At 36.3% G+C, this 71772-nt stretch overlaps 3 protein-coding genes across 3 annotated transcripts; 1 reads left to right on the forward strand and 2 right to left on the reverse strand.

The window, feature by feature from the left end:
* Nucleotides 1-20050: 20050 nt before the first annotated feature.
* camk2n1b (calcium/calmodulin-dependent protein kinase II inhibitor 1b) lies at nucleotides 20051-22375 on the reverse strand. The gene is made up of 2 exons (XM_059528315.1): nucleotides 21921-22375; nucleotides 20051-21135 (listed from the first exon to the last, which is right to left on the reverse strand). The coding sequence occupies exons 1-2, from the start codon at nucleotides 22087-22089 to the stop codon at nucleotides 21065-21067; spliced, it is 240 nt and encodes a 79-aa protein (XP_059384298.1). The 5' UTR covers nucleotides 22090-22375; the 3' UTR covers nucleotides 20051-21064.
* A 3924-nt stretch (nucleotides 22376-26299) lies between these two features.
* On the reverse strand, nucleotides 26300-28898 carry LOC132117770 (mitochondrial ubiquitin ligase activator of NFKB 1-like). The gene is made up of 5 exons (XM_059527076.1): nucleotides 28838-28898; nucleotides 28320-28455; nucleotides 28152-28239; nucleotides 27884-28004; nucleotides 26300-27218 (listed from the first exon to the last, which is right to left on the reverse strand). Exons 2-5 carry the CDS (start codon nucleotides 28437-28439, stop codon nucleotides 26489-26491), a joined length of 1059 nt encoding a protein of 352 aa, XP_059383059.1. The 5' UTR covers nucleotides 28440-28455; nucleotides 28838-28898; the 3' UTR covers nucleotides 26300-26488.
* A 13719-nt stretch (nucleotides 28899-42617) lies between these two features.
* fam43b (family with sequence similarity 43 member B) lies at nucleotides 42618-45142 on the forward strand. Its single transcript, XM_059528316.1, has one exon. It carries the CDS (start codon nucleotides 43241-43243, stop codon nucleotides 44183-44185), a length of 945 nt encoding a protein of 314 aa, XP_059384299.1. The 5' UTR covers nucleotides 42618-43240; the 3' UTR covers nucleotides 44186-45142.
* The last annotated feature ends 26630 nt before the right edge of the window (nucleotides 45143-71772 follow it).

Consider the following 71772-nt stretch of genomic DNA (forward strand, 5'->3'; position numbering starts at 1 on the left):
TTTGATAATGATTGCCGAGCGTGAGGGGCAAAGATAAAAACTGAAGCGTAATGGTAATGACAGGTCTGTAGTCAGCACATAAGAAATTAGAGAAAGTACTTTTGTGCTGTATAAAAATTAGATATATTTTATGCAGTTTTGAGCTTGTTTCTATGGCAACTATAAGCATTGTTAAGCAGGCCTTGAATAACGTACTTGACATAAGAGCTAAAAAATGAAAAGAAAGTCACAGTCAGACTCATTAGCCCGTACTTTAGTTTTTTACTTCTTTAATTTTACTTATCTTAGCAAAAAAATTAAAAATTATTTTTATTTTATATTGTCAATGACTTTTTCATCTGGTGCAGTTTTTATTTTGTAAATATTTTTCATATGACCATGTTAAGTCTACATTTTTTTTTTACAGTTTTATTCTTGTATAATTGAGATATCAGTGACTTTTTTATTATCATTATAAAAATTTATTTATTATTATATATTTTTTTCAGTTTAATTTGAACAATTTTGGATTTAAAAAAATAGTTTATTTACGTTTTCTATTATATTTCTAATAATGAAAATGTTTTTATAACTTTTAGTTTTAGTTAACCATAATAAACCTGCATGATAGCAATAAGCCTATTTCTTTAGAAAATCTCTTATTTTAGCACATCAAGATCTATATAAGTTTGTTATGGTTTTCTTCTCATTGACGAAGTTAAGTTTCCTTCAAGGGTCAGTCAAAAGTGAACTGAGACGGATCACTTTAAAAAACCATAACTGATTATGGACAGTATTTTGGGGGCAACGCGGTCATGGCTGATGATAAAATCAATTTCTTATCGAGTTGTGATCTACTTCACTTACATTAGCGCCGCCTCCCCATCTCTAGCGATCAAACATCATCTTATCTTCCATACATTGCCATGAAACATTAGTTCATTCAAAATTGAATTAATTAGACTGCTAATAGCAGCTCGTCAACTATCCGCTCCTTAAATGGCAGCTTGTTTGTGCTTTCCAACGACTGATGATGCCATTGATACGTTTGTTTTTTTTCCGAAAACACGGCAGTATAAAATGTCATCAGTCCCATTAGGTGAAGCTCAATTAGCGGAAATTGTCTCAGTGGGTTTCTCAGCATGACAGTACGAGTACTCTCAAAGCAGCTTTCGTTTTGGACCCTTGTGCTCGTCGGGGATCAGAGAGAAGCTTTAGCTCTTAATTAGCTGCAGTAGGCCTACTTTCAGCGCAGCGAGATGGACGCCTCAAACGAGGGACATACACAGGGCTTTAATGACGTCCGACAAGTTTGTTTCCACTGTGGTTCAGGGCTGATGAATAGCTGCGAACCAGCGCTTCATTAACGGACTGAGCTTTGATTAAAAGAAAAGCTATAGAGGAAACAAGCCTGCCCTGAATGACTCTCAATTAGTTCACCCTCAGTCATGTAAATGGTAGCATTGCTGGAATTCATGTACTCTTTGTTATAACATCCAACTCCACATTTGAATCTCTACCTGCACTGGAGAATTAAAAGTTAAGTTTTAAGATGGAAGTAAAGTTTTAAAGTATGTGGCACATACATAACTGACCAAACAAAAAGGTGAGTCTATAATTCATGCTTCCTCCAGTGAAAAACTACATTCCCTGTTGTCCTCTCACATCAAAATTCACAACATATTTGTTTAGAACTGTTTTGTCTTATAATCTGTGAATATTTCTCTTCTGATTCAGACAAAATGACTTTTTCACTGGAGAAAGCAATAGAGGTATTGTAATTAAGATGGAAGCAATGACATAAAGTAAAAAAAATTGCCTTAAAGATGGATTTGTTTCTTATAAACACAGCTTTTCGCTTCACATGATATTAATTATGGACTGGAGTCGTGCGGATTACTTGTGATGTTTTTATCAGCTGTTTGGACTCTCATTCTGACGGCACCCATTCACTGCAGAGGATCCATTGGTGAGCAAGTGATATAATGCGAAACAGATTATTACAGAGCTGCTTAATTTAAATACATGACTGATACATGACTGTTTCAAACTTAACACATTGGTAAATGCAGGAGTGATTGCAATGCGATCTTCTTTAAGGGAGACTTTTCCTTTCATGGTTGGGACAATAATGATTGCCATGGGTGAATTTGTTAGTGGTTCCATATGAATCAATGGAAGATCTGACCCATCTAAACAGCTCATTTAAACTCTGAAGAGTTATTCAGTTTAATAAGAGAGCGTTGTGCTGTATGGAGTGGGTGGTGTTTTTGAGCTCCATATAACGTTTAACAAAAATATACTAGCAAACCGTTTTATCTGTAAATGGATATGCTATTGAAATTTTTATCTTGTTTCTAGGCAACCATTTTATGTGCTAGAGCTAAAGCCTTTTTGAGTAACTCGAGTGAATTGGCTCTATGTCTTGTGTCTTTGTGGAAACATTCACATGGGTTATGAACCCAATGAAATGGAGATATTTTTTTGCCCCTTTGATCCAAAGGACATTTTGATCAAGCAGTCATCTAACAGTGATGTAATTTGAGGGGGAACGTTGTTATGGACCACAGATGAAGTGCAGTTTCCCTTACATGGATAAAAGGAAGATTTGTTGCAGATTAAATCTTACAATGATTCAGAAGGTCCATTTTCTAGACTGCCTTTATTCATTTTCACAACATCATTGGCCAGCTGAAACAAACCCCTTAGGTTAAGAAAACTTTTTCAATCATAACTAAAAGTAAAGGTTTTCTAAAAAATACCCTGTTGAAATAACCAGCATGTGCTGGTTAGGTATGTTTTGAAGCATGACAACTGGTCTGAGCTGGGTTAAACTGGTCCTGAGCTGGTTAAAGCAACTAACTCCTGCTCAGGACCAGCTTAAACCAGCTCATGACCAATATGGACCATCTTAAAACAGCTACCATGCTTCAAAACATGGCAGTACACCTAAAAACAAAAATTGTTATCATTTACCTCAAACTCAAGCTGTTCCAAACTTGTAAGAGTTTTGCTCTTTTCTTAGGCACAAAAGAAGATGTTTTGAAGAATGTTGGTAACCAAACAGTTCACGGAAACCATTGACTTCCACAGTATGGAAAAAATACTGTGGAAGTCAATGGCTTCCGTCAAGTGGAGGGTGAGTAAATGATGATAGAGTTTTCATTTTTGAGTGACTTTAACTTTAACTTTAGGGTTTGTTGCAAGGTGCAAATCATCCTTTATTCACCTTAATGTGACTTTCTGAAGACGACCCTCGCCACTCTTTTTAAAGGGATAGTAAAAATCACTTAGTTTTATCAAAATACTTACTGTCACATTGTTCCAAAAATGTATAAGCACAAAAGAAGGTAACTTTGAAGAATGTTGGTAACCAAGCAATTTTGTAAATGTTGACAGAATTTGCCATTTTGAGTGGCGAATACATTTACAAATGCAAATGAAGACTGCAACATGAAGCTAAAATAACCATGAAAGTGTATCAAGCACTATAGTTCTATATTTTCAAAGTTTTATTAAAGGGGTCATATGATGCTTTTTTAAAGATCATTATTTTGTGTATTTGGTGCAACAGAATATGTTGACATGCTGTAATATTCAAAAAACACATTATTTTTCAAATACTGTACATTATTGTAGGTCCTCTATGCCTCGCCTCTCTCTGTAATTTTCTACAAAGTCCCTCATTCCGACAAGCGCAGTCTGCTCTGATTGGCCAACTGACCCAGTGCATTGTGATTGGCCGAACACCGCAAGCACTTATCAGAAATGTAACGCCCCTTTCCATAATCACAAGCTTCATCTTTCAAAATAAATGTAAAGACAGTTAATAATGTCCTTAGTTTTACCGTCAGTTCAGAGTCACGTGACAGACACAGTGATGAAGCTTGTATGTGTTTGCAGACAGTACACAAGCCACAGATGGTTAACACAGCTGACTCCACTGTGTGACCATCTCTCTCTCTCACACACACACACACACACACACACACACACACACACGCACGCACGCGACATGCAAAACTCCACATTTGAAAATTTAGTAGCAAATACTTAAATGAATAACAAAACATACTTACAGTAGCTGATTCAGAAGCGCCAGATTGTTAGTAGCAAAGTCAGAATGACCTCCTCTCCTAGATTCACTTAAACAGTCGTTCCTAAATGCATCTACATTCAGAAGGCCTAATAAAGTGCTTTTGCTTTCGCCTAGATATGCACAGCATCTCCCTGACATGGCTGCTTCAACACTAACTGTGTAACTGAAACCAAAGCTTCTTTCTTTGCGTGAACATTTGGGCGGCATTACGCAAATATTTTCACATCGTGACGTAGACATGTGGGGCGTGTTTACGAGCCATTTTAGAGGGGCATGGCAGTCTTAAATGTATAAACAATATTTCTTTGGTTTTAAGACTTAAGTCTTTGCAACTTTACAGATCTTCTTTATGCACCAATAGCTTGTAACACTCCAACACCACTTTTATTAGTTTTTTGTCCTTTTTGAAGTCTGAAGACTTTCATGTCTCCATTGCAATTGCACTGAAAAAAAGCGACAATGAATTTTGTTCTTTTTGTGATCAACCAAAGAATCTTTAAGCTTGACATTTTGAGAGATTCTTTTTATTTTTGTGTGCAATATGATCAGATGGTTGAGGAATGGTCTGTGGGCGGTTTGTGGGTGTGCCGCCTGAGGCGAGACTAGCTCCAGGTCTGCTAAGTAGTCAAACTGTAAAACTAAATATCTGGAACCATAGTGAAAAAATTAGGGCGTATTTATTTAATATTTATTTGAATTTCACACTGTAGTTTTCAGGTAATCCATAAGTATAAGGCTTTATCCCAGTTCCTCCATATATAAGTAACAGCTCGTTGGTATCTGTGAAGCATGTTTATCATGTTTCTCCCATGAGCTTGAGCCGTGGCAGTGCATTAACACTGTTCCCTACACAGATGAATGTCTGACTGATCAGATGGACCACAGGCAGGTGGTAGCTCTAAATTAATCATGTTGGACACATGAACGAATACACTGGGCTTTGCTCCAAGGATCAAGCATCGGTATGATGCTTTTCAAGAATGCTTCATGATATTTGATGGACTGTTATTCATTTAGCAGTCTTATTGTGTTATTGTAGACAATGCAAGAAAACACAAGATCTCTGCAAAGAGGAGAGATAGAAAAAATAGCTTGATGTGGAAGACACTGGAAGCCAGACACATAAAATGTACCATGCCCACTCTTATGGGAAAAATAAGGTGGATAAAAAAACAAATTCACATTTTTGCATAGGATATGAAGATATGCCTAGGCTAGATTTTCCTCACTGTGGGCTGTAATTGGTAGTGAGAACTGGACTTTCCCTATGTTCAGTCTGCAGCAGTTGAGTGTAGCAGGTGCCATGTGGGAAAGAAATGTGGTGAGCACCATGACAACCAACAAGGTCACAGCGGGCAAAAAATAAGAGGGAAATGGTATCACTTCAGGCATCCACAGTAGGATGAAGAGCACAAATAAAAGGCACAAGCTGTAGGGGCTGAACAGGTGGAACCTGTCAATTTGAAGCCACCGTTTATTTCTACATCACAGAAGACAGGGGATAGAAAGGAAGCAGTATTTCAGATAGGCGCATTGAGCTAACTGCTAGTAGCTGCATTGGCTTTAGAGTGAGAGGAATAAAAGCTAGAGATGTCAGAGTCTCATGTACTGTGGCAAACCGCAGTTTCATGTGATTCTCATCTTAGCTTGGCAAGTTGCAGCTCCAAAGTGGCAAACAGGTTTACGGCATTCAGACCTATGGGTGGGCGGATGGAGTTTGCAAAAAGCCATCTGAGAAAACTAAAGCTGTTACAAACGTTGAGCTCTTTGGCCTGAAAATGAAAAGAATCATGTACAGTATGTAGTCGACAGTTAGGTAACATTATCCTAAACAGCACTGGCATTATGGTCCGATTTTAAACAGCGGTATTGAAAAGTTTGTATGGTGTAAATCATCTAGTAGAACCAGTTTCACTCAGCCATCGATTGGAGAAGATCCACTTTCTAGTAGGACAATGACCTGAAGCACAAAGAAAAAATAATAGAAGAATAGCCTGGAAAAAAAGAGCTCAGAATCTAATTGAAAATATGCAGCATGACCTGAAAAAGTCTGTCCACTGGCTCTCTCCGTATAATTTGGCTGGAGCAAATTTGTTGGGAAAATGGGCAAGAAATGAGCAGAGCTCATACAGATTTACCCAAGAAGACCTTCCTAGACAATTCTCAGTTGTTTGTGTGTTTGTGTGTGTGTGTGGGTGGGTGTGTAATCTTACTTCTCTGGTAAGTCTGTATGAGCTCTGCACATTTCTTGCACATTCTTCTCAGCAAATTTGCTAATAATAATGATAGTAATAATAATTTATGTATATTTATTATTTTAATTATTTATTTATTGCTAACAAAATATTAAAAAATTCATTATTTACCTTTTTATCCCAAGAAGACCTTCCCAGAGACTTACCCTGCTCAAGTGTAACTGATACAATTGTGTCTTTCATTCTGCCCCCCCCCAAAAAGTAAATAAAAATACATTTATAAATTTAAATGAAAACACAAATAATAAAAAAAAGACATTAATATTAAAATTATGTTTTATTAAAAAATATTTTGTTTATTGAAGGTATTACATGTTACATATAAAGTTTTTTTAAAATAATTTACTAGTTCTGTGGATGCTAATTTGAAGCTATTTCAAAAACTAAGCATATCTTGATTGATATTAACAGCAGCATTCACTAGAAACACTAATGAGCATACTTTTAATGTTTTTGCTACATGTTTTTAACATTTTGCATTTGAAACTTTTTATATTTCACCAGATGTCAATCGAAAGCCCATAATACCTATTTGTGACGAATAGCACACTGCGTCTGCATCTGAAAGTACATTCACTCTGAGTAGGTACTTTTGGATAAGTAATTACTTCATAAGCATTAAAAAAGTTGTATATAGTATATGCTGAGCTCATTGAGAGGAATGGTGCACATTTACAATAAGTTGATTATCTTATAGAAAATGCATAAATTGCCTTCTACCTATTTGAACAAGCTTAGAGTCACAAATGCACCTATGCTTTCTTAAAATACTGCCTCCGTAGGCAGCACACTAGGTTTTGTAACAGCTTATATCTCCCAGTTTTGTAAATAGCTGCACCACATTAAAGACGGCATGACCTTTTCATGACAAACTCTGATGCTAAAGCTATAAACTTTTTTTGGTAGTGCAAAATTACATAACAGAAGACCTTTACATAACACACGACTGCGAAAGGAATCAGAGTAATGCATCTGGCTCTAGCATGACTAAATTACAGGATCTGTCATGGAAAGTCACAATAAAGACACAGAGGCTGAAAAATCACCGTCGCTCACAGAAAGCATGTCTGCGATACACATGCTTCATGCTTTGAGACTCACTCAGCCATGATAAAAATAAAGACGGCCTCATCTTCTTCCCAGCACACTGAAGTGTGAGAGGCTGTGGAGTTACTATGGCAACAGTGCTGGCAATCCATGATTTGTTTCCCTGTTTCACAGCTACTGTAGCATGCCAAGAGTATGTCAGCATGTGTTATCAGAGGATCCCAGGGGACAGAGTGACAAACACACACGGATTCTTCAGAAATGTGTGTATTAAATGCACATGAAGCTCAGATGATGAGTCCTTTATGGTTGAGTGAACAGATGTTATGTAGTAATATTTGGAAACATAAAACAGACTAAACTGATGCAAACTGTGTGTATGTTCATTTGGAACTGGAACCATGTGGTGGAACGGCTTATAAATGAATTACAACTGGTTACCTGTCAGTTGCTAAGAAAACTCTTGGTGTTGCTAGGTAGCTGGCTAAATTACTAAATTAAACTAAATTACTAAGTACTAAATTAAATTGGTTTGGGGTATGTATGTATCTGTAATGAATTCAAGACTTCCTAGTCATCGGGAAGAAGGAGGCGGGAACCGGCGGACAATCAAATAACATTTTAATAATCAAAATAAACACAAAACAGCGCACCAGCCCCTCACGGACGACTGGTGCACTCAAATAAAAACCACAACACAACTAAAAGCCCAGGCCTGGTCCTCTCTCGTCCTTCACTGTCGTCGCTCCAGTTTTATATCCTTCCATCTCCTACGTGGGACTCGAGACCGGCGGTGGGCCGCAGGTGCCACTGATTTGCCCAATCATTGCCGGCCTCACTCCTTGTTCCCACGTCCCTCGGCCCCGCCCCACTCGCCACAGTATTCATTTGGTTATTTTTATTTGCTATAATGAAAATACATTATAAAATACATCTTTATGATTTTTAAGATGTAAATAAAACATTTGGAGTATGTTATACAATAAAATACTATTTCAGTCTTTTTGTTCAAATTTTTTTATGTTCGATTTTAGTGTTACTTAAAGTTTCTTTGTAATCATTTGTGAAATTTACTAGCAATGTTTGAGTGAAAATTCTTTCTACACCATTTTGTCCAGTGCTCTATAAAAGTATTTTATTAATATTTTGAAATAACTTTTATTTATATATTTTCCTTTTAATTTTAGTTTAAATTGTAGTAATTGTATGTACTTTTTATACGTGAATGTTGAAGTTTTTAATATTTATATATATTTTATTTTATTGAAAACAGTTCATATAAGTTTCAGTTAACCGTAATATCATGGGTCTAGGTGGCTTCACATATACATATATTGGTTTAAAAATACTTTTACTAGTGTCTTTTATGGAGTTTCTCCTAACCTCTATCACCTTAATTGGTTGTGAGACAATATTCTCTGTTAAATTGCTTTGAAATTATATTTACTGTGAAAAGTGCAATACAAATACATTGGAATTGAAAAATATTCTCTTCAGATTTATACACCTCATTTTCTTCTAACATTGGGTAGAAAAAATCTCCTCAACTTCTGTGAGCTGTACAAAATAAATATTTTCTAGATAATATTCTAATAATTTCCTTTGGAACATATTGTCTATATAATACCATGTTTAATATTTTCTCACTATACAGTAAACTGGCCTTTAATAAACATGAGATGATGATTTGTAAAAACTCCTTTGACTTGATTTTCTCTTACTCTTTTTGAAGTCTTTTTTCCTCAATATGTGTTTTTCAGAGACTTATTAGTGTCCGCGACATCCCTGACTTCGACACAGACTCTCTTAATGATTGTGACTGAGTTGTGAATCAGATCTAATAATGACACAGCATATGTGCTGATGGGAGTGACTCACCCTTTTACTGCCTTTAAAATATACCTCTTGAATTGAATCAGGGATACATGAAGCCACTGGACATAATGAATTAAATTCTTCTTTCATCCTCTGCCTGCACTGTTGTTAAAACACGTGTCTCCCAGAGCCCATTACAGCCACATACTGTGCTCTCTTCAAAGCTCAAGCCTGTTTTTGTCCTAATGATGATGAGCCGAGGGTCTTACAGGTTTCTCTAGGAATAAATGACTTTTGACTTACTATCCGTTATTCTCAGATTCACAATTTCTCGGAAGTCTCACTTGTGTGACTATGTGTAAATACTATTTTTAAATGTTCACATTTGAAGTTATTCCTGCTATGAAATATTTATGTGCAAAACAACTCAGTTATATACAGCACATTGAAAACATGTTTTGAATAATCTAGGAATAATTAAAAAAATATTAAGTAATTTTTAATGATAATGTATATATATATATTAGTGGTGGGCCGTTATCGGCGTTAACGCGCTGCGTTAACAGGAGACTCTTATCGGGCGATAAAAAAAATATCGCCGTTAATCTATTCTCAAAGTTTGGTTGAGAGCTGGGTCTAAACTAAGCGAGCTATGATGACTTTCACCTTGATATTTTAGCGCGGATGTATACCTAGCCGAATCTGTAGGGGGGGAGAATGAGTTTTTAAACCTGTGTGTATGCCTACTGTGAAATTACCACATCAAACATGACGTGCTAACATGGATGCAGCTGAAGCCACCGGGTTTGCTTCAGGGAATTTTTTTTTTTAAAGAAGCTTCCCAATGGAAACCTCTACAAGACGCACGTCTGTTTCACATATAATCCGTCCGCAGTGCGTATGCAGTCTGTGTGCGTTTCGTGTGTGGTGCAGAAGCAGCACGGACTCATACTCATTGTGCTTTCACACAGGACATGTTTGCAGTCCGCTACTCGGTACGTAAACGAACGCTGCACTGCTGCAGACGTAACGCTCCTGGAACGCACTGATGGACCGCAACCGTGTGAATGCTGGAATCCGTTAACATGTGTGCATAAAAAAATACGAAACGCATACGCACTGCAGACGGAGTATGTGTGGAACAGGCGTAAGGTTGTTTGCACCTTGTGCAATGTGGAATGCTTTCTCAAGCACTTTGTTTGGCAGAATTCAAATGAGCCATTTTAATCTGGATTAATCTAGATTAGTCCAAATGACACTCTGAAGTGAATGGGTGCCGTCAGAAGGAGAGTCCAAGCAGCTGATAAAAACATCATCTTAATCCACAAGTAATCCACACCACTCTAGTCCATTAATTTACATCTTGTGAAGTGAAAAGCTGCGTGTTTCTAAGAAACAAATTCATCCAGACTATTTTAAATTGCTAAAATTCACGTCCTCTTTTCATACAACCCGAATTCCGGAAAAGTTGGGACGTTTTTTAAATTTTAATAAAATGAAAACTAAAAGACTTTCAAATCACATGAGCCAATATTTTATTCACAATAGAACATAGATAACATAGCAAATGTTTAAACTGAGAAAGTTTACAATTTTATGCACAAAATGAGCTCATTTCAATTTTGATTTCTGCTACAGGTCTCAAAATAGTTGGGACGGGGCATGTTTATCATGGTGTAGCATCTCCTTTTCTTTTCAAAACAGTTTGAAGACGTCTGGGCATTGAGGCTATGAGTTGCTGGAGTTTTGCTGTTGGAATTTGGTCCCATTCTTGCCTCATATAGATTTCCAGCTTCTGAAGAGTTCGTGGTCGTCTTTGACGTATTTTTCGTTTAATGATGCGCCAAATGTTATCTATAGGTGAAAGATCTGGACTGCAGGCAGGCCAGGTTAGCACCCGGACTCTTCTACGATGAAGCCATGCTGTTGTTATAGCTGCAGTATGTGGTTTTGCATTGTCCTGCTGAAATAAACAAGGCCTTCCCTGAAATAGACGTTGTTTGGAGGGAAGCATATGTTGCTCTAAAACCTTTATATACCTTTCAGCATTCACAGAGCCTTCAAAAACATGCAAGCTGCCCATACCGTATGCACTTATGCACCCCCATACCATCAGAGATGCTGGCTTTTGAACTGAACGCTGATAACATGCTGGAAGGTCTCCCTCCTCTTTAGCCCAGAGGACACGGCGTCCGTGATTTCCAACAAGAATGTCAAATTTGGACTCGTCTGACCATAAAACACTATTCCACTTTGAAATAGTCCATTTTAAATGAGCCTTGGCCCACAGGACACGACGGCGCTTCTGGACCATGTTCACATATGGCTTCCTTTTTGCATGATAGAGCTTTAGTTGGCATCTGCTGATGGCACGGCGGCTTGTGTTTACCGACAGTGGTTTCTGAAAGTATTCCTGGGCCCATTTAGTAATGTCATTGACACAATCATGCCGATGAGTGATGCAGTGTCGTCTGAGAGCCTGAAGACCACGGGCATCCAATAAAGGTCTCCGGCCTTGTCCCTAACGCACAGAGATTTCTCCAGTTTCTCTGAATCTTTTAATGATGTTATGCACTGTAGATGATGAGATTTAAAAAGCCTTTGCAATTTGACGTTGAGGAACATTGTTTTTAAAGTTTTCCACAATTTTTTTATGCAGTCTTTCACAGATTGGAGAGCCTCTGCCCATCTTTACTTCTGAGAGACTCTGCTTCTCTAAGACAAAGCTTTTATAGCTTATCATGTTACAGACCTGATATCAATTAACTAGATGTTCTCCCAGCTGAATCTTTTCAAAACTGCTTGCTTTTTTAGCCATTTGTTGCCCCCGTGCCAACTTTTTTGAGACCTGTAGCAGGCATTAAATTTTAAATGAGCTAATTAAGTGGATAAAAGTGTAAAATTTCTCAGTTTAAACATTTGCTACGTTATCTATGTTCTATTGTGAATAAAATATTGGCTCATGTGATTTGAAATTCCTTTAGTTTTCATTTTATTAAAATTTAAAAAACGTCCCAACTTTTCCGGAATTCGGGTTGTAATATTGCTTCAGTGAAAATGTTATCTCATCTGAATCAAGAGAGAAATATGCACAAAATAAGCACTGTTTACAAGCGAAAGCAGTCCAAAACAGTTTTAAACCAATATGTCAGTACTATAGATTACTTGTGAATTGTCATGTTTTTAATCAGCTGTTTGGACTCTCATTCTGACGGTACCCATTCACTGCAGAGGATCCATTGGTGAGCAAGTGATGCAATGCTACATTTCTCCTATTCTGTTTTGATGAAGAAACAAACTCCTCTACATCTTGGATGACCTTAGGGTGCCAATTTTAATTTTGGGTAAACTATTACTTTAAGAATAAACTTTTCCAAGCAATATAAGACACATCTAAGCACAAAAATATCATAAACACATCATCTCAGAAAATGTGGGGAAAAAATCTAGGTGGTGATTAAAATTAAAAATACTAATCAATGTGTTTCAAGAAACCAATTAAATGTAATGCAAATCATCCAGTCCCCATTCATTTTTTTTTTTGCCATAGAGCAATGATGCATAAAATCTAACACAATACAGAGTGATCATCTTGGCTTCAGTGCATTTCAACTCTTCTCAAACCAACAGTATTATCTTTCTTATGTATGTTGCTGAAGATTCCATCCCTGAGATGCTTTTTCCTATTATTTTCAGCCAAAAAGTTTTGCCATGTTAAGATGCTTTAAGCAAGCACACAATCTCCTGTGTCTTGGTGTCACGTAGCCTAGTTAGTTCAAACAGGCTCATTTGCAAATATCTGACATTACCATTGAATCATTGACATTTTTACCATTCTAAAAGAAGCACAGAGGTGAGCAAACAATCTGTAGAATGGGCGGAGAGCGTTTAACTGTGCAACCCTCTCAGAAGAAAATGGGAAAATGATGATTTTTATCACAATAGCAATCTAGTCATTGTGCGACGACCTGCGCTGTTGTTGGAAATGCATCAAGGAGAATTAATGATAAGACAGGAGCATCGTTCCCAAGCCTCCTACATATCACTGCCAACACAAGCGGTGCGCTAACTAGGACAACTTCCCTTCTCAGCACACATTTCGATAGCAACCATTGTAGAACTTTCAGATAAACATGGTCCCAAAGCGAATTCAGTCTTACTGTAATTAGTGGCATGATGCCTTGCAACGAAGCAGAATTTTACCTTTACATCAGTATCTGATAGTGAAAGATATATGACAATTAAGAAAACAGCAATTCTCCAGGAAGTAAAAATGTTCATTTAAGACCCTTTTAAGTTGTTCAGGAAACAACTAAACCCATGATTTTCTTTCTTCTTAAGAAGGTGAAGAAGGAGAATGTTTAATGTTAAGATCTGAAATAATAATAAAAACGCATACAGCTTAAAAGTATAGTCCATATGAATTGTACGCTATATTCCAAGTCTTTTTATTTCATAAGATTGCTTTAATCGATATTCACAGAAAAACGTACTCTTCTGCAAAGCTCCAAGATGGAGGACAAAGTCACGCAAACTACTAAAATGTCTGACAGCATTTGATACAAAAAACAAAACACAAGTGATGCTGAAACACTATTGTAAAAGACGTTTTTTTTTGCATAGTGTACACTGTAGCTATCTAGTGGTCAAAATGAATAGCATAACTGCTGGTTTTGTTTCTGGTTCTTCGCTAAACTTATGATTTATTTCATTTTGAAATAAAAGAGATAAAAATGAAATACAATTTATTGTCAAAGATTTTTTTGGGTGTATTGACATGAAAATACTTACATAAAACATTAATACATAATTAGGCCTGTGATCTGTCCGTTTTAATGTTCAAGTCTTTTGACTGTTAGTTATGGAAAATATTCAAGTAAGCTTCAGATATAAATTACAATATGTAATCATGTTTAACTTTCACATTTCACATTCAACACCTGACCTCTGTTAAATCATGGGATTTTTGCGTTGAACGTAAAAGATCATGTGGTACGAGAAAATCAAGTGCATCATTTTTGTAAAATATGCTGTTTTTTTGACAAAGGCAAAATATCATATTGCTTCATAAGACCTATAATATTGTACGCATGTATTTTCTGGTGTTTTATTTCCATTTTGGAGCTTAACAGCCCAAGTCATCGATTCATATTATATGGAAAATAATACAATTCAAACAGGTTTGGAACAGCATAAAGGAGAGTAAATGCTTTTGCATTTTTGGATAATTATCACTTTAAAGATGCATTCTGTTGTGCTTATCGAATAGTGACACGCAGTTAGCAATGCACAACAACAAAAGATTTTATCCAAACCACGTGGCTCTTGAGAGCGATGTCATTCAGAGCTTACGCTCGCCAGCTTAAGTGGGGAATAATAAAACACATGGCTTTGATGCAAAGCTGTTTTATTTGCATAGAGAAAAGGCACCAATTGGGGATTTTGCTCACATCGCTGCTCCAGGACAACACTGAGCACATCTGTTGCCATGGCAGCCAACTGTACCTGTGTGTGAAGATATAGAAGGAGTGAAGGAGAAGCGGATTCACGCACTGCTCTGCATCATCTGCGTGAGCGTGGGTATCTGGTCGACTGCGTCTCAAGGTCGATCAGGGCTGCGTTACAGCCCTGAAACCCTGGACAGCAAACGACTGTTACCAATCAGGTGTAAACCTGGGAACTTCCTCGAAAGTGAAGATGGTGTCGACGGACGCCTCCACTTCGGGATGGGGAGCGCTGCTCGAGGGCAGACCGTCCTTTGGCCTGTGGTCAGAACGGGAAAAGCTCCAACATATTAACTGTGTGGAAATGCTGGCAGTGGAGAACGCGCTGACGCGCTTTTGCCCCCGAATCAAGGGCCGCCACGTATTAGTCCGTTCGGACAACATGTCTGTGGTGTCCTACATAAATCGCCAGGGTGGTCTCGGGTCCCGAAACCTGTACAGGCTGACGGAACGCCTCCTGGTTTGGGCTCAGCGCAACTTGCGCTCGCTGAGGGCAGTTCATGTGCCTGGGCTAAAGAATCTGGGTCCAGACAGGCTGTCCAGAAACAACATTCCCACGGGCAAATGGTCTCTACACCCGCAAATAGTTCGGCTGTTGTGGGAGAGATTTGGCAGGGCGGAGGTGGACCTCTTTGCGTCCCACGAAAACGCTCACTGCCCCGCGTTCTTTTCCAAGAACGAAAGCGCGCTGTCACGGAGATGGCCGTGCTGCCCGCTTTATGCTTTCCCTCCCGTCTCCCTCCTTCTGCAGGTGATAGAACGGGTGAGAGAAACGAGATGTTCAATACTGCTGGTAGCACCTTTTTGGAAGAACCAACCACGGTTCCCAGATTTTATGCAGTTAGCAGACATCGCCCCGTGGCCAGTGCCATTGAGGAGGGACCTCCTCTCACAGGCCAGGGGCTCGATTTGGCACCCTCAAGCGGAGTTGTGGTCCCTCCATGTGTGGGCGCTCAACGGTTACCCGCTGATCTCTCAGTGGGAGTGCTAAATACCATCACTCAGGCTAGAGCTCCGTCGACACGACGGCTGTATGCCTCGAAGTGGTCGGTGTTCTCCAGCTGGTGCACAGCTCGGGGATGTTCACCCCTTAGTTGTGAGGTGACGGAGGTTCTCTCCTTCCTACAGGAGCTGTTGGATAGGGGCAGAGCCCCACCCACGCTCAAAGTTTATGTGGCGGCCATCGCAGCGTTTTCTGAAACAGCGCTCGGTCAGTCAATAGGAAGGAACGATTTGGTCATCCGCTTCCTTAGAGGAGCTAGGAGGCTGAATCCTCCCAGACCTCCGTCAGTCCCTATATGGGACCTCACGGCAGTTTTGGAGGCCATGAAGGGTCCCCCTTTTGAGCCTATCCAATCGATTAGCCTCCAGCATCTGTCGTTCAAGACAGTATTCTTGTTAGCTCTCGCTTCAGTGAAGCGTGTGGGTGACCTGCACGCACTCTCGGTGAGCCAGTCGTGCTTGGAGTTTGGGCCTAATGACTCAAGGGTCATACTCAAACCTAGGCACGGTTATGTGCCGAAGTCCCTCAACACGCCGTTTCGGGATCAGGTTATTGCCCTGTCTGCCCTGTTGGTGTCAGGAGAGGATGGAGACTCGAGTCTTCTTTGCCCTGTTAGGGTTTTAAGAGCTTATGTGTCTCGCTCCGCTGTCTTTCGACAGACTGAGCAGCTGTTTGTCTTGTTCAGTGGACGTTCCAATGGCATGGCTGTTTCGAGACAGACTCTATCCAGATGGATAGTTGATGCCATAGCGTTAGCTTACGCTTCCAGGGGCCTTCAGTGCCCACTGGGCGTCAGAGCACACTCCACAAGGGGCGTCGCCTCGTCGTGGGCGTGGTCTACTGGGATCTCCTTGCAGGATATATGTATGGCGGCAGGTTGGGCCTCGCCGTCTACATTTATCAGGTTCTATAACCTGGAGGTTCCCGCCTTGCAAGCAAGGCTGCTGTCGGTATAGCCGAATCAGGGCCCTGATGGGAGTTCTGAGTTTGTGAGCATTATGCGCTGCCGACTGTTATATGGGCAGTATTGCGTAAGACCCGCATTGCCACATTGGTCAGGCCTTGCCTCGACTGTGTGATGTTATATTGCCGCATCTACGGGTGCTGCTAGATATGGGACGGAGGGCTCCCCCCCTCTCCTGTCCTGGACTCTCTGTGAGTCCTTCGGGTGACTGTACACTGTAAATCCTGGGCGTTGCTTCAGGTTTATTGGTGTGTGATCCCTGCTCGCATGGCGTTTTACATGGGGTTCCCGTAGCGTCTTAGCTAAGACGTAGTACAAGAGAACTCTCATAAGAGAAGGTACTCGGTTACTAACGTAACCTCGGTTCTCTCTAGAAGAGGGAACGAGTACTGCGTTCTCTGCCGTGTGTACGATTCACTCTGGTTCGCTTCGGCGATGAAATAAATCAGGTGAGTCAGCCTTTTCGAGCTCCTTTTATAGGGTTGGGCCACACCCGTTTCGGCGGGAAGTGGCATGAAGGGCGCGAAGCTGGTCTGATATTGCATCAGCCTGCGCTCGATAGGCTGTGCACTTGCCGCAGAGCAAGCCAATGAGCGAGCGAGCCGTCTCGCCTATGGCTGTGTACTGCTGCAAATACACTTTACAAAAATTCAAAATGAAGGATAATTTTTTGCTTCAGTATTTCGTGAAAAGAGACTTTTCCCATAGCGTCTTAGCTAAAACACAGTACTCGTTCCCTCTTCTAGAGATAACCGAGGTTATGTTTGTAACCGAGTACGTTTTGGAGATGCTCTGACCTGTCTAGCATCACAATTTTGGGCCTTATCAAACTTGCTCAAATACTTATGCTTGACCAGTGTTTTTGTTGTTGTTGTTGCTTCTAACACATTTAGAGGACAAAATGTTGACTTGCTGCCTAATATAGGATATAGGAAATATTAACCTTAAGTGGTGCCGTGATGAAGAGATAATCAGTGTTATTCACTTCACCTGACACTGGTCATAATGCTATGCCTGATCATATATCTAAAAAACATAGTCAATATTTTAATATTAATGAAAATTAATATTTTTGCAGTTCTTTTTGGTGACTCTAGTTGCACAAAAATTATATTAGAACTAATGTCCTGATTAATGACTTATAGACCCACTATACTAGATTATTATTATTATTTATTTAGCATGGGCAGATTACAGATAAAATAATAACAGATTTATTTAATTCAGATTTATTCAGATATATTTACAATTATTTTCCTAAGACCCTTTTAGGAAATGACACTCTTAATCTTCCTTTTAAATCTTTTTTGTGCTTGAAAATATTTACAAAAAATCCTATTAAAATAACAGATCATAATAATAAATCTTTAATAATAATCAAATGTAATGCATCACACAGACACATATATATATATATTTTTACTGTAAATTATGAGTAGATCCTTTTAAACCCCCCCCCCCCCCATATATACTAAGGTAACTTAAAGTTGTCAATTAAAAGATTTTGCTATGGTTTTCTTTTATTCTTTTTCCATTTCAATCTCTAACATTTACATGTACAGTAATGTGTAATACACACAACAACATATTCACAGACCGAAGTATCGTCTCTGATTTTCTCTGACTGAATTATTCGGTGCTGTTCAATCAAAACCAAAAATCTGTTTACAAGTAAATCATTTCAGCAGCATAATGTGATATAAGTGTTATGAGGGCATGTTCAGAGAAGGAACATCACATTCTTGCTCCTCTTGCACTCAGCAGTTTAAAATAAAAACGAGAGTGAAAAAAGCTGAACTCAGTTTGTAAAGTCCTTCTAGTGCTTCTAAGTGCATTCAGCTTACTTCTGACTGTAGAGAGAGTTCAGTAATGTGGGAGAGAGAGCCTTTCAAAGCAACACAAACACTGAGTTCTTCACTTTCTTCACAGATTTCTTTGCTATTTCGACTGCAGCTCTGCTTCATTTCCTGTGAGAAAATAAGGTGGGAATGTTGTAATTGAGGAAGTTAACCCTGTTCTCATGTTGTCCAAATGGTGCCACTAAAACTTTTAAGCGTAAAGAGAGAATGAGCTGTTGTGACGTTTCTCTCACCTGATTACCTGCTCATCCAGATCTGCTAAAGAGAAGAACTACAGGTTGGTTTCAGCAGAATCTGGATTTAGTGGCTCAACAAACTCAGTTCTGAGTAAATAATCTGGTATTAAGTTTGTAGGTTTGATTGGCTGGCCATTGTGTTGAGGATAAATCTGAATGTCGATTTTAAATATGTTTCTAAAGGAATTAGAAAACATTTACAAATCTATTTTTCCAGAGATTAAAAGTGGAAATGTAAAAATATGTAACGCTGTTAAAAAGTTTGGGATAAGATTTCTCTTATGCTTACCGAGGCTGCATTTACTTTATCACAAATGAAGTTAATATTCTGAAATATTATTACAATTTCAAATAAATATATTCTGTTTTTAATGTTTTAAAATGTAATTTATTCCTGTCATTACTCCAGTCTTCAGTGTCACATGATGCTTCATAAATGGTTCTAATTTGCTGATTTGTGGCTCAAGAAATTCTCATTTCTAATTATTATCAATGTGGAAAGCAGTCGAGTTGCTTAATATTCTTGTGGAAACCAGGAGACATTTTTCTTCAGGGTTATCTGATGAATTCTAAAGAATAGAATTTATTTGAAATTTAAATCTTTTGCTGACTTTACTGTCACATTCGATCAATTTAATGTGTCCTCACTGAAAGTATTCATTTCTTAAAAAAACAAAAAACAACTCAAAATTTTCAATGGTAGTATACATTAATTCTTCGGTACAAAAATGTGATTCATTTCAACTGTTAAGCTCATCAGCATCTTTTAAGCATTGTAATTTTTTTTTTTTTCAGCCAGACATACTTTTAGTTATGTGTAGCTTCATGAATCCTTTACCAGGTTTCCAGGTTTACATTCTTTATATGATCCTGATAGTAGTTTAAACTCTTGCTAACATAGTTTAAATCTCAAAGATATAGAAACTGTAGTGCAGTGTCTAGCTTTAAAATTCTTTTATTGGAAAATCAATCATTGTAGACACTTTTTTTGTGTGTGTGTGTGCTCATTTTAGGATCAATATTGAATTTGTTAAACTATTTTACACTGATTTATTTATTTATTTTTTAAGAGACTGAAGCACATTTTTTTGGGTTAAGCAACTAAAATGCATTTCTCATTACTGAACCAACAACTAAGACTGTTACATTCGGACAGGCCTGTTTTAATAAGAAAGCATTTGTTTTAAAAAAGCTCCACCTTATAACTGAAGGAAGAGGAATTCAAGACCGCAGCTTCATCTTCAACAAAGGGAAGAAATTTCACATAGTGTACAGTGAGAGTGAGGGAGTTCTGTTATATAATCACATTTTATTGGTGATACATTTCATTGCAAATATAGCCCTGTTTAACAGTATAGAGAAGTGCAACATACACAATATTCAAGAGTCTGAGGTTTGTCTTTCAGAGCAACATTACTGTAAATATATTAATAATTCACTGCCACAGAAGGAGGCGTTTGTGGCTGTCTCATGCAAAAAAACAAAACAAAAGGCAGTTAAAAAAAGCCCTGAACCATAAATGAGAGGCAGGGCTGGAAAACTTCACATTACTCGAGTGAACAGAAACACAAGTCAACATATTTTGCTAAATCTTGGCACAGAAGTGATCAAAATCCATTTAGCTGAGAGTTGTGACAACCACGTTTGTCACAACTCAAATAAGCCTTTTTTTTCTTTCTCAGAAATAGCTCTTTGATATAAAAATAAGCTTTTGAACTCAGGCTAAGCAGGCAGTTTGCAGCAACATCAAAATATTACAATATGCAACATGATTGATTTAAAAAAGTAGCCTTTCCTTTCTCATCCTATAAAAAAACACCTTTGCTTATTCTGTCGTCTCGGCAAAAGAACAAAAAATGTATCCAAGAGATCATAATTAAGATATTTCAAGTGAAAAACACTTTCACTGTGCACAACAAGATATGGAGAAACCAAGTGCTCAGTCTCACAGCAAAATAAAGAACAAAAGTTGACAGATTTTGCTTGTGATATCAATGCATTCCTCTCACAATATAAACTGAATCTGGACCACTACAGACCAACTCCACATGTATTAAACAACGTAGGACTTGTGTGTCCAGTGTAGGATGTCACTTTATAAGAAGGGATATGAAACATGCCCTTAAAGAGAGAAAGCAGACAGACCCCCGCTTCCTCCATTTGGATGCCCGCAGCAGGGACGTTCTCCTCGCCTGCTGCCGCAGCGTGTAATTCAACCCATACCAAGAGGGACTGCAAAGTGCTTTCGATGCAGAATGCACAGAACCCACGATTTTCTGCAGTTTTAACAACGTCCTTGTGCGTTACACTCCCGCCGATGACTTTTCTGCTGTGTTGTTCAGGACTTCATCAATTCTGTCATCTTCTATGACAACTGAAAGAGAAATCACAAGGGGCACTGGGGTCAAACGTGAGGCACTTGAAGAAATGACAAGACTTCAGGACAAGAATTTGACAGTCAGGCTCTGAAGACTGCAAAAAATAAATCAAATAAATGTAAAAAAAAAAAACATATATATATAAAACAATGACATGCAATAATTCATTTATTTTAAATATACATTTTCTAATTCTAAGTCTGTTGCTTGGTATGGCCTGATAATACCGAATGGACTAACATTAAACATAATATTTCAACTTTAAACATTTTAAAAACTTTTAATTGGACTGCAAAACATTACATGGTGACAAGAACCCATAGCTTTATTTAAAAAAACAGTCTTGTGTTGCATGGATATATTTGTAGCAATCGCCAACAATACATTGTATCAAAATTATAGATTTTTCTTGTATGCCAAAAATCATTAGGATATTAAGTAAAGATCATGTTCCATGAAGATATTTTGTAAATTTCCTACTGTAGCTACATCAAAACTATAGAAAACTAAACAATTTGCCATGAGATGAAAACTCATGAACTCACAAGCAGGCAAAAGCAAACGCATCATGCTGACATCATCACGTGATGCCATACATTTGCATATTCAAGGAATCGGTGTCATATCAAAGGTAATAGTTAGAATAATGCATTCGTTCGACTCATTTATTAGGTATTTTTAGTTTGCTGAATATGACAACATTAATACATGTTTTAAGACTAGAAACCCGACTCCTAGTTTTATTTCACCAACGAAACAACGTAAGTAAGTGGTGTCCCACCTCTCTTGCTGCGTCCGATCTGCCCGAGTTTCGGAGCTCGTTTGTTCTGCCCAGAACTGAAGAAGTTACTGCTGTTGTTCTGCAGACGACAGGTGAGGGATATCTGCTCTTCATCTCCATCATCGCCATAATGAGAGATGTTCTCTTCGTAAGGCAGCACTTCTGACATGATCCCGGTCACAATAATCGATGAAGAGGAACGGGAAGAATCGATAACTAACGAGCGAGAACCTCACTGTCGCGATCAGATGCAGCTGTGTTTTACCTTCATACTACGGGAGAAACTTTCACTTTCCCTGTCGTTACTTACAGGCGATGCGCAGGAGTCACTCGGAAAAACTGATGTAGATGCAAAACAGGAGCGCGATGCGAAAACATACACACGGATCCTCAGAGAGAGCAGAGAGACGTCACTCCATCCCCCTCCTCCACCTCACTCTGCTGCCTGCGGCACCTGGGTGCTGGGGCTTAGTGGTTAAAGATATCCAAAAGGATGTGGGTTTGAATCCCACTGGGGTTGATTCGTGATTTACCATCACTAGCACCCAGAAACTTGTCGCATTCGTGTCTTTGCACATAGGTACTGTGGCTTAGTGGTGTAAGAAGGGTTTGACTTTCTAATACATTTAGGGTTGATTCATGCCTTGTCATCATTTTTCTTAACCATTTAGAACATGAATATGGGTGGCATGGGTTTATGTTGTGGGATCGAATCCCACAGTAGTTCACCCAAAAATTAAACAAATTGCTCACCTTCATGCAAGGCCAGGGCCATCTAAGATGAGTTTGTTTCCTTTTCAAAACAGATTTAGAGAAATTTATCGTTAGATCACTTGCTCACCAATGGGTCCTCTGCAGTGAATGGGTGCCGTCAGAATGAGAGTCCAAACGGCTAATGAAAACATCACAATAATCTAGAAAACAATATTATGGAACAAGGACTTGTATTTTAGCCACAACACATGCAGCTTTTCACTTCACAATATGTTAATTGATGGACTGGAGTGGTGTGGATTACTTTTGGATTACTGTGATGTTTTAATCAGCTGTTTGGACTCTGATTCTGACGGCACCCATTCACTGCAGAGGATCCATTGGTGAGCAAGTGATGTAATTCAAAATTTCTCCAGATCTGTTCCAATGAAGAAACATACTTGTCTTAGACTAGCCTGAGGTGGAATAATGTTTCATAATATTGTTACTTTTGAGGGAATTATTCCTTAAAATTCATAATCTAACCACAATTGTGCCTTTAAGCAAGACTCTTATAGACAGACAATGTAGCTACTGTGAAATACAAAAAAGTCTATGTGTTGACCAGAAGTTTAGCATAAAAATACAATGATTATGTTTTTACAGGATTAGGAATTAATATATTAATTGAGCTATTAAAATCTTAGCTATTAAAATTACTGCATTTTCCTTCCAAAACATTTTTACGTTTACAATAAAATTACAAATAAAATATATATTTTTATATACAGCTATACAGTTAACCAGTTGATGGTTTTACTGTAACATTTTTACGTCTTTAATAAAAAAAACTTGATTTCTTCTGTAACACTTTCATTAAGAACATTACCTACCATTATATAATACTAATGTTAATTCAAAGTCATATTCATAATAATATTCTGTTATTTTGTAGGCCTATATTATGATTCATGCATGTGCTTTCATTTATTGTATGTCTATAGACTACAATCTGGATTTAAATCATTAGTGGCTTATATGATTTCATCTGCAGCTTTAGTCAAGCTAGAGAGGTTTTGAAGATTTCTGGTGGTTTTAATAGTTTAAGGCATTATGTTGACGGTTATCTCAGTACTAACCAACCCATAGTGATCCTCCAAGATTAAAGGTGAAGACAGAAAGGTGTTTAGCTCCATCTATTGGTCAGATACAGTCGTACTCTTATTTTATGTGCAATCAATGCAAACTAAAGAAATGTGCATGTTCTTTAATTGTTTATGTTTCATAATATTGTTTGTAAAATATACAGTACATAGATAATATCAAAGCAATAGTTTTTAACTGCAATTTAGACAGTGGAGCACAAACCAGGTCTTGCTGTCTTGCACCATGTTGCCTACACCAGTCAAGCTGGCAAAATACATCATTTTGAAAAAACTATTTCCCAGATGTTCAAGCTGTCAAAAGTACAGTGGCAAGCCATATACAGTAGCAGCTACAAACAAGCAGAGCAGAAATAAGCAATTTACTACAAAGTTGGAACATCTTTAAAATGCAATTAAATAGCTATTCCTATATACAGTAGACCAGCAGCAATATTTACACTACTATTCAAAATGTAGGGGTCAGTATGATTTTCATTTTCCTTTCTGCTCTCATCCTCACCAAGGCTGCATTTATTTGATTCAGTAAGCAGTAATATTGTGAAATATTATTACAATTTAAAATTAGTGTTTTACTATCTGAATATATTTTAATTCCTGTGATGCAAAGTTACATTTTCAGCATTACATGATCCTTCAGAAATCATTCTTATACGCTGATTTGCTGCTCAAAAAACATGTATTATAATTATCCATGTTAAAAACAATTACTCTATAATAGCTTTTGGAAATGGCGATATATTTTTAAAATAAAAACTTGAAATATAATTAATTTGTAACATATATTTTTTTAAATCTAAATTTTTACTTTATTTTAATGCCTCCCTGCTGAATAAAATTTGTATTATTTAAAACCTTACTGACCCTAATCTTTTGAATGGTAGTTTCATTATGAACTAAATCACTATACTTTGAAATTATTTTATTTGCTATAACTGGTCCATTACATGAGAGTGAGATCACTGCTACTTTTCAGTGATGGCTTGTGTTTCGCATTGAAGGAAGTGAATGACTTCCTTGTGTGTGATTGTGGATTGAGGGTGACGGGAAAAAAATTAACTGCAAAACTGTGAAAAAAGTTAAGTAAGTAATAGGAAATATATATGTTTTTTTCTGGTTAATAAGTCAGGCACAACACAGTATTACACTTGTATGTATTACACATTTATATATTCATATCACAAACATGTAGTTAGTAACTGAAGACCATTTTACCATACAGGCTATTCATAATCATTAAATATAATATCAATACTTTTAAGTCATAATTTGATACATATTTAGAACATTTACCAGACGTCTGTTGTGTGATTCACCTTCTTCATTTTTTCAGTTGTCGACAAAAAAGCTGTTCAAGGGTTCTCTGACTTGCTGCAAAACATCTGGAGACCGTGTGGTACAGCTTTCAAGAAAATGTGCAGTTGTTGCGACGGCATTGGGTGAGAGATACTGTATTTGCTTCTTTTATCATCTAAAATGACTGATCTTTTTTTTCGTAAGGTAACACTTAGTATGTGCTCCCTTTCCATCCACATTGATGCATATCACCTGTGTGCCGCTGCTCCAATCCTCTCACTTAATTGTTTCCAGTGTACTTTAGTGATTAAAGATATGGTTACAAAACTGAAAGGTGGTAGGTTTGAACTCTTCAGAAAATGAGCTACCACCTTTATTGTGGCCCTTCAAGATTAATTAGGAAACATTTAGTTGATATATTTCTAAATATTAAGTAGTATAATTTTGGCTTTACAGACTTTTGTTACTTTGCAGACTTTTAAGACGTCACAATTTCCTTTCCAAATTAAGTATATATTTGTTATTCTTCTGGAAGAAAGAAATGTTGCTCTAACATTTACACAGCTGCTTCATTGAAATAAAGTATCAATTGTTTGCAAATTCATAATACATCACATGAGCTGATCCACTACAGAACAAAGGTTCTTTATTATTTTCAATCTGTTGTTATATTTTTGTAAATTATGCAAACTAATATAAAAACCATTTTCATATCGAAGAACAAAGAACAAAATGATTTGGTTGAACTTTCCCTGGCATTTAGAGATTCCCATTTAATAATTCCGATTAAATGAGTTTTAATGTATGAAAAAAAAAAAAAAACGCCCACAGTACTCTTACAAAAAAAAACGAATAAAAACAAACAAAATAAAATGAAAAATAAAAATAATGAAAGGGCACCACAAACCATCAAGTTAATGAGCAAATAAATATTTAACATTTTATTTTACATAAAGAAAATAAAGCGTATTTTAAGTTTTGCAACATATTCATCATGACTAAGTGTATTACTTTTCATAAATCATTCACTATTGAAATGCAAAAAATATTAACAATTATATTTAAATATTTATATTTTACTTGTAAATAATAAATGTAAAGCATAAAAAAATATATTTTAAATAATAAAGAAAGATAAGTAGGGCTTGTTTTAATTTTTTATTTAAGAAAATTGTCTTTTTTTATTTATTTTGGATGAAATAACAAAGGACATTTAATTTCAGTTCACACAGGCACGAGTGGGGAAAACAATTTCCAACAGTGTGAGCAATCAATAGAAAACAAACTGGGAGAATTTTTTTACTGCAGAGTATTTGCATAATATTTGTTGATATTACATGGCATGAAACGCTCTGCTCACACCCAAAATGCCTCATTTCAAAGTAATTGCATACTACGTATTTATAATCAGGCCTCTTAACTGTTATACAGAGGGACAATCCTGTCTATTGTAGCCCTGCAGATGGGACATTTCTTCGGTTCGGGCAGGGCCCTATAGCACTCCTCACAGGCACACACGTGACCACACTCCAGAAACACGCACGAGCGCTCACGGTTCAAGCATACCGTGCATGAAGTAGGAGAAAAATCCTCCTCAGCCAGATGGAGCTCCTGCAAGCGTTTGCTCTGCCACTTCCTGTACTCGTCCAGCAGGGTGCGCTCTTTCCTCCGCTCCTTTCGAAGTACATACTGCCGCCACAGCAGGTAGAATAGTGTGGCGCAGGCAGTCAAGCCAAACAGCACCGTCAAGAGCCTCCAGATCCGCAGGTGACCCTCTTGCTTGTTCAGGAGCGTGTCGTAGTCCAGCCGGCTGAGGAAATACCGCAGGCCCTGTTTAGGGGGTTGAAGACGAACCAGGTTGTTGTCCAGCACCAGCTCCCCTACCCCCGTCATGCTGGCACCCAGACGCAGCATTTCTTCTGTCTCCTGGATGCCCTGCGGGCGCTCGCCGCTGATGAAGTGGCTGACAACGTTGGTCAGAGACTGCTGGGAGGGATGAAAGTTCTCATAGGTGGTCTCCAGATCCAATTCGGCTGCGTCGAGTGGACGGACCACGCGCACCATTGTAGGAATGGTGGCATCATGTGGGGCGAGGTCAAAGGGCATGGTGTTGGTGCGTTGGTGGATGACCTTTTCACAATCATTCCTAAAAGAAAGATTAAATAAGGTATATACAGTTACTGCTAGTGAGCATTATATTTTTATTATAAAACCGCTGCATAGAGATACATAAAATGTGGTAAACATTAAATATTTAAATAAATGGGAAAGTCTAATAAAAATTAAATAAAGTGTTATATAAAATGTAAATGAAGAATTATTAAACTAAATATTATCATAAATATAATTTTATATTAAAACAAATATTTTAAGAATACTATCTAAACACACACACACACACACACACACACATATACATAAAACTTTTAATAAAGTATAAATATTTAAAATGAAATATTTTACACATTTTAAAATAAAGAATATTTAAAATATTATATTTATTTAAATATTAATTATATTTAAATATGTAAAGCACAATTTTAAAAGTATAATTATTGAAACTAAATATTTAGGAAATATTACTTTATATTAAAACAATAATGAATATTTAAATTATTACAATATTTAAATACAATTAAAAGTTCAAAGAATGTGTATATATTTTGTATATACACATATACACATATATATATATATATATATATATATATATATATATATATATATATATATGCATATATATGTAACTGATAATGTAATGGACAATACCCATAGTATAGTGTATAATTGATATACATTATAAACATGTACCATATATGTGTTGTTCGATTCCACACCATCTTCTTCTCTTTTAGGGTTAACCTCTCGATGACCCCTTTACAGTTGCCTACAAACTGACTGTTCAACGTCTCCTTCACTGAGCGCACAACACCTAAAGAAACAGCATGAATAAAAAATATTACAACATCTACACCAATTAAATCCCATATTTTCTCTCTAATTATTTTCCAGTGGATCATTATTGTATCTACATCAGCAAAGTGCATAACTTTATGACACTTTACTTTAGAAGCCATACCTTCAATAACTGCATAAGGAACACATTTTCCTGGAGCTTCATCGAGGATCACTTTGAGATCTGGATTTAATGGCATCCTCTTGGCTTCCTGTTAAACAACAGGCTTAAGTATGATCTAATTCTTCTAGTGATAGTGTTATTCAAAGAAATGCACCAGGATCTGGGTACCCTTAATCTGGCTACATGGATAGACTTCTTCTTGTATATGGTGTATAAGACAGCAGTCAGAGCCGAGCTAGTGGCCAGCAACACAATCTGTGCTGTAGAGGGTTTGCCACTGGTCTCCATTCTTCAGTCTGACCAGCTGATATGAAAACAATCTCACAATAATAATAGAAAAAAAAATAACTTCTCCAAGTTTGGTGTCAACAACATACCCACTCCTAGCTTATTAACAAGTCATTTTTCAAAAGGTTAAATATTTGTATTTACATTTTAAATACAGATTGTGTTGGAATTGTTTTGTTTCGTTTTCACAGATATTGTAGGTAACTAACAAAAACATATCAGCTGTAAATTAGCTTGGATGGCTAGCAATGCCTTCCGAAAACAACCAGCGCTCTTAAAACTTAAAACTTTTAGTTTTATATTTAAGTAAACTCACGACAATGGTAACTGAAATAATACTAATAGTGGTCAACAGGACAAACATGCACCGAATAAAAGTTAAAACATTTTTTGACTACCTTTACTAAAGCTGTGCTGCTGTACAACTCCCTGTCAACTCAAGCTCCTTCATAATAAAAGTCCTCGGCAGCGAACTGTCTCTGTTTCAGGCGTGCAGATAAAAGTATGTATTACAAAGATCAAGTGATCATGAAAGATTAGACCATGTTAGAACTGTATAATATATTTAGAAAATTAACCCGCATACACAGTGCTATTTTAATAGAGACCATAATAGAGAAAAATATAGAAACTTGTAAGTCCTGCTTTACTAGTTGTATTCAATGGGTTTTATTTTTTATTTTTTTATAAATCCCAGTGAATAAGTGCAGAAAATACCGAGTCCAACATACATGTAGGTAGGACTTTAATGTTATAGTTATGCTTTTAGTATTTTTACGTTTTTTTGTTTTGGATGTTTCATATAGAATTCAATTTCCTGGTTTTAAAATAGAAGACATTTTGTTATAAGAAGGCAAATCTAGTCTGAACAGTATAAGTCTGGTTCAAACATTTTTGGATTTGATTCCATCTCTGATCGTAGTTTTCTGGAAACTATCACTTTCTGCTTATTTAAAAGACAAGTCCGTTTGATCATTTTAAAACACTATTATTTTAAAATAGATGCCAGTTGTGGTGTTTATCAGTCGTGAACTACTCTGTATTTTTGAACAACTCTCTTGAATGAATGGCTCGAAGATTCACTCATTGCACACTTAATGGCATCTCCACCTCCAGGTATAATGATGGAACATGCTACTCATGCTAGTCATCGAAGTGAACTTTTTTTTGGTGTACAGACTCAAACAATACGAGTAACTGCAATAAATAAAAAAAATCCCGCTTGAATCATGCCGTCTTTCCTTGAAGTCGATTCACTGAGTGAAGTTGACACTCGATTCCAAACGTTTTCACATCAAAGAATCGATTATTTGTGGTAAAGTCCGAACGTTTACAGGCGAAGGCGCGAAAACAGGAAAAAGCTGCAACTTCCAGGAACTGCCGCAAACGGTAAAGATAAAGGTAAATTAAATTAACATTTCAGTAGTACAATAGCTTTGTAAGTATTTTGCAAGCTAAGTTATGTTAATACATTTCAGCCTGATAACTCAGTATTTAAGCTAAAACACTGAATGTTAGCCACCAGGGAATTTAATTAAGGTTAACTAACGTTAGTTAAAAGCTAGTTATGGACGGAGGGAAATATATGGAATGTGAGGAAATTTTTTTTTTTAACGAATGACATGGAAATGTTATAGTTTGTTGTTTAAGTTTTTATGTTCAGTAATAGTATGGATTTGTCTGTCTTTGGCTGTCGTGTTTAAATATTACATGTGTTTATTAGTGATATACTGTAGATGGCAGTGTCGAGTCATGCCGAGAGAAAGCCAAAGAACGATAGAATTAAAAGCTAATATTCAAGATCTCCTCATCAATGGGCCATTGCGTTATTGCAAATATGTATTTCAATACTATGAAAGAAACAGCATGACTGAAATATCATTAATAAATTGTAAGTCGTGAATTGCTAGCAACAGCATGAACGTCTGTCTGAATTTGCATGACAAATACTGACAGCCACAAAGATTCAGTACAAAACTATTCATCAGTTATATAATGAATGATCCATTCATAAAGAACTTTCAGTCTCATCTTCAGCAACACAAATGCACCATTCATTCATAAGCACAATAATTCACGAGATAAAAACAAGCAGTTTTTGTTGATGAAAAGCCTATTTGAGTATTAATACTCTTTAAACCAATGAAGATTAAACACAGGGTTTAAAACAGACTTGATGCATCTCATTTACCATAGTTATAAGCCAGATCATTTTAAACTGACAGTGCTTGGTGACTGATGAGCTCTGCACAGTGGAAATGGAAAACAAATGAGAAACATTTTTTTTTTTTGCTCCAGAATATCTTACAGTGAAAAAAATCTGGCACACTGATGGGATGATTTTTGTGCATCCCTTCTCTACAAAAGACAACCTCCTGTATATGATAACCGAAAAACATTGCATACAGTATACACTGTTAAAACTGTTACTTGGATCTAACTCAATAAAATTAAGACAACATTTTCCAACTACTTTTTGCAAGTTTAGTGAACTAACTGATATTTTGAGTAAGGACAACTTAATAATATGCATTTCAATGTATGCAAAAATTTGAAGTAGCATTTTCAGAAAAAGCCAATAAATTGAGTACAATCAATGTAAAAAATATCAGCATATTACACACACTAGACTTAATTAAAATAGGTAACATTTAAATGAAAAAATACTAGTTAATGTCTTCTGATTTATTAATTTTAACCAATTTGCCCTTTCTTGTTTTGGAAGTGTAAACTGCTTCAAATAATTAATTGCTTAGCTACTGTGTCAATTTCCAATATTTATTAATTGCCATATACAAACAGCAGCAATGAGCTGTACAGTGTAAACAACCAATAACATATGTATCAGCTTATAAAGTGCAGGTTAGTAGAACACCTTCACAGTATGGTTTTTTACTGTGTACATAATATTAAAACATTTCAATATCAAGTTAACAGGCACTTTTGTCAAAAGCCATATACAAACAGTAGCAATGAGCTGGACAGTATAAACTATCAAGAACATCTGTGTTCTTGCATTAAAGCATGACCTTAGCTTATAAACGGCTGGTTAGTAAAACACCTTAACAGTACAGTGTGTACATAACATTGAAACATTTAACACTAACATTACAGGTCACAATCATGAGCATCTGACCTCAACTTAAAAAGTGCAGCTTAGCATAATACCTTCACAGCGTGTGTGAATATTTTGAAACCTCTTTAGTTAAACATTTCACTGATCCCACTAACTGACCAGTTTTTAAAGTGCAGCTTCACAGCAGGGCTATTTTGTGTGTATAAAATATAAACTTTTTCACACCAGAAAGTATGACCTGCAGCACAGTATAACACATGACAAGAACAAACCATTAGAACATCCTGAAAAATTCAACATTATGTCCAGTGTATAATGATGTTGAACAGACAAAGAAAACAGCTGTTCACAAGTGCAGAGTGACAGTCATGTCTGAGTGCCTAGGCAAGGAGCTTGTTTTTCAGAGTCTTGAACTTGGGGCTTGGTTTTGGGCGCAGTGTGTCAAGTCCCACGAAAAGTCTTTGAAACACCTCAAATGTTTTGGAAACCTTGGATGGATACTCAAGATTAAGTGCATATGTCAACCCAAGCAGCAAGCAGCATGCTTTGGCCAGATTTCCAAGATTGGTAAGGACTGGTATTCCCTCAATGATGATTCCTACTGCATCTGGCTCACGGCAGACATAGATGCTCATATTCTTCATTTTCAGGTCCTCATGAACAGTGGTCTCTGGAGCCCCCTTTGAGATAAAAAATAAAGTATTTAAGACAAACAATCTCATTTTTTGATGAAAAACAAATACTCCACCACTACCTGCCAAATGCTGGTTCAGTCAGTTCACATTAACAGTCAGCACAATTTAAACTTGTTCACCAGACTGACCCAAACCTGCTTTGAAACAATACTTACAAAGTAATCAGAGACGAGCTCTTGTCCACTCTCTCCCATATACTCAAAGAGGCATCTCAGAGTGACATCTCTCTTCTTCACTGCAGTGGCACTTGGGTCCTAGTTAATAGAACAATAATGAATAAATTATTTTTTGTTGGTAAATTCACTGCAACCATGTAATGCCATCATTACCCTAGGTCTGTAATAGTTTTTCTTTTTTATTTATTATAATATATTAATAGTAATAACACTTGAGACAGTTTTTCTTCTAATTAGTCTAATTAACAAACAAAAAAGCAAGATAACTGAAAAACAAACTACTGAATTGATTAATATTGTATCTTTTAACTTAGTAACTACTTTTGACCCACCTGTATCAGTTCCATGATCAAGTTTTTGATGCGTTGACCAGTTGCTCCTCCCTTGGCACTAAAGAGCTCTAGGAGCTTTGGGGTGTGCTTGTCCAGCTGTGACATAAACGTTGCTTCCAGGGGAACTGCAGTACATCTTCGGAACTCCTCGTTTACCTGTAGGACAGCAAATGTTTGACTTTAAAGATAAGCAACATCTGAACTTTATGCAAAGCAAAAAAGTGAGTACTATCTCATGTCAAAGTCACAATTTCCAAAAAGTTCTCAGAAGTGAGTAGTGTCAGGAAAAACCGAATGCTAAGTCACTTACCTGGAATGGTTCAAAGAGGGCAGGCCATCTTTCCTTAAATTCTGCCACATCAGGAGACTTCCTGTCTTCTCCAGCTGTATGTTCTGGCCATCATATCATTTGTGCTTCTGACAGAGTCCTTTGTCTGACGGGCAGCAATTAAGTCAAGTCTCAGATTCTCAAGGGTGTCATCCGTTTCACCATGTGGGTGTGAGGGCAAGTAATTCACCTCTGCCCTCTTTGGTTTCTTGACATTTTTAGCAGCTCTTCGCTGATCATTTGACTTGTTTCTCAGTGAGAGTTTGAAGTTACAAACACCTCTGAAACATTAAACTGTAACACACAAAGACAACATTACTTATAAAACGCACACACACGTAGATTTATACAGTATGTGGCTCAAGTTAAGAGCTGTTTGAGATAGAGCACATTTGAATTTGGCGGTCGCAGATGTTTGTAGGAAACAGAGCGGTGCTTTTGCAGATTGCACAACACAAACACGTTAATTAGAGTAAAATCAAACTTTTAAAAATACAAAGAATTACTTACATGGGGTACGTGAAGTATAAATGATCCGGCTCCGTGAAAAACCTTGTTCAAATAAACTGATGGAACAGACGAGCGTGAAGGACTTGCCCGGGCTTGTTCTTCCGTTGCTCCAGGTGGGCGGGTCGTGTCTTTTTACGTCTGGTATAAACTTTTAAAATGAGTTTTGTAAAATCAATTTATGTTGTAGTCCAATGAAATTAATTTTATTATAGAAAATATTAAGTTACGAAAATATTCACACTTTTTACTTATTGATAACTCAAAAAAACAAAGAAAGAAAAATAAATTAATTTATTGGAATAAATATAGTTTTTAAAATGAAGTCATATGGTCAATAGCACTGAACGACTTTTTAGAGTGTATTACGTTTTTACAAAGTAATATTACATTTTCTAAAACAAAGTATGTTGAGACCTAAAGCGGCAGTAATTTGTTTGGTAGTCAGGTGTAAGATATGTCAATATATTGATTAATTGAATTATACGTTTTATAGATTAACTGAATTATACGGTACGTTCTGTAGGCTTCATATTTTGTCAGTTGTTTAAACGTATTCAGGATTTAACTGGATTTTGGGTTTGGGTTTTAGAGCAAACTTTAACCAGAATGCTTAAGGAACATCAACAAAGTGCTGCTGTGCAAGAACTGTAAATATTTCATTAGAGTAGCGGTCCGCAATAAATCTCACGAGTTTGTCAGGCCAATCAGAACTTTAATAAGTTCCTCAAAAGCATGAGTAATTCAGTTAATCAAGATAAGGTTGTTTGCCTGCCAAAAAGTGATGTGCTGTTCCGTGATGGCTGGCTAATGCGAACATCAAGCACAAGCCAGAAACACGAGAGAGATATGCCCTTTCCACATCAACAGCTGACTCACCGGAGGACGAGTGCCGCCCAGGGCCTCGGTTTTTACATAACTCACCTTGTTGAGAGAACGAGCAAACTATTAGTGTTGTGTAGTGTGCTGTTCCTTAGCCCTCAAGACACTCATGCAAGAGACACAGTGCCCACTCAAGCATAGACTGGAGAAAGTGTAGACAGATGGATGGGTGGGCAACAAACAGAAAGTGCTGGATACCAGATGTGTCTGTTTTAGTGCTGTAGAGCACAACGATGAAGGTGTGCAGGGATACATGTACTGAACGCCTACTGAACATGGACTTTTCCAGATGGATTGTACAGTATTTACATGAAACCAACATTTGGATGGGTTCTTGTGATTTTTGGGAACTCCATAATGCTCCATGATGTGTGGCCTTTTTTGAGGGTTCTCTGTTTAATTTGATGGTAACAATGGGCAGATTAATTTAATGGGAACACCAATGTTTTATCATCTTAATTACAATTCTCCGGACTGACAGATCATTTCCGTCTCAGCTTAGTTTTTTTTTTTTTTTTAAGTTGATGGCTCACAGGAGGATGATAATTCATCTTTTAGACTGAATAGAACGGAGTATCTGTTAAGCTTTCATGCACATTGCCAATGCAAGTTAGGGCATATGGATGATTGATTTCCACTGCAAATCTGTTTACTGAAAAAGGGTTTGTGGAAAGTGACCAAAAAGCAATTAAATCTGATGTGTTTGTTCTTTTCAAAAGTTTGGAGTCAATATATATATATAATAATTTATTTATTTATTTATTTATTTTTTGGAAGAAATGGATCATTTTATTTACCAAGGATAATCAAAAGTGACAGTAAAGACATAAAAAGTTACTAAATATTTCTATTTCAAATAACTGAAAGAAAAAATATAAATTTCTAACTGTCTGTTCACCAAAGAATCCTGAATCGTGGTTTCCACAAAGATATTAAGCAGAACAACTGTTTTCAACATTGATAATAATTAGAAAAGCTTCCTAAGCAGCATATCAGAATGATTTCTGAAGGATCATGTGACACTGAAGACTGGAGTAATGATGCTTTGCCATCGCAGAAATAACCCACATTTCAAAAATATAATCAAATAGAAAACAGTTCTTTTAAATTATAAAAATATTTAACAATATTACAATTTTTTACTGTATTTTTGATCAAAGAAATGCAGCCTTGGTGAGCATAAAATGCATGAAAAAATCTTAACAACCCCAAACATTTGAAGTGTAGTGCAGATTTTTGACTGAAACACATTCCAAAATAATTGGATTTTGAACCTTACATTCCAAACTGTTTCAATCAATAACAAAATAAAATGTAATAAAATAAACCGTATCATTCAGTCTTGGACTGTGGCACAAAATCCCTGCTCTACTAGTAAATGGTTATTTATCAAAATACATGTTTGTGCCGTCTGGTTCTGTTGCTTAGAAAATGTGAGCGTGGGAGTTCAAAATCCCACACTAAAGAATAGAATATAAAATATCAGCACGGTAATGTCTGAGGCATCATGACTGAGTTGAAATTAGAAGTCAGATCAAATTAAATGTCAAAAGACAGCGAAGAGTAGACATGAGAGATCATTGCAGAGCTCATTGCTAATCTTTATGCGTTTTTTTGTCTTTAGAGGAAAACCAATCTTGAATCTTCATTTCCTGAAGGATCGGAGCAGTCTCCATCATCTGTACTGAAATTTTTGCCATTTATCGTGACCCGTGACGTGATTGAGCCACCTCAAAGGATTACCAGACAAAGGCATCAGGTGAATAATGATTCATCCTGGAACTGGTCTGCATCACTAATTTCAGCTTTCTACAAACTTCGGCAGAGTGCCTCATTTGCATTCGTAGCCTTACATAATGAATATGCAAAAAAGGCTGAATCAGGCCAACTACTTGGACATCTCATGTCATAATATGCAGTGCTGCTTAATGTTTGTTTCCCATTTAATTTCAAATGTACTGCTGATGGAGAGGAAGTTAGGGGGTAGAAATTATGCTGCATTATTCATCATCAAAACATAGCTTTATTCAGGGAAACAATGCATTAAGATTTAGAAATAGGGAGAAACACAGAAACCCTCTGTTAGACCACATCAGCAAACCATCCATAAATTAATAAAATCAAAAACTTAAGCAGGTTGCTTAGTTTGGGCCACTCAACCTATTTTAAAACAAACACATAAATGCATAACATATATGTGTGTTTGTGTGTGTGTGTATGTGCACACTCATTTAGTACGTTTAAAGGAAAAAACTATAAATAAAAAAAATCTGAATATATAGTTAGAAGTCTGAATATATAGAATTAAATCAGAATTATAAATCTGAATTCATAGATTCAAATCTGAATATATAAATGTAAACCAGAATATGTAGTTAGGAGTCTGAATAAATATAAGGAAATCAGTATATTTATAAATCTGACTAGATAAGTGTAAATTCTGAATATATAGATGTAAATCTGAAAATATAGTCATAAGTGTGAATATATGAATGTAAGTTGGAATATGTAGTTATAAATCTGAATATATAAATGTAAATTGTAATATGTAGGTGTAGATTTCAATGTATAAATGTAAATTATACATATCTAAAAGTAAATCATCAATATATAATTATAATTCTGAAAATATAAATTTAAATATATTTACAAAAATATCTTAAAAATAAATAAAATGTGTGTGTGTGTGTATGTGTGTGTGTGATCAATAATACTTATTCATTTGGTGGTATTATTGCTCATGTTGTTCTTCTAGGTTGTTTTTTGTGTCATAACAGACTGTTTTTCTTGTTTATTTACAAAGTAGCCTTGTAATATGTGGGAAAATGTATAATGATATCTCTTACATAACAGCTCTTATCCATTTCATAGTGCAACGGCAGTACCTAGAGGAGAAAAGAACAAGTGAATCACCTCTTTAGTGGTAAATGATACAGCCCTCTGCGGCTGCTTTATATTCGTGCTGGATGTGAGTGTTTAGTTGCAGGTAGTGCTCGGCTCTTGGCACTGACTCCAGCGTCTGCCGGAGAGAGTGTTCACTCTTATCAGGCCAGCTCATTCTTTACAGCGAGCAGTCCACACACCTTGTGTTTGGCCATAAATCACACATCTATGAGATCGACCCTTTTCCCCTCCGTTCTGCCTAAACCCTTCATGACGCTGTATTGGCTTATTAAGGACAGCGGAAGCTGATTTGATTAGATGGCTGCTGTCCGTAGGGAGCTGTAGAACAAAAACCACTCGTCAGTTTAGTGTCCAGCAGAAACTAAATGAGGAGTCAGTGTTTGTTTGTGCTGCCATGAGTCTTGTGGATGGGTGCCAGGGCGTGTTCTGAGGGGTTGCTAGTGTGTTGCTAAGTACAGTAGATCGTAATCAGTCGTTATTGGATATTTATTTGTATGCATTCTTATTTTTGATGTTCTTAGATTGCTTATCATCATCCAACGTTATTATGATGCCTAAGTTCAGTTGTAACATTTTATTAATTGTTTAATTTGTTCAAATGATTTAATTATCATGTTGGCTGGAAGTTTGATATCAGTTTATCCCTATTTTTCAGCATTAATTAAAATGATTAATTGTATTTTTTTATATATTGATTATTATTTATCAGTCACAGCATGAAAATTGTCTATTTAAGCATTATAGTGATGGGAATTTTAATGTTGGTTTATTGCTTTTCAGCATTAAAAGCATTTTTTTTTTTTTTTTTTTAGTGATCAGTCACAGCATTACCATTAACTATTGATGTAATTATCATTTTGAAATTTTCATTATGGCGCATCCCTATTGCTAAGGCTTTTTTTCCATGTATAACATATAAAATTATTTATTTATTTAATTATTTTATTTTCATTGCAATGAAAACTAATATTGGTCCAAATTCCAATATTGGTGCATTCCTTTTACTGAGGCCTTTTTTTAGGTTATTATTTTTATTCTTTCGATCTATTTTAATATATGCCAGGCAAGTGATAGTTTAGAAATCATTTGCGGAATCATTCATGTGTGCTCCATGAATGTTGTTGGATGAGTTATGAGTTTAATACTTAAGGTTAAAGATTTGAACCTGATCATGAACCTCTAACTGTACCTATGAGCAATAGCAATAGTGATGATTGTCTTAGAAAGCACCATTAAGACAAAGAAACAGAAGAAAATGGTTTATAAAGAGCAACTATATTGCTGTTCAGTATCACCACGTGGAAAGGACATGTGAGAAAATGGCTCGTGATAAACGACGTCCTGCAGAAGATCCGAAAAAAAAGTTACCATGTTTCAGTGCTCACAGAATAAAACTGTGGTGTATTCAGCACATTTCTCTCGGCTCCAATCACGAGGGCGGCGGCGCAATAATGCCTGTGTGCGATTTTCCTCCGTTGGCTCAGATGAAGAAGTCTAATGAGTGCTGGAGACAAATGTTCCTCCTCGTTTCTCTGTGAAATGGATGCCTGCATCACTCCAGAGGGGTGCTGTTAATTGTCAGGCACAGCACAAACGGTCCCAATTCTCTAAAGAAATTAAACGGGATAAAACACTGAGTTGCATTTAACCCTACTGTACTTTAAGAGAAGCCTGCAATGGTTCATCTGGGAAATCTAATTGCACTTTTATTTATTGGTAAATAATTTATGGGTCATGTGCTCCATGTAGACAAATAGAATACACACACACACACACACACACACACACACACACACACACACACATATATATATAGCCTATATATGATGTGATTCTGATTCACTCTAATCCTTTTTTTGATTCAAATCCAGTTCATTTTGGAATATTTCAGATAATGTTTTTTTTTCCCCCTAACATATGAAATAAATAATTTCTCTGCTAATAAAGTAAATGATACAGGGACCGTGTTTCAGACTGATATGAACTGGCGGTAAGCGGTATTTTTTTATTAAAACAATTAAAAGAACCAGTAAAAATTTAAAAAAAAACTGCCTAATGAGTATCATTAATCTTGGGAATCTGGCTTCACAATGTCAATATATTGTTTTGGGCGAACAAAGTATTTAATAAAGAATATGTGTTTTTTATTACCATTAATGAGTGATTTTTAAATGATATTTGGAAAAATAATTTAAACATTTTTAATTAAATAAATATTCCCAAATAATGTTACAATGCCCAAAATAGTCCTTAAAAATTTTAATATCTAAATATAATTTAATAATTTCTTTCTTTTAATTTTGAGGTTAAATATGACCCTGAACGTAGTCTTTACTCTTTATAAAGTTGAAACGTCTGTCCATTTGCTTCAGACCAGACACAAGTCTGTCTGTCCGAAAGTCTTGTAGTTACATAAGCCTGTTGAATTACAGCCCACTCTTGTAAATCACAGTTAAAGTCTTAATTTCTTCCAGATCTCCTTTTTCCTCATTAGTAGAAGTCACACAGTTTATTAATTCCCTCACTCCCTCCTCTTTCATATGCAGATGAGGTGCTATTCTGCCACACAGAAGGCTTTAATAATGCATTCACTTGAATCGGGGAGCTGGTGTCCCATTTTCTGTTACTGCACAGAATGTGTGATCCTTGACAGCTTGAACAAATGCTCTTCCTTTCATACAGTCTGATCAGAAAATGATTTGGAAATAGACTAAATTGTGACTGATATGGAATTTCATTAAAACATGGCCTGGAGTCGATCCTCTTGCAGATGTTTCCCAATTTCATTCATCAGTTCGGTGCTTGTGCAGTTACTAACGCCTGAGTCATATATGTCAGTGTGAACCATGCACATCAATCCTCGTGAAGACAGGGCAAGCTCCGGCCCTGTCCGCTCAGAGTCAGATTTCAAGTTGTCATTTTCATGTTCTGTAAATTACAGCCCTGCTTTATATCGTCCCTTTAGGTCGATGCACTGGATACGTTACTGCAAGATTCCACTCTTGCGTTCTGTCAAAAATCATAAAGGCAGCCGCAAGTATTACACGGCTTCATCCCTGTCCACTCTAGGAAACCAATAGCTTTCGCTTTTCATACTCCTCACGTAATGGACTGAAACAAGTGACATAGCCTTAAGGCCTTCTCTGGAGATATAGGCGACAGCTCCCTTTAAAGTCTAAAAATAGACATAAAAGTTGGTTGTTGCTTGTGCCACTGGGTTTGTCATAGGGAGCTGTGTGAATTCAGGGTCAGCCTTTGAGGGAAAAATGTGAGGACAGGAAACTTTGCCATTTGTGGTAAGGGCATGTGAGGACTCAGGCTTTAATGGAAGGTTTACCAAGTGCCACTTTTAACTCAAGGTTAATGTTATCTTAGGATGTGTCTTAATACATTTTTCCTAGGTGTCCTGTACATTTGTTTGCAGAGACTGCTGTGGCATTATTTAAATAAAAGATTCACTGTGGTTCATAATAAATATGATCTGGTAAACATGCTCCTAAAGAGCATATAAATCCCATTAGCATATTACCTTTACCTTTGAGGTAAATTGGGTTTCTTCTTCTGAAATATATTACAGAAAAATATGGAAAATGTAGAGAAGTGTTTGCCATTGGTAGACACATTTTTTTTCTCTTAAAGTTAAACCAACAACCGCACCTTAAATTTTCTGCAGCTACACAAAGCACATGAATATTTAATGAGGCTAGCATTGAGGCAGTTTATGATTAGTTGTGTATTGCTTAACTTACTGTTACATTCCAGCACTTGTGTAGCTTATGAGTCTCACGAAAAAGGTTTTCTTTCACTACAAATCAAAGGTAAGAAATAAATGAAATAAAGATAATAAATAAACTACTAATGAAGTCAATAATATAACAAATAATTTTTTTTTAACTGTTGTTATTTTTTAAATATATAAATTAATTTATTTATTTACAGTAATAGCAATATAATGTGACCTGGATATGTTCTGACAAGCTGGGCAAAACATGTGCAAAATATGATTGTGGTTTTGCGCAGCTGGTCAGTGAACAATGGCTCTGAGTAGTAAATGCTGCTCCACGTGAAAGCACGCATGTGTCGAGATTTACCGCTGATTACAGAACCGGCTTAAATAGTGCTGATATTTATTGTGCATCACGACACTTTTCATATTTCTCAATTTATTTTATATTCCATAAAGGAAAGTAAGTCATACAGGTTTGGAATAACATGAGGGTGAGGAAATCTTATCAGGTTTTTTTGGGGGGGGGGACTATTCCTTTAACACGGTTTAAAAACTCCCTTGAATAAACCCAGGATTTAAGTGTGATGAAGCATGAGTAGTTCAGTGGTTAAGAATAGTCAGCAGCTAAGCAGTTAACCACTTCAAGATGTCCTTTATATGTTCCACCTTTTTTCTGTGAATGACTAACACAAAAATCAACACACAAATCCCCTGTGTGCAATAACAGCTCTGTAATGACTGATTGGGAATAGGAACCAATCCATCAAACACAGAAGTAATCTCAGAGTGACAGCAGCAGTTCCACTCCTCTGCGCAGTCTATCGGATTGATGGAAATGCTTCTCGATGTAATGCATAACTGCTGACCTGCCCTAACAGAACGGTTCGTCCAATACACTTCAACCCAATGAGATCCTGAGACACAGAGACTGTGGGGAACGTTGAAAATGCTCATCAGCTGCAAGCCATCTAACATATAATTAAATAATATTAATGCTGTAAGCTGGTTTCGGTAGGAAAGAAACATTTATTGACATGTTTCATTATGTAAAGACCATTAATTACTACTTTATAGTTTGTTATAGGAGTATTTCACCCCAAAATAACAGTTATGCCATCATTTACATGTTCTTAACCCTTAGATAGAACAAAATAGAAATTAATGCATGTACTGGTACAGTAGCGTTTTTTCCCATACAACTATAAATTAATAGGGCCTGGAGCTTTCAAGCATCAGTAAGCAATCAAAAGCACTATAAAAGTGGTCCATATGATCTGTATGCCATAAGTCTTCTGAAACCATATGGTAGCTTTGTGTGAGAAACCTTGCATAATTTGCACAGTATTCAAAATTCAAGCTTTTGTGCTTCATTAAGGAAACAAATAATATAGGTTTGGAAAGATATGAGGGTAAGTACCCTAATTTTCATTTTTGGAACAACTGTTAATTTAAGGAAACTCTTACTGAAAGATTTGATCTTTTTTCAAATAACTTGAATAGTTACAAAAAAAATTCTAAAGAAAAATAAGATGTATTTAAGTTCTTATTTGTCTTGAAAGGTAGTGAAATTATAGCTGATTAGAAAGTGATTCATCCTTTCAACTGTGAACACGTTCAAATGTCATGAAGCAAATGTCTCTTCAGTCGTTTTAGGATCTGCAGCCTACGCACTTGCTCACTGGACATTTAATAACCACGTTAACGTGCTTGTTCTAGCACCTTCTTTCATTTGCAGCCGTTACGTAAAGTCCTTTCCTGGAGTTTTTCCAGAGGCTGAATGAAATATATTAGAGCTGGGAGTTGTGATGGTATACATCGATGGTAGAAATGACTCCCAGCATGTCAAAGCATTCTCATAGGGCACACTGACACGAGGATGAACCCTCTTCTTTTGCCTCAGGGTCAGAGTCTGCACAACAGACCATCAGGTGAGACAGTGAGGGGTTTGAAGGAGTTAAATGAGGACCGCTGAGGCTCCAAGCCCAGCGCTGATCAGCACTCAGTGATGCAGGAGGAGGAGGAAGAGGAAGGAGGAGCGAGCAGAGCAGCTGAGCCTTTCTGCTTTCAGTCTCTTGTCAGCGAATGCCAGAGCAGTTTCCTTTTCTGTGCTTCTCTGAAAAACACACATACCAGAACACTCTTCATTGCTGAATCCTTTCCTCTCCACCCTGATCATGCTGCGCTGGAAAAGGAGCAAGTTTGTGCTGGTGGAAAATGAGTCCAAAAGCAAGCCAAAAAGTCTTGGAGCTGGACTGACTTATCATTCTCTGCTTTCGACTTTGCTCCACTCCTGTCCGGACCTCGTTCCTGACTGCCCGTTTCACTGGCTGGGAAGTGTTTTTCACAGCAAACGCCAGAAAGTGGAGCTCAACAAAGAGGAACCCACCTACAACGTGCGTTACCTGGGAAGCGTGGTCACCATCATGGCTAAAGGTGAAGATTGCACGCAGGATGCAGTGGCTAAGATTTGGACTCGCAGCAGCTATGGCGAACAGAGCGCCAAGATGAAGCTCACAGTCGGGCCGCACGGCATCCGCATGGGGGTGGATAAAGGCGGCAAAAAGAAGCCCGTCCACCATTATTCGCTCAACCGTATCACATACTGCACCGCTGATCCCTTCCGTCCAAAGATCTTTGCGTGGATTTACAGGCATCAGGTGAAGAATAAAGCGGTGGTTCTACGATGCCATGCCGTTCTGTTGGCGAAGGCAGAAAAGGCCAGAGCATTGGCACTTAGCCTGTACCAAAACTCAACGTCAGCATTTACAGAGTTCAAGCGACTAAAGCGGCAATCCGACTTCCGCCATTGCCAGCAGCAGCTGTTGGGTGAGGACATTGTGCCTCTTATGCCTCTTCGGAGACTTCTGAACGGCAAGTGCCACTACCAGCCACCTGCAGAAAAGCCTGGAAGCGCCACACGGCTCTCCTCAATTACTGAGGAAGAGGAGGAGGATGAGGATGGACAGAGGGATGGTGAATCCTTCAACACGAAAAACACAGGCACTCTCAGTCCTTCTTCTCCTCCAGAGAGAGATCTGGGGAAGATCGTAAATCGACTGGATGAGGTTTCGATTACCAGCTGGGATGAAGCACAGATGACTATCAGCACTCTGGTGTGACGTCAGATGGATACAAATTAGTGTCCTCACCACTGAGCCTCTGTCCTGTCGCCTTTCCCGCCAACCCACTCTTGTCTGGTACGTCCATTGATGCACCGTGAAACAGCTCTCCGAAACCCGGGATAAGGTCCGTTGGCAGCCACAAGGAAGCGTTACACGAGCTGCATGGAGAAGAAGAGCCAGAAGAAGCACAATATAAGGAAGACCACAGGTACACCAATCATCCAGAGTTGGTCAAGAGCGTACACCGAAAAGCCTTTATCTACCCCTGACGTCGAGTAAAGCCTAAACCACACATCCAAAGATGATAAAGCATTCATCTCGTACTCACGGCACAGAGTGATTTTGTGAGTTTGTGCCATGAGATTTAGACTGATGAACTATGACAAGGAACCGTAAAATGTGACTTTTTGTATGCCCAGATGGTTCATAACTGTCCCCCGGTGACCTCTTTCAACTGGCTCAACTTCAGTGAGATGCGGTTAAAGCCGTTTTATTGGCATTGGGAGAAGCACTAATGAATTAAACCATAACTTAGGAATCGAGCCATTGACTTGACATGTTTACTGCTACCATTCGTCATAGCTCTGATAATCAGTAATGCATAACAAGTGGAGGCATCATCTGTGACGTCTGAGATGAGCCTTTTAAAACATTTATAAAAGGTATCTGTTTTACACTGTGATTTGTCTGGGACCAAATGACAGCAATGTATATTGTATTTATACAAATTGTAATTCATGCTGAATATGTGTTGGTGTAATGTAGTCATAAAAACTCATTTCTATGCTGTTCACATGAAGATCGTAGCTCCCATCTGTCAACTCTGGCATGTGTTTTTGTAATTTCAGCACATCGTATTAATCCTCTGGAAACTGATTGGGGGAAATGGTGATTTTTCTACTACTTTCATCTTTTTCTGCACAATGGGACACTGTCAGTGTGAAAAATTGCCAAATGTTGTATAATAAAATGTCTGCTTATATTAATTATTAATTTTTGGAGCCCCAGCTTTCCATTTGTTTCATCCCGGGATGAGTTCATTTGAAAATGCAGACTGCTGATTTAAAGGCTTTATTTTAAAAGATCACAATTCCTAGCTTAAAAAACACTTAATTCAAAAAGGAAAAAAATATCTATTGACAGCCTGTGAGTGGGCTGTGAAAGGAACTGATTTCATCTGAAGGGCATTTAGCTTTTCCATCAGTGAGGCTATTAATCAGCAGATTGAATTGTACAGGAAGTGAGCATAAAACACCTGGGCGGGCAGCACAGAGCTTTCAGTTTGACATGAAATCAGCCAGAAGAGCCTTCAACAGCCTCTCAGCGCATAGCTGATTACAACGGACAAAAGGACAAATGCATAAAAGCACGCAATGCCGTAAGATCTGCGTCAAATTCACCCCAACAAGATCTCCTTTCTGAAGTGCTGTTGAAATGGTTTCATTAGTGGTGCTTACTAGGACAGACATCACTATTGCTATTGCTTATACTTGGGGTTAGGCAATGGATTTAATCGTCCCATGCCGTTTTCGAGCTATGTGGATGATTTAAATTTGTGAGTTGTGCTTTTTAGTTTTCCAAGTGATCAGATCATCTGCAATTTTACAAAAAAAAAAGGTGTGGCACCACTTGCTACTGTGTACATAAAATGTGCAAATGCAGTTTGTTTGTGCTGTAACTATTTTTAAATATATATATATTGTCCCTCAAATATTGTGGGATTCTTTAGGTGACTTGTTTATTCTAAAATAACTGGGTACTGTTGGTTTCTGATCTTTTAGATTTTTTTTAGATGTTCTGTTCTGACTGAAATGTGAGTTTTTGTCAACAGGAATTAAAAGGACTATATGATGCTTTTTTTTGAATATCATTATTTTGTGGATTTTGTGTAACAGAATATGTTTACATGCTTTAATGTTGAAAAAAGTTATTTTTAAAATACTGTACATTATTGTAGGTCATGTTCTCTTAAACACGTAATTTTCTACAAAGTCCCTCCTTCCGACAAGCGCAGTCTGCTCTGATTGGCCAGCTGACCCAGTGCATTGTGATTGGCCGTGGCAGAATCTTAACTTTAATAAAGAATATCTCTTTGGATTTCAGACTTTAGTCTTTGCAACTTCACGGATCTTCTTTATGCACCAAGAGTTTGTAACAAAGAGAAAAGAAAATTTTAAATCGCATCATATGACCTCTTTAAGACATATGCATGAAACAACAAATACAGTCAGAAAATTGCATCCAGATGGCACCAGGAAGGTGCATTATGGGAGAATCCCACATTTAATATTGTTGTGAAGCATCCATTTAACAAACATTATTTTGATACATATCCTTTCCATAATGTACGTTTTCCGGATTGAGCTGCAAATAAAATTATTTTGGCTCCTAAGGATTTATTTACTTAAAAAATATGTAATTTAATTTCCCTGATGTTGTGAAAAGTTTTTTTTTTGTGCTTGAATCCGCTGTTATTTTATCTTTGGAACACAAAAAGAGTTATTATATTACTTCAAATGTAGTGCACAAATCATATAAGCTACTTTTATGATGATTTAGAGCTTGATAAGCTTGGTCACTAGGAACTGTTGTTAAAATATTAAGCAGCGCAACTGTTTTCAACATTGATAATGATAAGAAATGTTTCTTGAGCAGCAAATATGTAAAGTAGAATGATTTCTGAAGATCATGTGACACTGAAGACTGAAGAAAATTCAGCTTCACATCAAAGAAATGAATTACAATTTAAAATATACTGAAATATAAAAGTCATTTTAAATTGCAATAAATGTTTTTTATCAAATAAATGCAGCCTTGGTGAACATTTGAGGCTTCTTTCAAGAACTGAGGGGTGTTACTTCTCTCCTATAAGCCTCAATGAAAGTGTTAATAGTCTCCCCTGGAGGCACCGAGGGAACAAGGTGTGCTGGGCCGGGACATACAGGATCAATGAACCATTTGAGGCATACAGTGAGAGAGAGCGATAAAAAGGATGACAGCCCCGTTTCAGGTGTGTGTCTGTGAGTGTGTAAAAGCGAGAGATAAAGAGAGCGAGACTTGCATTTGTATTCTTCAGCAGCACTGTTCTCTTCCTTTGAACAGCAGCGCTGGATTCTGCATTATTACTTCTAAACACACACTGTGCCAGATCAAATTCCCTGAAGGCTCCGTTATAAATAGTTAATTCCTGAGAAATATTTGCACAAATAGTAACTGAGCAAAGATGTTTGCTCCATTCAAATTTTGTTAATCGAAGCTTTGACAGTGTTTAACAGCTAAATAAAGGCTGTTTTATTTAAATCTTCAAATTAAATTGTCAAATAAAAGGCTGAATAAAACAAACCTGATTTATTTCCTGAACAAATAAAGCAAGAGTGTTCAGAACTGAAGGTGAATTATTTTAAAGTCGAAAACTACATTACTAAATTGTAGTTGATTTGCATGCGTTGGTTCATTAACCGTATATATATCAATATTTGTTAAGAAAGCTTCCAAATTAAATTATGTGATATCACATGGCTTGTATGAAAAGTTTCACTGTTGTTCAAAAGTTTGGGGTCGGCAAGATTTGAAAATATTTTTGGAAGAAGTTTCTTCTGCTCACCAAGGCTGCATTTATTTGATCAAAATATTATTACAACTTAAAATAACTGTTTTCAATTTGAATATATATAAAAATTATTTATGAATATTCAGCATAATTTCTCCCATTTTCAGTTTCACGTGGTCATTCAAAAATCATTCTGCCGATTTGCTTTTCAAGAAAAATTATTTCTTATTATTACTAATGTTGAAACGGTTGTGTTGCTTACATTTTTGTGAATAGAAAGTTCAAAAGAACGGCATTTAATTGAAATACATTTGTTTAACATTACATTTAATGCACGCTTATTCTTTAAAAAAATAATAATAATACTGACCCCAAACCTCTGAAAAGTAGTTTATACAGATAGTATTCCTGCTTAAACAGTAGATTTCATGGCTCATGGGTTTATTTCCCAGCAGGGAATGCATGGATTGATAAAATGTATATATACCTTCAATGCAAAAAAAGGTCGAATTGAATAATTCTACTCAAAATCTTGACTTGAACGTCTTAAAATTTACAATGCTTACTTCAACATATGTTCTTAGTCATTGTGCATGCTTTTCAAAGGAAAAATGTCTTTGAAATGACTTTTAAAAATATGTCAAATTATGAAAATAAACTTTAAATCTTCATTTAAATAATAATAATGATAGATTCACAAGGAACAAAATGCAATTCTAACACACAAACGGCTGCAGAAAATTAGATTGCCTGCAGTGCAATTGTTATGCAACGCCATCATAAATCAGGCCAAAAAACTTCTTCATGCTGATCCATAGAGTCCGAGCTAAAACAGCCTAACTGTTATTAGCACCACAGAGCAATATACTCCTAACACAAGCCACCCATGAGAGTGCTTGCACACTGTTATGACCATGTGTATTTCATGGTGAATGAAAGATATTATTCTCTGACAGTCTTCCCAGTAAGACTCTGTACTGTTATTGAAGCCAGTAGAATCTGTGAGACTTGAATATTTCAGTGTTTTCATCCAAAATATTCTCTTTGCTCTTGTGTTTTTCTGCAATTCTTTGCACATAGAACCAGATGAGGAGAAACCTTATGTGGTGAGGGATATTTAAAGATCAAAGCAAGATCCTGATGTTGAAGCAATCACATGTTTTAGCATCAACATTAAAATTGATCTCACTGGAAAATAGAGAGAATAACACAGATTATTTTTTGTCACGTAAATATCAGATGTTTGAGATTCGTAGCATTAAAGAAAACATGAAATCAACTCTATGTACCCTATTATTCTTAGAAATTAAATGGTCTTATTCCATATTATTCAGTGAGTTATAGGTTTAAAAAAAATCATAAATCTGAATAATAATAACACACCTCTCTTCAACAAACTGCATGAAAAAAATAAAGTGTTGAGGAACTAAAACAGACGAGTCGTGCATCTAAATTTAATATTCAAGATTAGGGATTTCTACAAACTCCACAGCCAAAATTTGACCGATAGTGTAAGTGACGTTTTCCTTTGCAAGTGTCACTAATTCTACATCAGTGCGGCAGAGGATTGTTTGATTGAGGGTCTGTGAGGTCATTCTGACTCAGTGCTGAATAATTGTTTGGCTCTTTGCTGGAGTACTGACATTTAAAAGGTGACATCAGTGTCACTAATGTTAGCAGGATAATTGAGGATATTAGCGCAACAGGAGCCAGTTTAGAGCACACCCTCTATTTCACACTATCAAGCTCATGATTAGCTCTTTAATGCTGAAATTTACGTCAGCAGATTCGCAGGCCAGCTGGCAATCATGTCAGATTTGAATTTGAGATGATCACATTGGTGGAAAGTCTTGTCCAGAGATAGAGTGAGCGATAGTCAAATCATGCAAAGTCACATTTATTTATATTTAGCACTTTATACAGATCGCTTCCAAACAGGTTAGTGGTGGTGTTAATGTTACAAAGTTCATCAGTTATTAATCAAATTAGGTCTCTAAAGACAATCATTATTCACATGAATTTAGTCCAATGTTGATTCAGTTCCATTTAATTACTCTGTCAGGGTTGCAAAATTGAACCAATAATGAAACGACTTCAAAGGCAGCTCTTCCAAAGACAATAGTGTCATAAGACTAGATGATGATTATTGTTATTAATAAGTTAATGAATAGATTCATTTTTAAAATCTCCAAAATAAAATCAATTGTGTCTTTAAATATTAAAATCCATAGTTGTCCTTATATTATTATTTCAGTCTCTCTACTTTAAAATGTCACAATTATTTATTTATTTATTTGCCGTTTCTTTGTCATTATTTGTGAAATTTAGTTTTTCCACCAAATAATAGCACAACTCTCTTCAAGAAACTGCATGAAAGAAAAAAATAACAATGGCAAGATGCAGTTTGTGTATCTGAAAATAAAAACTGTTTACACGACAATAGTGTAGTCAAAAACTGAAAAGTTTTTAAAAAGTTTCACGTAAACACAACAATCTTTTCAAAACGATTTGCGTTTACACATATACGCGAAAACGGCCAAAAAAACGCTGCATTACGTATACCAGGCCAGTAGCTGGTGCTGTCACCTGATTAGTAAACAGTACCTGTAAGGAAGTGACGATTATATGATGTATATGATGCATCTCCGCTGTTGGTTGTAATATTGGTGAAGTATATCCTCATTTTGCTGAAGAAGCATTATCAAATTCTTGAACAGCAACAACAGTACCGTCTACTCGCCATTGTTGTGTCTCACTCCAACTTGTCATGTATTGACGCTTGGTCAGGACACCTTGGCATCACAGTTTTCGAAGCACAGGGTCCTCCATTGTTTTCGTTTGTTTGTCTTAATTTAATGGTTTTCATGCATTTGTATTAAATATAATTTTTTTAATATAAATTTTTCTTTTTATTGGAGCATGTAACCCCATCCCTACCCTAAACATACCCACTTCTGAACAATATAAAACATGTAACAGGCAAATAAAAGTACAGTCGCAGGTATTTATTGCAAAAACCAACCATAAACAAGAATTACTTTTTAGTCTTCTGAAGCCATACGATATCTTTATGCGAAGAAGAGAGTAAAACATAAGGTTTTAATCGCTTAAAATGTTCCCGCTCCGTTAACATGCTTCTTCTTCTGCTTTTCAAGTTTAATGGCGGTTGACAAACCAAACCTAAATGGTGCATTCCCGCCACCTACTGGATTGGAGTGTGGATAACGTTATGGTAGTAGTGACCTAAATTCTGTTAATTAAATGAGTGTCTTTTAAGAAATTAAATAATTCTTCATATATTTTAAATTGCTTTGGGCCATTACCTAATAATGCTTGGATAGAAAAAACTTCCATTTCCATTTCTCTTAATGCTTGAAATAATTTAAATCGTTCTCTTGCATAAGCCTCACATTTTAATAATACATGTTATACTGTTTCAATATTTTCTGAACTACATTTGTCACAATACCCACCGTTAACATGCTCACATTACATCTCATTCAAAAAGATACTCCGGTAGCATGACGCAGTCGGTCACGAGACACATAAGAGCCAATAGTTGACGTAAGACTTCTTCTGGTGGCATTTTTTTAAAATTTGCACAAAAGAACAAGGACACAGGAAGAGATTCGGCGGACTGAGATGCGTCTATTCCTCTCACAAATCAATCGTTTTGCCTTGAAAGACTTGGAATATTATATATATATATATATATATATATATATATATATATATATATATATATATATATATATATATATATATATATATATATATATATATATATATATATAAACTATGATGTTAGTTGTATCTGCCTGTTATATATTGTGTCTTATTGACAAATGGTAGGTTTAGGGGCATGGGTTGGGTTACCTGCTCATAAATGTGTAAATAGTGTAATATAAATAAAACTGTTGTGACTGTTTACTTAGAAAAATCACACCCCAACATATATGCAATAATGGCAATATTATTGGCCAATATATAAATTTATCATGACGATAAGCCTTTTGCGCGGCTTATTGATGCTAAGGGTTTCTTATTTATAGCATAGGAGGACATCGAAAAACGTGCGCCAGAAAGTGACGCCAATAGTCCTGACCAAGCGTCAATATGTGACGAGTTGGAGTGAGGCTGTGTTGGTTTGTTTGCGCTTGCCTTTAAAATCGACACGTACTGCTCATGTCTGCCGTTTTCAAAATTATGCATTTTCAGTCCTCAAATCATGTTGTCATGTAAACAAACAGGCAAAACGCATAAAAAGTTTCCCGTTTATATAACAGGATCTTGCATCAGACAGATTAATCCATCACTGGGCAACAACATTGGGGAATAGACCCTAATTAGTAAATGATGTGTGTACTTTATCATTATATAATCCTTGTTTTATTACTTTCCTATGAAAGTCAATATATTGGATTAGACCTTTTAACACGCTCCTCCTCTGGGTGAAATGCAACACCTCAGCTGATGCAATAACGCATCTATTTCCAATAAGATCTTTGCAGAACAGTTTCTACCTCTGGCAGCAGCTCTCAGACATTTTTCTGATTGCTACTTTATGACATGCAGCTCTTAAACCATTTATGTATTGAGAGAAAGATCCGGATGACTTTGGAATGCAGGCAAACAACCTTAACAAAAACAACCTTAAACAACCTATCAAAAAGCTCCAGCTACCTCCGGGTTGATCTCACTGGCAGTAAAGAAGCACAGAGACCTAGAGCCAAAAGTTTGCGATCCCCCTCACAGGATGAGAAATTACATGACTGGAGTACATTCACTTAATACAGGCAATAATTAACAAACAAACATGCTCACATGCAAACTAGGCATGTGTGAAATTAAAAATTAATTGCAACTCTTAATCTAACAACAGACTTTTTATCTCTCAAAAATCTCTGTAATAAGCTGAAAGTTACCTTTTTTTTATTCCATGGCCAAAAACAAACAAACAGACAAAAAAAAAATTGTATCCTCAGGATAACAAGGAAAAAGGTTTTTTTTTCTCTGAATTGGGAGAGTTGCAATTAACTTTTTTTTTATTACTCATGAATGATGTATCAGGATAGATTTATTATTATGAATATTATTATTATTTAAAGCTTTTAATTTAGTGACAACTTTTCTGATATATAGAAACAGAGTATTAGCATGCTAAATAAAATAGAATAAAATAAACACTATTTTATTCTATTTTATTTAGCATGCTAATACTCTGTTTCTATATATTTGTTACGATCGGAGACCCAGGGAAACACAGGAGACAAGAGATCCAATCCCAGTGTGGGTTTTAATGGGTAATCCAAATCCGAAATCAACAAGCAGGGGTCAAAACCATAAATCCAATCAACAATAACAAACAGGGAAGGAACAGGACACTCGGAAGGCGAGGAAACTGGGTGACGGAATGAAAGGACTCCATGAAGACGAACAGAAAAAGACCGGTTAATATAGGCAGGGTAATGACTATCAAGTGAAGACACCTGAGTGCAATTAACAGGAGTGCAATTACTGTGATGAAGGGACAAGGCTTTGTGGGAATTGTAGTGCCTACAGTGAGATGCCTATGGGGAAGTGAGACCACTAGTGGATACTCAGGGAAACAGAGACCAGACAGCGTGACAATATTCTAGACACTGTTTCTATATTACAAGTGTAGCAACATATCAAATTAAATTATGTGCATCCTAACCAATCTGTATTGGATATGCAAACCCAATCTTGAGTGAGTTTTACTCAAATTTTATAAGGGATGCATTTATGAATAATTATTAATAATTTAATTTATTTATTTATATTTAATTATTTAATAATTTTTCTCTAAATGGTGACTAAACTAATAAATTGGTCAGTAATTATGCTTTTTTGTTTGTCTAATATACCAAAATAACTATGTCTTGCAGCAAAAGTTAATTTGAGGTATTTTGGCAAAAAATTAACAAAATGATTGCTTATATCTTATCGCTATCATATCTTATCTTAATTATTGTTTGTTTATATCCGTATTCTCTTGTTATCTTTTTCTATAAACAAAAGCTCTAACTTTGCCTCACTTGGAAGTTCACACAAAGTCACTTTTTTCTTTTTTTTCAAAGGCCACAGTCTATTTGAGATGCAAAGGAAATCAAACATAATCTCTCTGTCTTGATTCAACTACTCGCTCTGATAAAATGCTCAGGTTTTTTCTGCACATAAATAAACGGATACAAACTCAATAATAATCCTTTACAGATTCAACAGCACAGTGAGCTCTCTCCCATACTGACGAGCTGATTGAGTTAATGAGGCGGGAGAAACCTTTATTATTTCATGATATTCTGTCCTTCAGCTTTGCTTAGAGAGGCGTTTCATAATACAACTGAATTTATTAAGACATAGGAATACAAAATCTTCTCAATGGAACAGCTCAAAGGTACATCCATCCTTCATTAACCAGGTTATGAAAAAGTCACATCCTTTCCTGTTGCCAAACTTTCCTCGAGTGGCTGGTGAATGTGTCCTCTGAATAAATCCATCGTCCTTTTAAGTGTCGCTTTAGTCAGATGTCTTCCTCAACATGGATATTTGCCATTTGCTCCATTTGCTTAATTAAAAAGTAGAATGCAGCTCAATCATTGAACATTTTGTCAAAGTAATGTAAGTATTACTGTAACAAATAATTTCTAACTTTATTAATGTTAAATGATGGAATTATGTATTGTGAATGTCTTAAATGAAAAAAAAATCTGATGTTTTATATTGGGGTTCAATATAAAATTCTTGGCAGTAATATTTTCACATAAATTGTTGATTTGGACACTATTTTATCTAGAAGCTTGACAAATTTCATTAATGCAAGTTTATGCAGCAAGACCTGAAAAACAAAAATCCATTCAAACAAATTGTTTGAGATTGAAAAAGTGTTATTGTGTGGCAAAGTCTCCCTCAATTTAATTAAGTTCATTGATCATTCTCATTTCTTACCAATGAATACCAGCGGCTTTGAAGACAGCATGAAAAGTGTCTGAACTGCTGCAAAGCCAAAAACAAGGTGCATAAAAGAATATGCAGTCCATTATGGTAATTTTTCCTTATGTTTTTACCATCTGTAATGTGCAGTGCTGGGAAACTTACTTTCATTGCAGTTCAAGCTACTAACAAGAAATAGCTGCTGTAAAGTTAAAGATCAGGTCGTGTAATCAAAGCAGTATTTCTTTTTATAATCAAAGCACACAACTTTTATACTGAACCATCTACCAAGTGTTGTCAAACCACATGGACATTGGCTTCAGACAGGTAGTGTTTTTAATTGGCAGATAGCTGTAATTTCTTTCCTAACTTTCTGACTTTGAGTCCTTGGGGAAAACAGAGCCACTGTCTGTAATAGAGAGCAGCAGACTGGGCTGAGGTTTCGTGCATGGACTGCCAAAGGAGGAAGCTCCTATAAATCCCTTTCATATGAATGTCAGCAAACAGGGCCATTTGTTGAATCCCTTCCAAAATAGATGGTGCAAAAAAATCTTTCGATAGGTGCTCTTATCCTCAAGCGCAGGTGGCTGAGGCACAGAAGTTATTGAAATGGCGATGTGTGCCTTTGCCCACTTGGCTCCTCCGTGCAAATAGATGTCTTAATAATGATTTTGCACAGAGCGCGCTGTCATTTATGATGGGATAGATAGAGGCGGCACTTAAAGCAAGATGCAAGATTATGTATGCAAGATGTCTGCTTCCTATTTTTCAAGGCCAGATGTTGAAGGTTGTTTGTAGATGCCGTTTGAAGAATGTGTTGTATTTTTTTCTTGCATTGCATGCTCTTTACAATGGCCTAAATTTTTCATGCCATTTTTGATATTTTGTGTGCAATGTAATGACATATGTACAGTTTGTTAAAAATTAAAAAAATAAAATAAAACGGAATAACAATTATGTTAAAAAAACAGTACAATTTGTGTTGTGGGTTAAATATAGTACAGTACATACAGGAATATAGAATATACTGTAGTACATACATTTATTTCCATGCAATTTGTTAAAGAAAGTAAATATATATATATATATATATATATATATATATATATATATATATATATATAATGTGTGTGTGTAGTAAATATATATATATATATATATATATATATATATATATATATATATATATATATATATAATGTGTGTGTGTGTGTGTTTTATAAAGGCTACATTTTTAAAAATGATCATTTAAAAACTTATTACACAAACATACAGACATACAGATTTTTTTCTGTCATTTGAATAAAATTGCATATTTAAATAAGATATATATGGTTGACATATATGGTTGCTATATGTAATACCATATCAAATATATTTGTTATATTTCATAATTTTTCATATATATCATCATGTACATTTTACTATGGGGATTTTACGTATGTTATAAATTTATCTCTTCATCGACCTAGAGAATGTACGTATATGAAAATTATATATCGCCTTATAGGTAACATATATGGCAATATCACTTTTGATATATACTGTATCAATATGTCATATTTTACATTTTGATATGCCTTGTTTTCAAGCTGTGAAAGGAAAAAGAGTTTCTCACACTTCTATTCAGTGCTGCATCAGTCTACTAATTGAGATCCAGAAAGCTAACAACCAAAACAGCCTTCTTTCAACTAAAAAAAGTTACTTTTTCTTGGGCTGATTCAGAAAAGCCTTCATTTTTGAGTAAACTTTGTCTTAAATTTCATGTATTTCATATTTTAGTTTAACATTACGCTGGAACTCCTTCTGTTTATGACAGATAGTGGAAGTGATAGAAAAGAGTAAATTGTGTTTGAAGTATAGATATTTTTCTGAAAAAGAAAAAAAAATGAAGAATTCGCTACAGGAGACCTTCATTTACTTACATTCATGTGCTTCTCTCTCTATGATGAATCAATGTTAGACCATCTGCTTATAAAAGAAAGGGAGTCTGTATGCAGGGTTTGAGTAATGAGGTTTGCAGCTTTGATCGCATCGTGTTACGCAACGTTCAGGAACATTGTGTCTACGCGAAATTCTGCGGTCCGTTCCCAGACGCTCTCACACACAGACATCAAACCAGCTCGTTAGGGAATGATTTTTTAGACTAATTTGACAGCGGAGGAAGCCGGCTAGCTGTGAATTCGCTCATAAGATGAAACACAATTCAGAAACACATTGTGCTTTGGGGAAGTGTAATTATGGTAGTGAACCCTCACTAGGCATTGTGTTTGGCAACAGAGAACAACTAGTTTATTCCTTCAATGCCGAACACTGTTAAAAAAACAACAACTTATATTTAAAGGTCACACGCTAATGCTGCCTGCGTCATTGTATGTTAACCCAAGGACATAAATAAATTGTTGTTATTTGGGTTTGACACTTGACATTTTGAGGTTTCAGAAAGGGTTCAAGTGAATGATATGAGTCAAGGTTGGTGCGCTACATTTAACATTGCATTTATGCATAAAACTAAATCTTTTCTAATATAATTTTGCATTACCTCCAACCATAGGCGCATTGAGGGATTTACATAAAATGGCACTTGATGCCTGGATGTTTATTTCCTCCCATATAATGGAGCATGTTGGCAGGATTGTTAGGGCTGCAGAATTGGCGTGCTGAAATAAGGGGGTGGGGAGGATCGGTTTAGGTGCTCTGCTCTGTAGGCAATACCTGTGTGGTTCAGATAACGGTCAAGTGCTCTTGCATTTGCTGCAAGCTAGACTTGGCTCTGATCCATGGCTCTCTAGAGATAGATGACAGGCAGCTGCTGCGCACCAGCTCCCAAATGAAGGGACTTGGACAGTGTTCCAAATCAGAAAACAACGGCAGGCGCTTTGCCATGACCTCAAACATAACTCTACTAAACAAACTCAGTAGTTTTCAGGAATGAAAATGCAAATGTTTTTTTTATTTCTTTCTGCTTAAAATGAGGCATTGTTTTTTATTATATTAAGAAAAAAATTAAATAATTCGTTTTTTTTTTTACTAATCAAACTTAAATTATACAGAAACCTGTTTGACAAAATTGAATTTTTAATTTAATAAAAAATGTAAAATATATTGACAAAATCAATATACTATTTATATTCATATTTAGTATTTATTGCACACACACACACATTTAAATTACATTTAAATATTTTGGATTTTGGGTTGAGAACGAGACACAGTATTACTTAGATTTGATCTTTTAATTCTACCTAAACTCTTTTAGCTGACAGTGAATATGCAGCTTCTTATATTTTCAGCCGTTAGGTAATCAGTTTACATTCTCTTAATAATTGTAATTAGCAGTTTGATTGAGAATGTGACGTGCATTAGCGGGAATCATTTGGTGAAATTATGCGTTTAGAGCTTTGTGTCCGTTTCTGCCCTCTCATGTTCCAGGTCTCAAATAAATTTGAATGATTGAAGGAATAAAAGGTGACTCAATGAATCGGAACAGGAACAGACAAATTCTGCTAACAAGACAGCACACAGTTCTTTATTACACCCACTCACTCACTAACAGAAGACAGACACTGGAATGATTTTGCCTTGAAGTCTGGCTGATCAGCAGTTGTAAAACCCCAAGATGCTGAAGAGAGGCAATTTTGGACTACAGGCTCAATAGCTTTCTCATTTTGTTGCTCTCAGTAGCATCTGACCTGGATTTGGATTAAAGATAAAGTATGTACTGTACAGTATTATTGACTTTAAGTGGTTATACTTATTGGTTTTAAGAGATGTGAATAGTTTTTAGGTTTTTAGATATTTATAACTTTTGTGTATAATAATCATGTAAAAATTGCTATTATGAAATAATAAAAAAGATAAAACTGCTTTACCATCATATTACCAGAATCAAGGCACCAGAGGTTGTTGCATAAATTTTAGAAAAATTGCCATGGTCCTAATTAAATCCACATCTCGTGAGCGGTGGAAATTAAAATTCTGTCAGATCTCAAAAGCGCCTCATTTACAGTGTTGACAACTCGCTCAAGTGTTCTGCCTTGAGGGTTCATTTCCGTCCTCAGTCTAAATCCTCGTGCCAGTCACGTCTGCCTCTGGGCTTCGAGTGTGTCTCGGTCTGGCCACTTCATCATACAAACACACAAGCAGGCTAATCTCTGAGCGCTCCAAATAATATCATCCTCATAAGGCAATGACAAGTCTGCTCACAGCATGAAGAATCTGTTCTGACGGGGCCAAACAATAAACAGGGACAGACAAAAAGCATTAGGAAAGCAGTTTTGAAAGTTTGTGAAGAAACATTTGAACTGAAGTATGTATTGTATGCGTTTTTTTCTAATCATAATATTCCTTGTGATTAAAAGTCAATTAAATTACCAAGATGTTAATTGATGGACTGGAGTACTGGAGTGGTGTGGATTATTGTGATCTCTCATTCTGATGGCACCCATCCACTGCAGAAGATCCATTGTTGAGCAAGTGAATTTTGATATTAGACAATAGTGGAATATTTTGCACAGATAAATCATGTATTATGTATTAAGAAAGAGAATCAGGTCAGTTTTGATTTCATGTTGACTTTCAACAGCTCTGTTCTGGTGAGTTGGTAATGTGTCAAATGATGCCACATTGTCACTCCAAAACAGACCCAGATTTGCTAACTTTTGCACTTCATTATTCAAAAGGACACTTCGTATTCCATGAACAAACACGTCCGTCCCAAGTGGCTTGGCAGCATGAGAATGAAGGGACAGACTGTACGTCTGAATCCAGACTCACGCCAGCAGCTGGGAGTTAAACCCATTCACATGGCCTCTGGAAATAAACTCAATGGGGTTAAATTAATCTCTTTGGGCGACTGCAGCCTAAAGGTGAGAATGTATATTTGAATGTTAGAAATAATATTTCAGTGTACAGTGAGCAGTGTTTCAGAATGGTGAAACACTGCAGGTCTTAAAGTCTTAATTTATCCTTACCCAAATTGGGCCCAAACTGAGCCGAATGTCTTAAATTAATACAATTATGGCATTTAATTGTGTTTTTGTCTTGTTTTCCAGTTCTAATATCTAAACATCCTTATATCAGGATGTATTTACATGTATTTCTTTCTGTAAATTTAACAAAATTAAAAGTGAGTTTATGCTTGAAATAAGAACAAACATCTGCCAATTAGGGTATGCAAGTGAATTAAATTATTTTTTTCTGATTTCATTAGAAGATATTGTTCTTAAAGTAATCGTAAACTCACTTCATTGTGATACATTTTTCAGAAAAAAAAGACCATTTACCAGTCATTTAATCTTGTCATTGTTCTTGTCAGGTAAATGCATTTTTTATTTAAGAAACTTTAGACTTTTATAACCCCCAGGTAAAGCATACATGAAATTGCCTTGTAGCAGATCTATACAGGTGGAGCTGGGGAAGGTGGAGGGTTTCTGAAAGTGCGCTGCATCTGCTACAGCAAGCACTAGCCAAGTATTTGAATGCTGAGCAGCAAGCTTGTTTGGCTGCTAAAAGAAACCAATCAACTGCATGTGAATAATGATGTCATTATATCAGATTGAGTTAGAACCTATCAGTCTGCGCCATCTAGAGCGCCATTCATGACAGAACATTATAATTAAGTAATTATTAAGTAAAAGACTTATGTTATCATTATTTAGAAGTAATAGGCTATTTTCTGTCCAGTTTTGACCCCCCTCATCTGAACGCTCTGTTTGAATAGGCCTGACAAATTATAGACTAGTAAGTAAACACCCGCTGCTATGATTGGTTAATAGTTGTGGATGTTTGACAGCCTGCGTTCTTCAGGTTAAAAACGCATAAATACTCAGTACATATCAAACAATCTGTAAAAACAGACAAAGCAATAGTGATAATTAGTATCACTTGTGTGGTGCGACATCGTTTCCAATGTAGTCGGCACAGCATCATCTTTTAGTTTCAATCTTTCTAAAAATACTGCTTTCTATTGTGCCGTGTTTGTAAATTAATCCATGGTAAAATGAATTGAACATAGGACCAGTTCAATTTCAGCAGACTGGCTTCAATATTAGCTGATTTTAGACTAACAAGAAAGTTTTGAGTTCTGAAACCTATAGAATGTTTTCATATGACCTTTTATATATCAAAAGATCAAAGGAATTTATCAGTTCATGACCCCTTTAATTGTATTAAGGTAGATAATTTACCAGGCCTGATTATTTATTATTTATTATTATTTTTAAGGATGAAATAGACTTACGATGGCTCAAAACAGCCTGCCTGCGTGGGCAGAAATGGTTAAACTGTGCACTTGATAGGGGTCACGTCTTAGCAACTACGATGGAGATAGAAGAGTTAATGGAGAGCTTTTCCTCCTTGATAAACGTTTTGCACTGCAAATTACTGTAGCATATGTTCTGTAATCTACTGTCACTAAATGCTAAATACAAGCTTGAGAAGTGAGGCTTCAAGAAGAAACCAATTTCCAATAACATAGCAAGTTCCAGATAAAGAATTCCCTGTTAAGCGAGGCTTACACAACATCAGATAGACTGTAATCAGTTTCTAAACGTGTGCAAAAATATGGATACCCTCTGATCTGGAAATTCATATAGTTGCTATTAATTTTTCTACCCTGCTGCAGCACACTCATTCCACTCATAAATAGTGTAAATCTCATTTAAAGCTTGACTGCTGTAGGTGCATCTATCCATGCATATAATTCTCAGACATACTCAGAGGAACAGTGTCAGCCCACATCTCCCTGTCTGGCACTGTGTGGAAAATGTGTATGCGAGCTCTGCTTAAGTAGGAGCAAACAGACCGCATTTACATTTCAATTTGGCAGCGAGACATTGCAAGTTTGTACAATCTCCCTCTCTCTCCTTTTCTACAGGGCTCAAGATAATTATAGATTGATTCAATGCTTCCTGCTTTTCGACAAAAATCCAAGCTTTTCAGCAACTCTGCTGCTCCCGGAACCGAAAGGTAATCTATGAATGAGGTTCATGGCCGATTGGATATCACTTTAATGCACAAATAAGGAGCAAAGCAGCAAATGCCAGAAAAAATTGAGTTTTAAAATAGGACGGTTATTTTTACTATTAAATTACTACATTATTACAGTTATACACCAATGTAATTACTAATAAATTGTTGATTAGATGTTACAAAACGTGACTTTAGATGTCAATGCTGTATATTGTTTGTTTTATTTTTTATGTGCACATGTAGAAAACATCATCTAATTTTACAAAATGAGAAATTTGCAAGCATTTTTTTGGAGGCCAGTCATTTTTGATCAAATTAGATAAAGCATGGCAAGCACAGATCTTTAAGTAGTTTGGCCTGTAAAATGTCTGCTATTACAGTTTGTTGCATAACATTGTTTACAAAGAAAACGTAAAAGTTTTTGTTTCTGTTCGGTATGAAATGCGCTCAAATCTTGGTTGTATGAAATGGAGCAGAAAATCAGGCTGTCAATAAAAAGGCTCTTATGGAGGGAAGTATTGAGTGTTGATTCCTGAGCTTTTGTGCCAAAATAAACCCTTTGGTTCTTGAAATGCCTTTGGAATTGACTTTCTGGGTCGACAGCATTTATGTACTTAAAAACTACAATTACAAGGGAGAAAAAGAGCAGGATCGGGCTTTGTTACATTATCTGACAGAGACAATTTTCCATTGTGGACACCTGTAATATATGCCACATAATAGAACTGTTCAGCCCACACGATGAATGGACTAAAGCTGAGAGAAGAGAGGGATCAACACATGGATAGAAAATAAAATAAGTTACATTTTCCTGCAGCCCAAGCAAAAAGGAATAAAGCATTGTTTGGCCATTCTAGCATTGGTCTATTCCTTACACAAAGCTATCGCATGTCTTCAGATAACATATATATAGTGTACGAGTTGTATAGATGACTTTCAGGATGCTTTTGTGTGTGTTTGTGAAAGCTTTAATCTTTTCATTGTGATTGAATAAAAAAAAACACAGTATATTTTCTTGAAAATTTCTCCTTTTATGTTCCACAAAAGAAAGTCATGACAACATGAGGTTTGGTAAATGATGAGCTATTCCTCTAAGTTCATTGATTCAGCAGCAGAGAGCATCCCATTTTATCTCTTAGCTTGACACAATCAGAGCGATCGCCTCGAAGATTGAAGAATCGCTCATATAAATAACAATCTCTGTTTATGTGGAGGAGGTGCTGTATTGGGAATACTAAGCAGTATTGGGACACTCTAAGAGGGAAAACAGTATGTATAGTTTCTGTTAGCAGAAACGGACTGATTCTGATTCAGGGTGTGCTAGACTGAAGAATGTCATTCCTTTTGTATAAGTGAAATGTAACATATTGCAGTTTTGCTGGTTCTAGTTTAAAGAAATTAATTCTGTTATTTGTTGAAATCAGTGTACTGTAGTATTGAATGTATTGCAGGAATGACCCTATTTACCTTCTTAATACACAGTTCTAGTCTCAATGTGAATGATTAAAAAAATCCAAAACATATCATAACTCCAACCTGTCCTCCAACCAATACGCTCGTATAGGTCGTTTGTCCAAATCCCTGAAATACGCCCCATAAGAGCGTATCCTACAATTGTGCCCCTATCGGCAAAACATCGTTTTCATATTAATGTTTTGTATTCTTTTATTTGCACTCTGGTTTGTGTTTCGTATAGCTCAGTTGGTAGATTATTGCGTTATACCTTGATATGTAATCATGCTATCATGGGTTCGATCCCAGGGAACGGATATGCACGAAAATGTATATGCTCAATAAATCATAATTTAGCATGATTTCTGTGAGGGTTAGGTTTAGGGGTGGGGTTAGGTGTGGTCATTCGAACGAATAAGCCATCTAGTAAAATATGTAGGAAATACTGTGAGATCGGTGTAAAAAGCTCACACATTGCATTTAAATAAACGTACGTTTTGATTGGTAATGACGTGATACGTCATTTCATGACGACAGACGCAACACGATACTGTCATTATTTTTACGCCCGCTAGAGGGTGCTTAACTTTAAAACATAAATATAGGTCGTAATAAATGCTTGCACAAACGACCTATATGGTCATTTTTTGTTGGAGGACAGGCTCCATAACAACATTGATAATAGTACAATTATAAAAAATAATACAAATTACTCTTGAGCAGCAAATCAGCATATCAGAATGATTTCTGAATGATCATGTGGTAATAAATGGAAGAGAAATGATGCTGAAAGTTCAGCTTTGCATAACAGAAATAAATTACATTTTCAAATATTTTCAAATAGAAAACAAGAATATTAGAGTTTTTACTGTATTTTTGATCAAATAAATGCAGCCTTGGTGAGCATAAGAGACTTCTTTTTAAAATGATTATCATTAAAATGCTTTTCATCTATATTTAAACTACATTTTCATCAGTCCTTAGGCAACAAGAATCGTTTTATAAATGTATAAAACGTTATTTGTTTTAATCTTTAATGAACCAAGCACATTATCCAGTTTTAGTTCACGGTTTCCTTTCACACAGTTTCTTCTCTCCTTTCTCTCTCAGACTCTGTACTAGCCAAGTTCCTTGGGGCTTGTTTTTGTCTGGCATTAAAACAGCCATGCTGAGACCTTCCGACAGCTTCCAGATTAGAAAATGAAAGCCCGTTGCCAGGGAACTGTAAATCAACTTGTCATTGGCTGAGCTGAGATGATTCAAAGGTTTGCTGACCACTTGTTGTTCAGCAGAATATTTGCGGTCGTATCTTTGTGGTTGACATTGATGCTGAATATTCGGTTTTCAAGGTCTGATTGGAAATAACAGCAAAGAGACCTAATAGCTTCTGTAGAGCATCTAATGAAAAGCTTTTGCCAAGCACCTACGATCAGTATTCAAACAGATTTACTGCACTTTTTAGGTCAGGGGTGCTGAGTGCTGCACCTGCAGATCTGTTTTCCTGAAGTTCCAACTCAAACACACCTGAACCAGCCAATTTAGGTTAAGTATACTTTAAAAATTGCAAACAGGTGTGTCGGAGAAGTTTAAATTAATCAATTCCTCCAATATAGAGTGCTGCAGAGATGACATATTTTTGTAAGTTAGCATCACCCTGGTTCCCTGGACAAAATCTCAACACTGGAGGACCAGTGGCATTTGGTGGCATATAGGTTTTTCCCTATAAAGCTATCGTATGACTAGGAAGATTGTAAAATAGTTCATGAGTTGTATGGACCACTTTTGCAGTGCTTATATGATGGCTTTTTGGCATTTTTCTCAGGCTTGACAGCATAAATCTGTATCCACTTTCAGTGTATGAAAAAGAACTGGAAGAAAATATGCAATCTGAGAAAAATTAGGGCGAGTAAGTGATAACAAAAATGTATGATTTCGGTTGAACTGTTCCTTCGTTCTATACCACAGGATGTTTTGCTATTTCTTAAAGGAATTTGTCTCTTTTGCATGCAGTGATGAAGCAGTTAAAATTACTGTTACATCTATCATGCTGGATATGAAAATGACTCTCCAGCTGCGCTAGATTCTGACTGAAGCGCAGACTGCAGGAATGGAAATGATCTGTGGTAGTGGGTGTGAGAAGTAAATTGCAACACCGTGTCGTTTTAAAAACCTCAATTTATGGAAATCAGCCCTTTTCCCACATACAGGTTTTATCTTTTTGTCAAGCACAGAGAACAGAGTGTTAGAGGTGCTGAATGGAGGAAACTGGCTGTTAATTAAAGTCTGTCACAGACGATCTCACACACCAAACTGTCACACCAAGTTTGTCCCAGCAAACACGTCCACTAGGAGTTTCACTTTCTCCTGTCTCTATGCGAAGTTGTTAAGGATTTACATGCTGTTCATCTCTGAGAGGCTGTAAATAATACAGAATATTAGAGTCAGTTTTGCAAGAAAATTCTAAGACTTGATTTTGTATGTGATACTAATACTTTATTTTTTCATATTTCCAAACTCTGGAACTAAGAACAGAAAGATGAAATTAATGCATACGTATCTGCAGTTGCATTAGTCAATTAGGTTTAATCCAGTGTGAATCAGCAAAACAAACCAAACTCCATTCAGACAGTCAGAGTGTCACTAGGCTAATTAAAAAAAATCATATTAAATCTGTCATTGACTGTATACGCATAACTAAGAATATAAACCCAACTGGCACACTTCAATTGAATGGACTGCTTTTTAAGGATTGTAGATGGATCAGTGTCCAAAAGAGCCATTTAATCTTTTATTCATCAGTGTTTGTTGACGCCCTAAATTAATCATTATGCAATGCCACATTATCAAGACTGTCTAACAGGCTTTCCAGGGAACTTCTGAACAGTCAATTAGCTCAGGAGACTTAATGTAGTTCTTAGTTATGGCTCATTTGAGTATCAGCTTTGTTTGCTGTTTTTGTCCTAAAACGCCTTTGAAGAATGCAGAAAAGTTCTTTTCACCACATATGGGGTTAAATTCTGTGTTCAACTGGTTCTTGTATTTTTTGAAGCCTTGAAATAGTTGTGTTTTCTCGTTTTCAAATCTGTCTTAGGGCTCTTAGTTTGGTATAGCCAGAATGAAATGTAAATGTATTCAACACTCGAAATAGATTCAAACAAAATAGACAGACACAAGGGGTGAAATTATATTACCATTTTTACCACAGGAAGAAAAAAGAGATCTAGGTAAGAGATTGAGAGACAAAATGTGTCGAGCAGCTACTTCAGCTGCATTTTTTTCTGTTGCACAAACCAGATTTATAACCTGCTCCTTCAAATCCAATCCAGCTGCTTATCTGATTGGCTTAGAGGGACAGAGGGTGGGGTTAACTAGAAGTTGTGCAGAACTCCATCTACTTAGGGTATGTTTACATGACAACAAGTTCTGCCTTTGCGTTTTTGAATACATACAGATGACAACTAGTCAAAATGATGCCCGTTCACACTGATCCATGAAAAGGACTTAAAGGCTGTATTATACTGTACAGTACATGCCAGGCCAGTAGTTGGCAATGTTAGCCTACTTTGTAAAGAATCACTACATGCACAAATTCAGTTTTTTGTAGTTTACACAGAGACTATAAATTGCATTTTAAACCTGTTTTTAGTTTGTTTTCAGGTCAATGAAGGACCAAAACTCATTTTAGAAAAAGTATTTTAGTTGAAAAATTATGTAAACAGCTCCTTAAATGTTCACACTTTGCCAGAATGTAAGTTCTAAAGCTAAAAAAAAAAAGTGGCTAGCTCAGATTATTTGATTTTGACTGAAGTTGATGAGAAATATTTAAGTTCATATTAAAATCTGTAACTTTTGATTAGCTTTGTTCACATCTGTACAGATATTTATAAAAAATAAATAAACAGTTTTCACTTTTTTATAAATTAAACATCTGTCCACACCAACAGCATTTTAGACGACAATGCAAAAACAAATTGAAACCAATTTTTGCAACTTATTGCAAAGCAAACAATTTTATAAAATCAACCTATTTAGGTGAATGCCAGAACACAGACTTTTTAAAGAATAGGCTCTTTGAAAAAGATCAGTTTTTAGTTATCTAAAATCCTGTTTACATTTGAATAACATCTCTTATAGATGGGGGCTGAGAGACACATGAGAGATTACTGGGGTGTTTTTTTCTTCGTCAGGATAAATTTATGCAACTGTCCCTTATTGCCCTCTAGGAGAAACAGAGGTTTTTAAAGAGAGTGATTTTTCTTTCCTATGGAGGAGCTCTCATTACTCACTCTGTGTTACAGATTCTCAGCTAATACTGGAGTGTCAGAGACCCATCGGAGAGAGAGCCAGTGCACTGCTGCCCCAGAGACACCCTCAGGCTTATAGATAATTTCTTCCTTGTTTTAGGAACAACTCTGACAATAACCTCCTGATTCCCATCAGCCCTATGTCCGGCAGCATTCCATCACTCTTCGACGATATCGATCTGGCCGTCTCTCTCGTCTGCCTCATCAATGCACACATACAGTATGACTGAGGACGACCGTAGGTGGAGGTGCTGCAGCATACGGGCAGAATGCATTTCACCTCTGATTCCAGAGCACTTGGCTTATCTGTCTGGTCAGTGGATCTGTTGGCTTCCCTTATAAGACTAGGAAATGCTCACCTGGTGGACCATCATTCCTGACCTTGAAACTGAGTATAAAGTTTGCAATGTTTTTTAACCATGTAAACTTTCTGCAAGCAAAAAAGCATCACAAATTATCATGATTTGGGCTTGTTGAGGCAGTCATAACTGTTTTTCACTTTTCAAAACCTTTTGCATTTGTGTTAAGAAACAGGTAATCCTCAGGCCATCCAAGATGTCTAGTTGAATTTTCCTGGAACAGATTTGGATAAGTGTAGCATGACATCACTTGCTTAGCAATGGATCCTTTGTAGTGTATGGGTGCCGTCAGAATGAGAGTCCAAACAGCTGATAAAAACATCACAGTAATCCACACCACTCCAGTCCATCAGTTAACATCCTGTGAAGTGAAAAACTGCATGTTTGTAAAAAAAAATATTTCTAATCCTTAATATTCAGTCGTCTAACTATAATATTGTTTTCTCCAGTGAATAAGTCATTTTGTCTGATTTAGGAGAGATATTCACAGATAAAGAAAGTGAAATCAAGTGAAAACAGTTCTAAACAAAAATGTTGGTGGATTTTGATGTGAGCGGTCAACAGGGAAGGATCTTTTTCACTGAAGGAAACATGATTATGGATTATAGACTTGTATTTTGGCAAAAAAACGATGGTTTAAAGTTAAAATGCCTTAATGATGAAGAGCACTGCAGAATCACTGCAGAGCATCCATTGGTAAGTAATCACAAAACTTCTTCAAACCTGTTCTGATGAAGAACATCATGTGTCTCATGTAGCTAAGCAGAAATGGGCTTTAAATAATGGGAAATGAGCTGTGTTATACAATAGCTTTCCTCTCTTGCGCGTTGTTGTTTCTCCATCTGCTAGTCTTCCCATCGAAGCTGTGTGGTGCCACGTCTGCTCTACAGTTTCCAAAATGACTCATTTTCAAGCACAGATTTTGAGGATGAAACTCAGCATATATGACACATCCTTCAGATTCAGCCTGCTGTTATATTGGATGTATTAGATGCGTATTGTTTCATTTTTGACAGCAAATTGCCAGAAAATGCTGACTGGGACCTTTTGGGACAATTTACCCATTTTTGCTAAGTGTATGGGCCTCTCTAATCATATAATGGCTCGAAGCAGATTGGCTCAGCAATAACTGCAGTGAAAAATGAACACTGACGGCAGGAAACAGAAAATTCTGGTTGCCACAGCACCTTTATGAATTCTGGTGAAATACAGGAGACATGCACTGTAATGAAGCTATAAAATTGGAATTAAATATTGCCTGCATTTTTGTACAGCAGCTAAAAATGCAGAAGAGCTTTGGATTTCATATATTTATTTATTTATTTATTTATTTATTTATTTATTTATCTGCTTTCATTTGTTCATCTACCAGATGCAGTGAGATTAATTCTATATGCAGATATTCAGATTTCAAAATGTTTGTTTAGTCATCTAGATTAATCTGGTTAATTTCAGAATGATTACTGTACTGAACTGAACTGTACTATACTGAAGTTGGGCAGCATTATTTCTTTTTCTTCAAGTCCTGTCAGAAAGAAAAGAGCCTTGTCTCCTTTGACAGCATTGCTATGTTAGGAGTTTTGATTAAAGTGCTCTAGTTTCTACAGTTCCTCAGAGACAGATAAATCAGCCCCCTCCCCATAAAGCCGAGACAGGAACTGAGTGGGTGAACTGAGAAAATGGGACATCAGTTGGAAATAAATAACGTTTCATTGCAATGCACTGCTGAAGTGGTCTGGTGGAAGACTTAATGGCTCATAATTAACATTCTCAATTCTGCCCCCTGACTCACGTCCTACAGTATTTTCAGTGTTTCATAACAAAAGGTCGAGACGGTGATTGTTATTCACCTTCGTCTGCGATTAAGTCTTGAGGACAGATACATAAGTGCACTTAGAAGTCTTTAAAGACAGATGGCAAAAGCAGGTCACCGTTGTTTTATTTCGCCCATTCACTGATACTTCCCTTTGGGTTACTAGGAGATTACTTCTTCGTCAGACGTGCTTTTCATTATAAACACACACACACACACACACACACACACATACTTTTATTAAGCAAGAATGTGTTAAATGGATAAACTAATCGTAAAGACTTGTATTATTAGAAAATAATTTTGTTTTGAATAAATGCTGTCAAAGAATCAAAAAAAGTATCACAGGTTCTTAAAATATTAAGCAGCACAACAGTTTCAACACTGATTTTATTAAGAATCGTGTGACACTGAACACTGGAGAAATGGCTGATGAAGATTCAGCACTGCGTCACAGAAATAAATTATATTTTAAGGTATATTAAAATAGGAATCCAATATAAGAAATTGTAATAATATTTCTGTATTTTTGATCAAATAAATACAACCTCGATGAGCACAGGAGATTCCATACTTATTATATATACTAATATTACAATTCTTTTTTTTCAGGATTCTGTATTTATTTGAAATCTTCTGTAACATTCTAAATGTCTTAAATGTCACTTTTGATTGATTTAATGTGTCCTTGCTGAGTACATTTTTAACTGTTTGGAAAAAAAGTCTCTCTCTTTTTATCTCTATGTAAATGCATATACCTTAAAAAAGTTATAATTTAGCTTATACCAGAGCTGTTAATCCAATAAAGTTTGTTGAATGCATGATATGCTGATTTAATCAAATGCATTACATTTTATTTGCATTAAATCATTGCATATACACCAGAAATGGCTTTAAGTCCATATAATGAATTTATTTATTTTTTTATTTTTTTTGAATAATCCATTTCAGAATTGAGTTTGCGATCTGTCTGTCTGTAGAGGATGTTTACAGACAACATGTTCTTGTATTGTGTCTGTGCTATTTTTTGATAACCCTGTATGTTACTCTAGATCTGCAGGCTCTGAAAACTGCTGTCAATTTAGCTGCTATTTCAAGCGTGAATTGTTTGAACAAGCCATGTTCTTGTACTGGACTGGAGAGGAAAGTTTTATGAAAGTTACAGTATATTTATATAGTGCAACACTTTTACTTCAAAAGACCAGTTCTGTTTTTAATGATGACCCTTTTAAAGCATCACCTAACTGAAATATTCAACGTAACATGACTTTAAAATTTGATGCTTTTATGTTATTTCAACTAGCCAACGCATTGACCACGAAATGAGATAATTAGCAGAATGTCTCTGCTTCTCATCCACTTTCATTGTGCAAAACAAAACTAATTTAGCTAATTTATTTAGCATTTAGCTGAGCCGCTTATTTTGTGTTCTATGAAAGAAAGAAAACTACATTGGTTTTGAAAGATGCCAGGAAGGAGAAAAATGCCACAGTTTCGTTTTTAGGTGAAGTATTCCTTTAAACAAGTCTCTTGTATGCCGTTTCTTAAAGAGTTTTGATCAGAGTGTTTCTGTGCCTAATTCTTATTATCTTTTGTTTTATCCCAGTCACAGTTCTACTGAAGTCAGAAGGTTTTAATTCATGTCAGAGGATCCCCAGGTAAGCTATTCAATTTGCCAGGACTGCAGTAGTTCTATTCATCTCAATTGAGTTTCTCTGCATGCTGAAGGTGAAAAATAGATGCCTTCATGTTCAAATGTGTGTTCCTAACACTAAGTGGCTGGGTACATCTGAAGCTGTTAGAGCAATCATTGCATCATTCATTGGGAGCAAAGGCTTTGTTTTACTCCGCTTTGACTGATGGGACTCATTAGCCATTGCAGATTGTGAGTGTTGCATTTACCTGCTATGAAATTTAGTAGGAAGCCCTCTCCTGCTCAAATATAGTTATATTTCTATAAGTAGAGTAGTTCAACCCAAAATAAAAGTGACACCCTCAGGCCATCTAAAATGCATTGGTTTGTTTCTTCACTGGAACAGATCTGGAGAAATGTAGCATTACATCACTTGCTCTGCAGTGAATGGGTGCAATCAGCTTATGAAAACATCACAATAATCAGCAAGTATTCCACACAACTCCAGTACATCAATATATGTCTTTTGAAGTGAACAGCTGCATGT

The sequence above is a fragment of the Carassius carassius genome, chromosome 37 (assembly GCF_963082965.1).
Source record: "Carassius carassius chromosome 37, fCarCar2.1, whole genome shotgun sequence".
NCBI lineage: Eukaryota > Metazoa > Chordata > Actinopteri > Cypriniformes > Cyprinidae > Carassius > Carassius carassius.

Excerpts from the sequence above, each read along its gene's own strand:
- camk2n1b (XM_059528315.1), bottom strand. The coding sequence starts at position 22,089 with ATGTCAGAAGTGCTGCCTTACGAAGAGAACATCTCTCATTATGGCGAT. Across the intron at positions 21,136-21,920 it reads GATCGGACGCAGCAAGAGAG|TTGTCATAGAAGATGACAGA; the intron begins GTGGGACACCAC and ends TTTCTCTTTCAG.
- LOC132117770 (XM_059527076.1), bottom strand. The coding sequence starts at position 28,439 with ATGGAGACCAGTGGCAAACCCTCTACAGCACAGATTGTGTTGCTGGCC. Across the intron at positions 28,240-28,319 it reads TCCATGTAGCCAGATTAAGG|GAAGCCAAGAGGATGCCATT; the intron begins GTACCCAGATCC and ends GTTGTTTAACAG. Across the intron at positions 28,005-28,151 it reads TCCTTATGCAGTTATTGAAG|GTGTTGTGCGCTCAGTGAAG; the intron begins GTATGGCTTCTA and ends CTGTTTCTTTAG.
- fam43b (XM_059528316.1), top strand. The coding sequence starts at position 43,241 with ATGCTGCGCTGGAAAAGGAGCAAGTTTGTGCTGGTGGAAAATGAGTCC.